This window comes from Papaver somniferum, unplaced genomic scaffold (genome assembly GCF_003573695.1).
Source record: "Papaver somniferum cultivar HN1 unplaced genomic scaffold, ASM357369v1 unplaced-scaffold_158, whole genome shotgun sequence".
Lineage (NCBI taxonomy): Eukaryota > Viridiplantae > Streptophyta > Magnoliopsida > Ranunculales > Papaveraceae > Papaver > Papaver somniferum.
Genome location: NW_020625264.1, coordinates 1951362 through 2022990, shown reverse-complemented (window position 1 = coordinate 2022990; position 71629 = coordinate 1951362). Strand labels below are relative to the sequence as shown.

Sequence of the window (71629 nt, the reverse complement as noted above, 5' to 3'; positions counted from 1 at the left end):
CTAGGGCTTTTGATGATAGAGAGATTAAATACGAATTCTATTCATATATTCAACAATTTGTTTACAACTGAAGATGAAACCTTTATCCAATATTTTCACATCCTTGATTTACGTGCTTTATTTCTTTATTAGCTTTTTGTTTGCAATTTACTTTACATAAATCATAAAAATCCCACATTGCTTTACATAAGAAACCGAAGCAAATGAAAATTTAAGACCTCTCTGTGGGAACGATCCTTTCTTGCCTTTGCTATATTTTATATTTTGAGTAGTGAGAAAATAATTTATTTTTGACGCATACGACAGCGATCAGGTTCGCGGACTGAGTTCACAGCTCTTGTTCTGGTTTTTCCTGATCAAAAAAGTACACATACTTTGGTTCAAGCAATAAGGAATTATACATATATGTGTTGCCACACAATGCTTATATCCAACATTGGTTATATAATTTAAACTTTCATTTCAATCAGTGAAACATTCTTAGAGGACGTTATATAGTTGATATTCACAAACCATTTTTCGTCAAAGACATTCAAAGTGATTAAAACATAAAATGAATTTCGTCAATTGGTAAATATGAACTTGGCCAAAGCGAAAGCTTACCAACACATATTTCGAAAAATAGATAAGCGAGATAAACTCGGCTCGAAATGGTAAATTTGTATAATCAAAGTCTATATAGGTAAACGAATTTTGTCTCAAGAAAGGAGATAGAGTAGATAGACTTTTGAGTGATAGATATGTTCAAGTCTCCACATACCTTTTAGTCGATGAAGTTCCACCAGTTCCTTGAGTAGTTCTTCGTTTTTTATGATGATCGCCATGGAGTTCTTGAGCTCAACTACACTTTCTATCCTAGTCCGAGACTTAGCTATAGTAGACTAGAAATCAAGACTTATAGTTTCGATCACTGACAAACATGTTTGGTATAGCAACCCATGCGATTTCGACCGAGTAGTGCTCTAACACTCTAAATTCCGGTAACGACTTTATCTTTTTGAGAAAACGTAGGAATTTAAGAAAAACAAATTAGGTAATAAACTGTTTCGGAGAAAAAAATTAAGTGCCATTTTTTAAATATGGGCCACGTACTTGAAGTATGTGTCCCGACCACATCGTATCCCCACCGTAATACAACAACCCATACCAAAAATCATATCCTCAAATCAGAAATAAAAAACATATCATCAACGACAAGAAGTTATGGATGTTTTGGAGTACCATTTGGTTGATGTAAATGTAGTATTCAACCATTACATGAGTTATTCACTTGGTTTTTTAACTACCACCAATGGTTTCTTAGCATCCTTAGTTGGTCTTACTTCTGTTGTGAGTTTTTGGAAATTAAGATCAAGAAACTTAAGAAGAATCACAACACATTAGACACATTTCATAAACACATAAAGTTTATGGATGTATATATATATATATATATTATCAAACATTTTCGAAAGCATTTTTTGTGAAAAGAATAATGCATATGAAAGAAACATACTTAGAAATACTAACAATGAATATTAGAATATCTATCACTAAAGTTACAGGAAATCCAATAAACATATAAAGATTACCAACAAAATGATAGCATTCTTCAAGTCATTTAATTGAAAGGCATGTGAATGTCATTGTTGGGAATGAGATAATGACCTTATTATAGAAATGCTAACAAAGAATATCATCATAATACAGAATAAGTTGATTCTCATCTTAACCTCCAAAAATTGATTCTCAGCTTAACCTCCAAAAATTTCCTAGACAACCCAAGTAAACTCTTCCCATAGCACCATGATAGAGACTTGTCGGCTTCCATACGCAGATAAATGTTGTATGCAATATGACAGCAAGAAATTTTGCAGACCATATATCTACAAGACTACCAATAACCATGAATTAGGAGGTAGTGTGAATCTTGGGTTGATGCCTACTTCTGAAACCACAATTAGAACGTTACATGTACAACGGATCCCATGAATTGGTGGTCGAAAAATGATGATCCCTTAAAATAGCAATTTTATGTTATCTTTTATAAAACAATAATGGTTTTCTTATTTGCTAGATTTATGCAATTGGATCTACTGTAATAATCCGCATCTTCAAAAACACTAAACAGATTATTCCTTGGCATCTCAGATTAGATACCAGAAGAGATCCATTACGGGGCCAACTTTTTCTCTCCACCTCCACCTCGTCATAATATAATAATTCAACCGCCCCGGATACGATGTTTTCGGGTCATATACAATTTGTATGTGGCCCTTCTAAATATTTTGACACGTACTCAAATAAATAAACCTGTTTCCTTTAAATCCCGGTAACCGCTTTACCTTTTTAAGAAAAGTAAGAATTTAAGATAAAAACATTAGGTAATAAACTGTTTTGGAGGAAAAAAAAAATTGCATGTCATTTTCTAAAGATGGGTCACATACTTGAAATATGTGGCCGGACCACATCGTAGCCGCACCGTAATGCAGCAACCCATACCAAAAATCATATCCTCAAATCAGAAAGAAAGAAAAATATCACCAACAACAAGAATTAATGGATGTTTTGGAGTACCATTCAGTTGATGTTAATGTAGTCTTCAACCATTTCATGAGTTATTCACTTGGTTTTTTAACCACCACCAATGGTTTCTTTACATCCTTAGTTGTTCTTACTGCTGTTGTGAGTTTTTGGAAACTAAGATCAAGAAGATTCACAACACATGAGACGCATTTCACAAACACATAAAGGTTATAGAAATATATTATCAAATCGGAAGCATTTTTATATAACAAATAATGCATTTGAAAGAAACACAGTTAGAAATGCTAACAATGAATATTAGAATATTTATCACTAAAGTTACAGGAAATGCCATATACAAATGAAGATTTTCAACAAAATGATAGCATTCTTCAAGCCATTTAATTGAAAGGTATGTGAATGTTGTTGTTGTGAATGAGATAATGACCTTATTATAGAAATGATAACAAAGAATATCATCATAATACAGAAGAAGAAAATCTACAATGGCATATAACGGTCAATGGTCCAACGTAATGATAATGTAAACTTATCCATATGATGGCATCAAGTATTATAATGAAGTAAGGATATTTACTTTTGCAGAGTATTTGGATACTCATCGAGTAGTTTTTTTTTGACATTTAACGGTCAAATATCCAGAAGTTAGTTTAGCGATGCAATTTCAAAACGACTACAAAAAGCATAAAATTTAACTTCTTGCGAATAACAAACGATATCCTTCTTGACAATTAACTTTTTTTCTTACATAAATTCTCAAATTGTATATCCAAACTAACTTCTAAATTTTTAAATTACAAAATTGGAAAAGTAATTTTGTAAGTGCTATCCAAATTCCGACATTAGGGATGGTCTTCCAATCAGAAAAAATACTTCAAACTTTCTGGGATTGACTTCCAGAAGCAGAAGTAAAGTCAATTTAAAATGTCAGAAGTTAATCCCAAAAGTCAGAAGTTAATCCTAAAAGTCATAAGTAAAATATTTTATTTCTCAAAAAGGTAACTGTTTTTGCCTTTAAAAGTCGTTCTGAAGTTGTGTTTCAAAACTAAGTTTTTACCTTTTTCGCTTCTAGAAGTCCAAAAGCAATAAGAAGTCTTTTATCTTTTACCAGAAACACTAGATAGATTTGTGTGTGTGTTTGGTAATTTACTATGGTAATTTATAAGCATCAAAGTGTCGGTTAGTTTATTATCTTCAGCTTCCTCATCGTCAATTTCTTGTACCTCATACAATACGTTTCTTGTTGTAATCTGAACCGATTAATAATAATATTCTTCTCTTCATTGGATCTGGACATTGATGCTTATGAAATTTAAAATTTAGAATATAGAAAAGGAAATTGGTGAGATGTCTATAGAAGTATGTGTGAGATATCTGGAGAAGTACAAGGGTGTATATATAGGAACCATCAGGGGGAATAGTTGTTGTAGAATAACTAATGGTCGATAATCACAATATCGCCAGTGTTACTATTTACAACGCGCGAAAGAAAGAATGGCGCCAACGATACAAACTATATCATCGGCGACATTATGAATATCGCTCGTTAGAAACTCAGTCGCTCAGTGGTTTTCCTAAAGTAGCTCAACTGGTTTGTCATGCCACATGATATGCCAAACCAGTTTTTTTTGGCATGTGGATAGGAATAGACCTGATTCCTTATTTTCAGCAGAAGTGATAGACGCACCGAGGGATTTATCCCGTAATCTCGCCGTTGTCTCACAAAGTCGCTAGAAATAGGCATATATTATGAATATCGCTGGCTAGAAACTCAGTCGTTTACTGATTTATCCATAGCAGTGCAATTGGTTGGCCATGCCACATGATATGCCACAGGGAGGCGAAACAAAAGCACGTTCTCCTCTCTCCAAGACAAAAAAAAAAAACCGTTTCTTCTCTGTAATTCAATTCTCTAAAAATCTCTTAAATCATAATCCAAATCTGTCATATTTGGTCTGAAATCTTCGGATGTTTTGACAAATTTGGTCTAAATATTACTATCTATTAGTATTAAATAAATGAATAAAAATCACTTTTTAGTGATTTTAGCCTTTGTGAATAATGTTGTTATTATGTTTTTGATTGATTTCATCTCTTTTAGTGGCTTTTATATGCCAATTATATGTTTCTTATAGCCTTAAGGGCATTTTGTATGATTGTTACAATCTTATCAAATGCATCATCACTGGAGATTTTTCCGATTCCTTATTTTCAACGGGGTTTAGGGATAATAACTGATCCAACCTTATTTTGAATGGGGTTTGGGGATTATAACTACACTAATGATACATTCACCGGGATCAAATCCCGTGAATATGAGCGCACCTCACAAAAATATGGGAGACCCATAACCCACCTATGTAAGCTCTAGCGGGTCCGAGGGGTGATTTTCACGGTCCCAGCCCGTAATATCTAACCCGGTTGCTTATTCTAGGAAAGAGGATAAGTCGGTTTCCGGTATTCCGAAAATAAATATAAATACATACAGAGAGAGAGAGAAAAGAGATTTGGGTTCATTCAGAAAAAAGGTCTTCTCTGAGAAAGAAACAGATTTGGTAAGAAGATGAGGATGAGAGATTATTCTTCTCACCGGCGGTACTCGGGCGATTCTGATGATGATGATTACAAGGTAAACTGTTATTATTCCCTGATTTCAATTTTTTATGCCCTAGCTTAGCTTTATTCAATTTCATTATGTATCTCCAATGAATGAATGATTTTTGAATCGTTGAATCTGACCATGAATTACCAACCAACTGTGAATTCCAACCTCCACAATCATCAAATAAATAATTGATTCTGTGTTGTAATTTTGATTTACTTAAAACATTGATTCTGATACTTTGTGTTTGTTATCTTAGGCTTGTGATAATCTTAGTAGTCAGCCTTCAATAAGGAAGAGAAAGTGCAGCAGCAGCCCTGATTATCCGAGCAGGAGGACGAGGTATCGTTCCCCAAACCGGTGTGATTCCAAGAGAAGAAGAAGGTATCGTACCCCCACAAATCTCTATCCGGAGAGAAGAAGAAGGTATCGTACCCCCACAAATCGCTATCCGGAGAGAAGAAGATACGACCGTCACGCCTCTAGGCTCCCTCCAGAGAGGAGGAGAAGAAGAAGCTACGATGCCCCAGGCCACCATCATGCTTCTAGGCTTTCACTGGACACAAGAACAAGGTATGACCGTCAGCCGTCTAGGCGAAGAAGCTATGCTGCTGCCCCATCTAGTAGCCAAACTAAGAGAAGAGAGAACCATCCATCCGAGGAGACAAGGAGCACATGCGATTTTACTTCCATAGTGGGGATGAGGGACGAGGAGATTTTCAGTTATATATCGTCAAATTTCTGTTTCGGCACGCCAATGAAGACAAGTATTGACAGCAATGCTCTTGCTGCTAACCGAGATGATTTGGTCAGTTTTCCTGGTTTTGTTAGTGATGATATAGTGATGGAGATTCTAAGCAGACTTCCTGCGAAATCACTCATGCGCTTCAAGTCGGTATGTAAACACTGGTCGTCTTTGATTAAACACGACCGGCACTTTGCTGATTTACACTATAGCAACAACTGTTTGAAATCACGCCCGAGTATCCTTTTCATCACTGGTATCAACCCAAGGCAGCAGCAAGAGGTAGACTATGAAAAAGAACAACAAGAAGAAGATGATGAGCAGCAACTAGAATATAGCATCGATGGATATAAGTTTCCTCAGCAGATTTTGTCTGCGGACATAGTTGAAGGCAGTGGTATTGGTGATGAAACCATTATGAATAAGGTTATTATGACAGATGATAAATGGTTTGATTACGAATATCTCTTGGGACTGATAAATGGTTTGGCTTGTTTCTTAGATTGGGATGATGATGATGTTAGGCTATACAATGTAAGCACACGAGAAGCATCACCGTGGATCAAATCAACATTACTGTCAGACGAAAGAGATAAATACGGGATCAAAGACACCTCAATCCACCGAGAAGCGATTTATCGTTTTGGGTTCGATCCGGAGAAGAAGGAACATAAAGTTTTCTGCTTTTGTAGATCATCCGATAGAACCAAGCCTAGCCGTATTGCTGAATGTCCTGATTACACAAGTTGTGAGGTGTTGGCTGTTGGCCGTGACACCAAGTGGCGTAGGATCAATGTGGTTCCTAATGAGAACAACAAAATAAAGATTAACAAGGTGTTCCCTTCATTCGACGTGCAAAGGCGTTCGGTGTATGGAAATGGTACCATATATTGGAGAAACAAGAATAGAAGTCTAGATGTTGGAAGTGTTGATCCTGATGTTATGGTTGCATTGGATGTTGGAAGTGAGAAGTTTAGAGTTATCCCCATTCCTAAGTTCGTCCTTGACGAGGATCATGTGTATAACGGGCATAGTGCTCTGTTCATGTTAATGGGGCGCGTAGCTGTAGTTAACTTGTTGAGCGACAACATTGTTAAGTTGTGGATGTTAGATGATGGAGCCGATGACAAAAAACTGGAGAACTGTCAAGGAAGCGGCGAAAGGAATTGGATCGCTGAGACTATTGCATTACCCTATTCTCATTATCCTAGATATGTCGAGTTTCATGGAGTTGGTGACCAGCTACTACTCTCCATATACTCTGAAGATCATTCACTCTATAGAAAGTTTGCCTTTTTGCATTTATATGAAAGCAGAAAAAAGACGTTCAAGAAGATCGAGATCGATGGATTGTCTTCCGTTCCTTTTTTCTTCAGCACGTCCATAATCACAACATCTACGGGAAGCCTCTATCCTGTTCAGCCTCAACAAGACAAAAGTCGGCATTCTGCGGTTTCTTGAGAATCATTGGGTGACAAAAGTCAGCATTTTGTGGTTACTAAAGATTTGTAAATACCATTCCTGTTGCTGATATCGAGGAACTTCAGTTCCCTCGTGATGATGACCAGCATTCTCATCTTGAGAGCCCAATGCTGTCAACTGGGTACAAATGTTTGTGTTTGTTCATTCCCATAGGAACTGCTCTTACTAACGAGCTCTGAAGACGCTTAATAATTTTTGTAATCATGATGTTTCCAGAATCCCTCGCGAGGGTTTACATAGATTTGTGTAATTCCCAGGATTGGGTACTAAAATATTTTCTTCTCCTACTTTCAATCTTTCAATTTCCAGTCTGCTTCAGATATTTTGCAAGTCTGGAACCTAAATAATCATAAGCCAAGTTCAGCTACATCTGAATGGAATGCTGACTCATTCTACAGCTTTTAAATGTTACCTTACATAAAAATTTGAGCCATATTGGCAAAATTTGAATACCAAAGATAGGTCACTGGACAGAAGGTGGGTAACAATTCAGATTCCGTCCCAAAACGTTGGTCTCTGAGCAAAATTTAGGTCGAGCAAGATTTTTGGCAAATGCCCAGGCTTCCACAGTCTCTCAGCCAAGTGTTATGTACATTAGCAATACAAACTCAGAAGAAGATTCCAAAAAAGCACAGCCCCGAAAGAAAAACTATTACCAAAATATCACAGCATCTGTAAACGTTTCCTAACATACATGAAACAAACAAGGGCAGCAAAAAGCATCACAAAGCCAGCCAAAACTCGCGTAAACCGTCACGCTATACCCAAATAACCCTTCACCGCGAAAATCAAAAAAACTGATTTATCCACTTGGTACACTTTATGACAAGAGTCCAGAACCTCTTTCTACCTTCTCTTGCGGCGGCTGCTGCTGCTGCTACCACTTTTATTTTGCTTCCTCTTAAACTCTGCACCGCCATTAGAAGACAGCAAAGCAGAAGCACTCTTGCCTTCAAGCTTCTTTGTCATTCTTACAACACTAGCCATACCTTTCCTAGCTGCCGCCCGATGCTCTGGTCTACGGCTCATCATTTTCCTGTCAAGTGGCCAATAAGCATATGGCTCAAGCTTGTCCTTCTTCTTCAAATCTCCACCAGCCTTCTTACTAGCATACTCTTGTCCGGTATATGCCCATCCAGACTCTGATGTTTTCCTGCGCTTCTTTTGGTCGTTCGAAGACTTGGATGACATACGACTACCGCTAGCTCGACTTCTTGAGTCTGTGTCAGGCTCAGATGGAGCATCTCTCTTCGGCCTTCCTCCCTCACGAATTACTAATTTCCCGTCTTCGATCTCAACCTCATCATCAGAATCCTGTTGTCTTTTGCTGCTCTCATTACTCCGGAGTGCTGACCTAGTTTTTAGCTGGTCTAGCAAATCTAGAGGGTCGTCTTCAAACTGGTCTATGAAGTCCTCTGGCAAGCTCCTCTTGGCAGAACGGCGTGTTTGCTTTGACCTACACAGTCCATATGCCACAAGTAAATCATATTGGCATGCTACAAGATTGATTTCCTTTATTTCATTTATACTTTGAACATTGCCTTCTGTATCAAGATTGTGTATCATCATAAAGAGTCGTCATACACAAAACTGTTGAACTCGTTGAAAGTCAGATAAATAAGGCAGAACAAACCGAACAGCTTTCATGATTTTGAATGTTTTGGATCAGGTTATGGTTATGTCAGGACAACCTAGAGCCTACGTTTATCATTCCCATGAACATCAACTGTTCGATAATCTCACTGCAGTCTGAATATGTAAGAAATAGACAACTCGATACTCTACTAAAAGACTAAAAATATTCATCTCATAATGATAGGACGAACTCTGTTCAAGCACTGTAGTAACTGACCTTGCTGCAGATGCTTTGGTATTGAACTGAGAAGCAGTTCGTCGACTAGTAACAGTTTCTGCTTCCATATCACTATTATCCTCAGAATCGTCTCCGAAATCTGAAAATATCTTGGTATGATTCCATTTGCTTAACCTGAAAAGCACCCAATTGTCAAACATAAGATCAAGAATCCAATCAACATTTTAGGTACCATATCTTCAGTTTAGTCAACATTGCAAACAATGAGACTACACTGTTGATTAGTTCGCACAACAAGATAGGATTCCAGATTACCTTGATGTGGTTGCTTTTGAGCGAACAGATTTACTTTCCATGGAGGCAGCATCATCTTTCCGATCTTTCCGATCATTGAGCTGTGTTTAATAACCACATATATTGATCAGAACGGCAGTTTAACAACTAATAAAACAAAAGGAAACATAACCAATACGAACTTATCTCTGACCTTTTTTATATTTTTAAGCAGTTTGATGTGTTCTTCAGGCATCACTGCTTTAACAGCATCAAGACCACATTTCTTAACAAGCATTTCAAGAAGAAGCTTGACCTGCAAAACCAAAATGGGCACATGCAAGTTTAAGATACACTCTAACTAACAAAACTGACCCTCAAAAGTACAAACAAAATAAATTAACTTGGATACATACCTTCGCTTTAAAATGCTTCTTAGAGTCGTCCTGCCACCTCAACAGTCCTTCAACCACACTTCTCAAGTGTGTTTGTAACCACTCAGCTGGTGATCTGGCCACCAAAACCTTCAGTAGTCCTAAATTAGCCTACAAAAGTAAACTCACAAAAGTAAGTTACGGTAACAAAGTAGTTAAGGAAAACATTGACTAATTTGATGGGTTTTTACGAGAATATTTGAAGTAACTGATTAAGCCTCCCTTGATAAAAATAATATCCAACAGAGAGGGAACTAACCTTGATAATTTCTCGATTCTTTCTTTGCAGCAAAAGGAACGATGATGGAAGCACATTACATGCTGATGAAACAAGATACGAGAACTCATAGGCCAACCGAGCCAACCCTTTAACTGCAGCACTGATCATCTGAGGTGTTTCACCAGCCAGGCCACCGGCTACCTGAGATCATAAGAAATGAGATATATTATACACAACCAGCCTATACCAATCATGATCTGCAGGATATGCAAGTGTCAGTCACAAATGTTTCGGCCAATACCAAACCTGACCCGCAAAGTATCAGAAGAGCCAGATAAGGATTGTCTGAATCACCTGTTCTCCAGTTTTAGCGTGTTTGGATCAGGCGGGAACCCTACCTTACCATCTTGGGATTGGTTAGGGATAGTCTGCCCAGCAATATTGATTTACCTTTTGCTCGGGCTAGTATGTGAACGGGCCACATACTTCAAATATGTTTTCACACTCCATTACTTGACACAGCGAACAACTTATAGAATCTTTTAAATAGTCAGGTAAAGAAGTACAGAAGTAGAGTAGGGCCACATACTTCAAGTATGTGGCTAGTTCACATCCTAGCCGGAGCGGGAAACCTTGATATATGAGGGGATTCTCATATAATGAAAAAAGTAAGGAATATAATAAATAAGACAATAATTACTGCAAAGAGATCTTACCATGTTAAACAGTTGTTGCAAATTTTCTTTGTTCCCGCCTTGGTCTTCGTCACCACACGCATGACCAATTTGTACTAACAAGTCATAGGCCATATTCCTTGTCTTCTTGTTGGACTGCAAAAGATTTCCCCATAATAGGGTAATTTAGATTTACGTATAGAAAAGGAGGAACGTATATTAAAAAATTTGCCAGGATAACAAAGGGATTACCTCTTTGACCGCTAGTATAATTTCAGTTAAGAAGGAACTTATAATGCCACTTCTCCTTTGTTCTGAACCATTCTGCAAATACAAGCACACATTCAATGATATGTTACCTGTGGCTTAACTAGGATTTTATGCATGTGATCAATTGACAGGATAGACGGTTCTACTTAAACAGAGTAGATCATAGATACCTTCGAAACATGTACAATCAAGAAATAAAGGCATTGAAGCCTATGACGTTTTGCTGAAAAGTGACACGAAGGCAGCACTTCAAGCAAGAGCTGAAGTAGGTCATCAATATTTTCTGAAAGGAACTCATTACGATGCTGCCAAACAAATTGACCAAGGATGTCAGTTGAAAGAAAATGATACATGGAACATAATGAAGCAGAAGAGTGATAAGCCCAAGAATTGCAAGATTGCTAACAACCTTCAGAATAATGGAGAGTATTTTGTACGCCTTCTTCTGAAGCAACCCTTCACTATCCTGCAAGTCAAGAATCGTAATCAATTAATTAAGGCAGCCACAATAACAAACTAGTACAGGTAACCCCATTAAGAATAAAGTGGATAAGAAGGAGCAGAACATTGACTGACCTCTAATGCTGGACGTATTGAGGTATTCAGTAACTTAACTGCTTCAGGATCCAAACCAGGAAGATGTGATACAGCCAAATCCAATAGTTGTGCCCTGCCAAAGAAAAAGAAAGTCAGGAAATTGACTTCTGTCTTGCATCGGCAACGAACTCCTTAACAAAGATAACATAACTGAGTACGGTAGAATTATAGCAAGAAAGCAACCACCTTGCAGCCTTTGGTGAGAGTTCATTCACAGGATCAACCTCCATAGAACTGGATTTTTTAGATTTTTCTGATTCAAGAGACTCTTTAGTCACCTTCAAAAGCCTCTTCATGGTTCTCGTAAAAGACCACTGGATATCTTTCTTATCCGCTATGGAAGCAAATTCACTAATTGTAGACTGCAAAAAAAAAAAAAAAAATTATAACGTTGCATCCTAACACTTTTATAGGATTCATGAATGCATAGAAGTGCCAATCCATGTTGATGGGTGAAAAAGGAAACAAAGGTACCTGCAAAGATCCACCACAATCTTTTGAAGCCTCAGCCTCCTTCAACTTCTTTTCTAAATCCTCAATGGTTGTCGTGTTTTCAGGCATGGTCTTCTTCAGGCGTTCAACCTCAGCACGCAAATGCTCAACATCAGCACCGCTCAAAAATATACTAGATAAAACTGACAAGAACTCACGAGCCGACGACCTCAAAGCCTTCAAGTTTGCCTTTGCAACTTCTGGTGTATAAAGAGCCACAGCTCTTTTCTCAGGAATGCTTAATTCGTTAGTGGGCAGATCATTATTTCCTTTCACCATTTTGTTATTCTGTTGAATGAGTATCTGCAAACCGGAACATATTATCCCAAGCACATCAGGTTCTTCACGAAGGGCCCTGCATAATGCTTCTTCGAGAACCTTGAAACTATTAGCAGTATCCACGGGATAGTTGCAAAAGGCTGGAAACAAAGACCAAAGTGAATACACCAGTGCTTCTGCTCTCCTTGATAAGTATATCCGACCCTCTTGCTCAAGCTTCAAAATGTATGCGCAAATAGTTAGATTAGACACACAAAGAAGAGAAGGGAGGGAAGGCGAGAACATAGACACACATAGAAGAGAAGGGAGGGAGAGTGAGAAAATTGGTGAATTAGATTCATACCCTCTGAGATTTCTTCTTTACAAATTTAACCTTATCAAGAATGGACTTTGTAAAGAAGCTTAGACTGGCTCCAACAGTATAGTGCTTCAAAATAGGAAACAACCAATCACCACTCTCGGACACATCTTCTGACTCCAAATTGAGCGGCAATATGCTCAAAAAAGTTTCAGGTCCTAATGCACCAAGAGCTGAACCAATACATTTGTGTAGCTGTAGATCAAATATGATATGAATGTTGTTAACCAGCCAGCCATTGAAGTATACACTAGATGCAATTTTAACATAAGTTACGTCATAATACGAGCCATTAACGGGGAAGAAAATAAAAGAAGATGGCTAATGAAAGTGGAAAAACTCCGTGGAGATGCTAGAGAACTTTGCACATACGCACCCACCCAAGTATATAAAATTACATGATTTGCACCAGATGTAAACAAATGCAATTATAGAGATACATGGTGGTTTCTCTAAAGAAGAATCTCAGCGATAATAATTATAAAGCAAAACCGCGACATGCCAATATTCCTTAATCCTGAAAGCACTAAAATTGTGAAAACTAATTTAAGTAACCTGCAAATTCATAGATGATAAAAAACAAAACCCCACTCAACAGCTTGACACTTGAATAATGGAAGGTTAACTGTTGCATTCATTTTATTCAATGAATATTTGTTTTATATTTCCTGCAAACTAAAGTATCATTAATGGAATATTTTAAAGCGGTTTAACATCAGAGAACTTGAACAATTCATTAAAAGTGAACTTGAACAATTCATTTTAAAGGTTGCATCTAGGTTACCTGTTTCCTGTATGCAAGATCTTCGTCTGTCCGGTCCTGGATATTTGCCAGGCTCCTTAGGGTTCCCCTCAATAAGTATGAAGAATGATTTCCTGAATGTTTAGAATTGGTTATTCAATGCAGTGCCATACAATAAATGATTGATATAAAAATTCTCAGATATTTATATCAGAGATATTCATATAAATATCTGTGTTGTTTGAAAATAGCTGGGACCTTGCGTATAAGTACCTATTTTATCAAACATGGCGGAAACAACCTGAAAAGCCAAATCCAGCACATCATTATACTTATAACCAAGCAAGCTCTCAATGATGACACATATTCTCTCTATAATAGTTTTCCCGGACTTTCTTGTTTCCTCATCAGAGTTCAACACTATCTGATTCACTCCTTGTTTGATCAAAATTTCATCAATGCAAGCATGTATCAAACTCTTCAATGCCTCTGCAGCCGCAAATATTGCCTCCTCATGCTCACATGCCAAAATTTCTGTTCATGGGTCGAACAAGGAATGCCCATCAGATATTAAAGCCCTAAACGAATACTAAAATAGTAAACAAAGTTTAATGAGCAGATCAAGTAACAAACCTGCTAGTGCTCTGAACACATCAGGGAGCTTAACCACACATCCTTGCCTATCCAGCGGGTAAACTTTTCTCATACCAACATCGAGCAAGCGTCCAGTGAATGTCATGCTATCAGCAGTCCGGTTACCTTTGTGGACAGCGTTTGCTAGTGACCCCAAAAGATCTCCCAAAACTTCTGGTGAAACTTCTGAAGTCGGGTGGATACACAGCGCATTCAAGTTATCGGTGATAAGTCTATTCACAATAGGTTGATCCAGATCCAATAATGACTTGTAATGATTAAGAACACTCGTAATGTTCTTTTTGGCCATAAGCGGAAGACAATTCTTCAAACAATGTATTATGTATAAGACCGCCTGAGCTCCTCCTGATCCACCATCAGATGTACTAGCTGCATTCGATTTACAGGCAAATAGAAGATTCCTCTCGAATATCCTCGTGATACCTTCACAAGCAGGTGCCAGCATTCCAGTTCCTTTAAAACTTTGTAGTACATCATGGAGACAAGTATGACATTGCTTCCTAACCTGTTCATATCCACCTTATTAGCACACATTCCACTCATATCTAATTCAATTCAATGTAAATGCAGAATAACAATTGATTATGCTAAAAGTTTGTAGTATATTGCGCAGATACAAACGATAATGCTTCCTAACCTGAGGCGGGCCACTCATATCTAATCAATTATGTTTCAAAACACTGTCGAGTTGGTCTATGACACGAATTATGAAACGAAATTACAGAAACAAAATCAAATTCATACCAACTTTTACCTTCTCCCAATTCTCATAATGAATCCAAGAACAACCTCATACAACTTCCATTCATATCTAGTTCTAAAACTTTTGTTCTGCATGTACATTGCAATTGATTATGCTAAAACTTCGTAGTATATAGGGGAGACACAAATGGCAATGCTTCCTAACCTGTTCATGTTAATATAGAGACTACGACTGAAGCCTGCCAGTCATAGCTAATCGATTATGTGCCAAAACATGGCTGAGTTGGTCTAAAACAACAAATTATAAAATGAAATTACAGAAACAAATTGAAATTCATAGCAATTTTACCTTCTCCCTGTGATCAGAAATGAAACCAAGAACAACATCATACAACTTCTCAATCTCACTCCAATTCCCTTTATCACCAACAACAACCAAATACCCCAAACATTTCAACCCAGAAATCACTGAACCAACATCACCCGATTCACCACCCTTCCTTCCCAAAACCTTCAAAATCGGTCCACTCACTTCACTTCTCTTCTTCCCCAAAATCGCCTTAGAAACTCTCGGCAACACCATCGACAGAAACGTCAACAAAGCTGTAATGATATGTTCAGATGGATTTGATTCTTCAGATAACTTAGTTAAAGACGAAGTCGTAGCACCGAAATAGTATATCACAGAGATTGAAGTTTGTTTTGTTGATTCTTTGAGTTCTGCTGAGATTGCACCCACTACTGCACAGAGATGTTGGTGGAGTTCTTTTGTTGAAGTTCCGAATCGGGAAAGGATTGAATCGCATATATCTTCATCTTCTTGATTGATCGGTAAGGCGTCTTCATGAAGCTCCACTCCTTCCATGGTTTGGTTGTATTAGGGTTCAGAAATTGGGGTTTAAGAAGGTGGAGAAAGGCGGAGGAAGAGGAGCTGCCTCCGAAATTTTATAATCCCTAGTTTTTTGTTTCTGATAAACGGGATGGTGGGTTTTAAGAAGAACCTATGGACTGTTAGGACTGTGAAGTTTTTTAGCCTTATATTACGGGCCGGGTCTGGCACGTTTTGCACTGCGGAAAGAGTTTTCCGGTACTACCAAAGGCGAAGTGCTTCTACAGAAGCAACAAAAGTTATAAAAGTAAATGTTAGGTTGGTAATAATATCTGAGAATGACTTTACGAAGTAAAAATGTTATTTCAGGTGTTTGTGTTAGAGCCTCGCTAGGTTAAACTTACGAGTTTTGGTGTGTCAAGTTTGTTGTCAAATTTAGGTGATCGGAATTATATCTTGATCTACAGTTTACTAAAACGAGTCCGGGATTAGGAATAAATATGGTAGTTGAGTATCAAAATTCACCAACCGGCATTGAAGATTAAATATTGAAGAACAATAGAGACATCTACGAGAAATTCATCAATAAACGTATGTGAAGACTGACTATCCTATTTACTCATAGTTCTAACATTCTTTCTTCTGAGACAATATCGTATGACTTGTATTATCGATGAATATTGCAAAAAAAAATAATTGAGTTCAAGCTAGTACATGATAAACATCGAACTACAAATTCAAGCATTAAAGAACTTATCGCATAATAGCTTGAGAACAACTTATTGTTCAAAATATCATAATTGCGTAAGAAGTTGATAAGAGACATCAAGCTAGATTTATGCTCAGGAACCGATTTGGTCAGTACACAAACTTTGAGCTTATAAATAAAATACTTGATGAATTAATTATTCTCTTAGTAACTCGCGCAAACAAATTAACTAGGTTTGATAGCTAACTAGTTGGTTTTAAGAGGTTTCTAGACACTACTTATAACTTAAATATACAAATTGATTTGGAAAGTTTGTGGATTTATGGATATCAAAAGTTTTAGAACTCTAAGACAACAATTTGTTCATAAATTATGTTGGATTGTTCGTGAACTGATTTATTTATTTATAAATGATAAGAATTTATTATTAGTGATTGAAATGTTGGTGTCTTGCTAGGAGAGCAGGTTCAAAATTGTCGTAAGTTTCAACAGGTGATCTTGTTTCTTTAGTTGACTTTGCTATATGATTGCTTGACGGTTCACAAACAAATTAACTCTTTGGTGCACATAGCTTATATCGAGAAACGCGGTTGAAAAATTGTACTTTGTAATTCAAGGAAAACTTCTCACGTGCTTGTATGATCAATCTATATTGAGAAGTTAAGCTTACTTGGTTTCAAAGTAATTTGTAAACATGGAAACTGGTTCACAAACTCATCTTTGATTGTAATTAAGCTACCTAGCTTTGTTCATCATTATAAACAGAAGACTCTCTGCAAACTAAAATCTCAATCATGGCACTTATGTGTCCTAGTTGCATCCACAGTAGTCCTCTAAAGACCTAGGTTTTCTTAAGAAATTATATTAGGTAACAACTTTTGAAGTATTCACTAAAGGATTCGTGAATCCCGATCGGACTATCTTTAAGAAAAAAATTAAAGTAGTCAAGTCAAATGATATTGAAAACGAAGAAGAAAAAGCTTCATCAAAACTCATCGGTGGCTTATAAAGTATGTTCCACTACTTGACTACGGTATATATCTATATATATATTATATTTTTCATTAAATACTTTAATATTAAAATGTGTTTCCTATGCTAAAATAAAAAAATTTAAATAAAAAATGATAATTCACACAGTTCGAAGTCTTCTTAACATATTTTATTTCTCCGAATGAGATAGTGACTTCATTTTAGAAATGCAAACAAATAATATCATCATAATGTATACCGAAGTAGACAATGATAAACATTCTATAGTAACATAAAATAATTTAACTATTAAGGAAAAAGAAATTAGAGACGTTCTTATTATTGTGCCTACAAAAGTTATTAAGTTATCCCCTTGGTTGGCTTGTCCAGTAAACAACATCACGAACAAGCTATACGGCTATGCGAGTAGCCCCCACTATGCATTTCTAATATGAGTTAACACAATATATACTGAAACTAAAATTTTCGACATCGAAACTTGGCCACTAAAGAAGCTACATAATTTAAAGTTTGATATACTACAATACGAAACTTATTTGTATTTTTCAAACAAGGCTAGTGCATCTTCGGTGACACAACCGATACAACAAAGATTCTCTTTCACTTGAACGTTGTCTCCCTCGGACTTTACTAGAGAGACAAGGAAGTCACTTCTAGATTCATCATCTTCTTCGGATGGTGTTGCAAGTATGAAAGAAATTTTGGATGGATGTTATCGGGTATATTAATAGATAATTCGGATTTGTGTTTTCTTACATTCTCAAGTATCTGCTTTAGGAACTTATGTATGGTCGTATCTCCCTTATTGTTTCCTCCAAGTGCCTTGGTCATTTCTTGAATCAATTCACATGCACCAGAAGTTGGTCTTCATAGTTTCAACAAGATTGGAGGATCCAAACCATATATTTACAATGGTAAATAAACCTAAACTAGAAAAGAAAAAAAATAGACTAATTATATCGTAAGTTATTTCATTGTCTATTATGCTAAAGAATAAAGTAGTTAAGTCTCATGAGGATGTAATTTACAAAAGTGTAAACAAGAAATGATAATTCACATGATTCTAAGTCTTTTTAATATATTAAAATATGTAAGAGTATTAAAAGGACAAAATGATATTTGACCCGCTAGACAAACAGATATATAACAACAAAATTGAAGTGACAGAGAGATGTTTTTATTTTCTTTACAATGTCACCATTTTAACCGAAAAAGAAAACTTAAGATTTTTCTTGTTACGTTTTTTTGCTATCAATTTTGAGAAAACAATCATCAAGATCACCATCCTCCTTAAAATTACTTCAATTTGACAAAATGATATTCCATATCTAAGTCTATGATTAACATTTTCAAATCCATTTCTCAGTCTCACTAAACCATATCAAAGATGATTTATTGATTAGATGATATCAACAACAATGACCATATGATGAACTCTCACCAAAACTACTACAACTTAAATAAAATTGTTTAAGTCTATGATTAACAGCTTCAAATCCATTTCTCAGTCTCACTAAACTATATCAAAGATGGAGAATATTGGAGTTTGTCCATACAGATTGCTAAGCGAAATATTGGGTGAGGTTGTTAGACCCCCGCTTTTTCAATTGGTATCAGAGCAGGCAAACACATTTAAATACCTTATAAGTCTGTACGTTTGTAGCAATATGACTATATGGACAGTAATCTCTCTGATAAACGCGTCACCAGAAATAAAAGGTATGTTTCGGCAATTCCTATTAAAGAGAAAGATTCTTAAATCTCAAATATAGACGAACCTAGTGTTCTAACGATACACACTAACAATGACATGTGTTATCCCGATTACCCTTCAAAAGAGTCTGACTCCGACAAAAGGGAAGCAGCTAAAGAGAGTAAACTGATTCTTAACCTTTTTAGAATCCAAGCTAATATATCTAATCGGTTGAAAAACAATGTTAATGTTCTTTTCGGTATAGTAAGAGACTATGATTCCAAAGACGCTGAAGTTCAGTCTTCATGTATCTTACTTGAGGCAATCCTAAAAAAGGATGCTTTGGAAATTGAACATCACTTGAATAAACTCTAGATTAAAGGATGTTCCAAAAAGTCCTCTATACCATCTACTCCGATTGCAACTGAGAGAGTTACAGTTCCATAGGTAAAATTGGAATTACCTTCTATTGGAATAGTTGTGCTTATAGCCTCTTCTAATCAAGGATGTTGCACATCACATGGAATGAAGTCTTAAAATGATGATGTTAATTTTAAGACGAAACTTTCTAATCACCCTCATGATCAGAAAGTATGTCTCATTTGTTATTCAAAAGGGCATGTTAAGCAAAAGAGAAACTCTAGGTTGAATAACAATTACATTGTTCGAATTCAACACACCTTAGATTTAATCCTCAAATGTGTAACTGACATTCGTATGTATAAACCAATTGGTTTCAGTACTCACCCTGTGAGTTCTACCATGAAAGTCAGTTCTATCAGTTCTTCAAATGCTCATAAGCATAACAGACGTCTCAACAAAAATCGTCTAAGAAGACATTAGTTGTTTTCTTCTATCAAAAAGGGAGATAATATTAATTTTGATGTGAACAAGGTTTCCGAAGAAGGGAGAAAAAATGATAATATGAGAAATAACCTAAAGGTGATAATTGAAGGTAATAAAGAAATCATCAACAGACTGTCAACTTCCTCCGGTAAAAATTCTTCTGGTAAGAGCTCAAACCTTGTCTCGTATTATGATGACCATAAGTTTTATGATAATTTCTCACATAAAAAATATTTCTTTCCTAGATTTGAAAGGAAAAAGAGACTCAACCGTAAACACAGTTCATTTAATGAGCTTAGAGCTCATACTTGTGTCAATGAATCACAAGGATTGAAAAATTACTCATAAAAATCATGCTGAGTAAAATGTGTTAATAATCAGGTATACTGTTGGCAAAATTGCTTTCTGTTTAGTTGAGTTATTTTCTTATCGTGCATAGCTAAACTATTATCTGCAAACAACACTGCTTAAAGTATTGGTTGTGTCTGATGTTGTTCTTCTTTTGTTTGCGTTGCAACTAGGTTTTGTGATCTAAATTATTTCTCTATGGAGATATAAAATTTATTGAGCCAAAAAATCATGTGACAATTTTCACATAGCAGAAATTTTGTCTTACCGTAAAAAATACGACCGATTGCGTACCTTTGTTGTTGGGTCAAGTTGTGTTCGTACGAGTACCCGTATTACTGTCACGAATCAATAGAAACCCTAAATGTTACCTTCCCTAAGAAACCATTTAAATACCAAAACCCTTGAGTCACATACGCATACTTTGGGATATTTTGTGGTTTGTCAAGAATATCTTCTTCTAACTCTAGCGGTTTTGCAAAAGGTTTTCTTGACAAAGGTATTGGTTTCGAGTCCAAGGGAAGGAAGAAAAGAACCCTAATAGAAGATTATCATCCTAATGCCTCATGTTACTATGCCTATACACATCGGGATGTTGAGAATGAGGATATGGTTTCTGCTGAAGTGGTTCATGATTTTCTTAAATATTTTGAGGAAGAAAAACTGCAACTCGTTGATACTTTGAAGAGTCTTGATTTGTTAAGAAATGAGTTGAAAAAGGTTACTTCTGACCTTGGTCTCACAAAGACACATGTTAAAGATATTCTCAATGAGGATATCTTCTCTTAAGAAGCAGTACTGAAAGACCTCAAGGCTCGTGAGGATTCCGAAACGTCTATTTGATTTCAGTTCGTGTTCGATTTGATGGTTTACGAGTCTGTCCTTGTTCTTTAGCTTGTTGGTTTTATTGTGTCTAGGAAATCTTCTTATAATATTTTTATTCTTGTGTTTTTAGGAAGAATAAATAGAGTTTGGAATATCCATTATTGTGATTACACATAGCTATGTCGAACGCTTTTCATCTTCAATGTTTTTAGATTTACTTAAATTCTAAAGTTGTTTGGAAGATGATTTTTCAGTATTAATCTTTATGGTTTTATATATTGCAATTTGTTATGGGATATGTGTGTTTACGTCCGTGAACTATGATACGTGGTCAAAAATTAAGTCTTTCGTATGTTGATATGCAAGTATTGATAAAGGATTGAATGAACTTTTGAAAAAACAAAAGATAAGCCTATTGTATGTCATTATGCAAATATTGATGGAAGATAGGATGAGATTTTGTTTACAAAGATTATGTCTATTATATGTCATTGTGCAAGTAGTGATGAAAAATATAATGAATCTTTGTTTATTCTGTAGTATTGATCTTCCCTGATCCATATTCTTATGTATATATTATGTGGCTCCGTAAGTTTTTTTATGTTGAGCATTTCCTATTGAATTAATCATGGTTTCTCTTGTGGTTAATTTAATTGTCCAAAGAAATCCTTATGAGATTTATTGTCCAAATAAATCCTTCTTTTCTTGTGAAAGTAAGGTCGCTCTTGTTTTTCTTTCGGGAATGACATTTTATGGGGAAGATTTCTTAATTGAACTTGTGCTTAATTGCCAAATCTTTGTGGGGAGTGCGGCTGTGGAATATTATAGGGGTTATCTTGTATCTTTATAAACTCCTTGATGAATGCATTTAGTTTCGGCTATATGATTGCATCTAAAAAGTTGATGTATGCTTTCTTTTGGTCATGAAGTGTCTCTATGGAAATTTCATTAGGATCCCACTAGTCTTCGTACATTTGCCAATTTTATTGACAAAAAGGGGGAGAATTAATGTGTAGTTCACCGTACAAATACATATGGTTTTCGGATCATTATGTAAGGGAGAGTGGTTTCCATGTGAGATGGAGTATTTACTAAGGGAGAGCGATACATATCATCATATTATTGTTGTCGAAGTTGTGATACAATTGGACTTTGATATTGTGTAATAGTACTATGACACTGTGTAACAATGATTGGGAGCTTTTGTTTTCTCATTGTTATGGCTACGGATTTTCAACAACGATGATGCTAAACTTACAACCTTTGGAATCATTGGAGTACTTGGAAGTGACGAAGATTTCGATTAATGTTGAAGAACCAAGGAGATCATGCATGTGGAAGAGAAGATGCAGAGTTTATTTATTTTATATTCCATATATATATTGATAGTTTTGTCAGTAAAATTGACAAAGGGGGAGATTGTTAGAGCACTGCTCGGTCGAACTCGCAAGTGTTTCTATCTCAAACTTGTTTGTCAATTTTAGTTGCCAAAACTATAAGTCTTGAATTCTAGCCTACTTATAGCTAAGTCTCGGACTATGATAGAAAGTGTAGTTGAGCTCTAGACTTCACGATGTTCATCATACAAAGACGAAGAACTACTCAGGGTACTGTAGAACTTCATCGACTAAAAGGTATGTGGAGACTTGAACTTATCTATCACTCAAAAGTCTATCTACTCTATCTCATATCTTGAGACAAAAGTCGTATTGCTATATAAACTTCTATTATACACATTTACTATTTCGAGCTGAGTTTACCTCGCTTATCTATTTCTCGAAATATGTGTTGATAAGCTTTTGCTTTCACCAAGTTCATCTTTGCTAGTGACAAAAGTCATATTAGTTTCAATTACTTGAAGATCGCTCTGACGAAATAAGAATGTTTCAATGATTGAAATGAGAGTTTAGAATACATAACCATGGTTGGATATAAACATTGTGAGACAAATCATATGTGTGTAAGTCCAATATCCTTGAACCAAAGTATGCGTACTTTGCTGCTTGGTGTGCTTGGGAACGACACACAAAAGACTTGCAAGTATACAAGGCCAAGTTTTAGTATAGAGAGTAAGCAAGGGATTAGTCCACAGGGAGTGGGAGCATACAAGAAATTTTCCTAAGCTAGCAATGGAGACAAGGCACTATGGCAGTGAGCAAGGCAAAGTAATATGGCAATTGCAAAGAACCAAAACAGTTAACAAAGCAAAGATGACAAAACAGCATGGAACCAAGGCTGTGAGCCAAGGGCAGGGGTGAGTTTGTGCACTGATTTCAATGCACAACAGGCTTCAAAATACAAGAAATAAACAGCAAGATAGCTAAGAAATTTAGTTGAGCAGGGAGCAAAATAAGACTGAAATTGTAAGTGACTGAAATAAGGTATTGTGGTCTAAGCTAAGGCTTAGAGTCCACCTTTGTGTCCTAGCCAAACAATGTGATCCTAGGTTGAGTTGAATATCCTATGCATACATTATAATGGGAGGAAAATCAGCTTGCTCACTGATATGCCCCTAGTATTAACTGTCTTTTGACAGCACAGTCAATCATAGGCATACCAGAGCATTAATTTCTTCCCATTGCACAAGAAAAACAGGCACTAAGGCTCTAACCTAGCATTCCACTATCAGACAGTGCACTGAGGTTTCATCTAAACCTTAACACAATGAATTAGAACATAATGCAACTACTATTGAATTTAAACATAAACTTGAAATAAACTGAACTGAAATTGAAATTTGAATATAAACAGGACATGGAAAATAACATTGAACTTGGAACAAAACAGGACAATTGAGGTCCTGGCTAGTCCAGACCTCTAGAGAGTGAAGCTGGCTAATCCAGACATATCTTCTACATCCCTAACACTTCCCTTTTATAGTATTACAAAATACCCAAATTTTCCGAAACCCTAAATTGGAAACCCTAATTTTTAAATTGGAAATTAAACTCACTGATTCTCTGAATTTGTCTCCCCTGTGCTCGACCCATGCTTCCTTCTCGTCCTCTCCTTCTTTTCCCATACTCTCTGATGCTTCTGTCGACTGGTACTCAAACCCTAGCTCTCTTAGATTTATCTCATAGGATGAATGAGATAGAGGTGAGAGAGATAGAGTTTAGAGTGATGGGTCTTGGTTTCTGGGATGTCGGGTGAAGATGGAAATGGTGAAGCTCGAGGTGGAGGCAGAGAGCAGTTCTGCCATGGTCGGGAAGAAGAAAGAAATTTGGGGAAGAGAAGATCGATGGGAAGAAGGGAAGGGATTGTTTGGGTGAAGGGTATAGGTTCCGATGCTAGGGTGTGAAGCGGGGATAGCGAACTTTGATGAACAGCGAGTAAAGAGCGTTGGATGATCTCATATAGATTGAATCGAACGGCTACGATGGAGAGGTATGTAGCGACCGTTGGATTATGAGATACAACAAAACTGACGGCTTCAGATGGAGTTAGGTACTATAGTGTTTGACGGGATCTTCGGAGTTTGATGCACAATGATGAGGCGACCGTTGGATGATGAGATGGATCCAATCTGACGGCTCTCATGGAAATGGGTATGGATAATGGAAATGGATTTGGGTAAGGGTTTTGGGCCTTGGGTATGCCAAGCCCATATCTTCTTTAAGAACAATTCTTCCTCTTCAAGCCCACTTCTCGTTGATCCAGATCTTGCAAACATCATTCTTCGCTTCCTCCTAGCGAGAGTCTTTGCCGTTTCTTTGCTCTTTTTCGCTCCGTGAGTTAACCAGGCTTTATTTAGTACCTAAAAATGCAAAATTAATTAAGAAAAGTATTTATTCTTGAAAAAAACTAAAACACAGAATATGGGATAAATGTAGAAATAATGCACAAAAGATGAGTTAAATGCCAACAAAAAGGGATAAATATATACAATATTTGGCACTCATCAAATACCCCCAAACCTGAATTTTACTTGTCCTCAAGTAAAACAAAACTAAGGAAATCCTACCTATACCACTGTCGCTGGTCTCTCTAATGCATTTAGCGTATGCACTAAGCCTTTTAAACCACTAAGTGTCCCTAGTGGACGAGTTAAGTCTCGTGAAGGTTTGCTTAGAACGTACCTACAAAGTTCTAGGACAAAATATAAGCTCAGATTCCATCAAATGTGACATGTGCAAGTCAGTAGAAGCTCACAGCAAAATGGAGATGTCAATCTAGCTATCGAAGGCACAATCCTAGCACTGATAACAAATAAAGACATGTGATAAGAGTGTAAAGTGTATCTACACATGTGTAAAGAAAGATCGGATGTTATGACTACTAATCACCAAGAGATAGTTTCTCAGGCTAAGAACCAAGGTCGAAATCTAGCTAGCTGTCCAGACTTTACGAGAATTGTGAATGAGTAGGAGGTGTTTCACAATTACTCGCGTTGTACATCAATGGCATACACCCTTCCTTGCTTATTACAATAAAACACAAAAGATGACTCTTTACATGACTCTTATTTACATTGACTACTCTCTTTTATTTTTGGAACAAGAGAGGATGGAATTGAAAAATACTTGATTGATGATTTTTTTTTCTTTTTTCTTTTTTTTTTTTTTTTTTTTTTTTTTTTTTTTTGTATTTTTCTGATATTTTTTTCTGAATATATACATCGTTTTTTTTTTCTTTTTAGAAGAAACACTTTTGATACATATACAAAAGGAAACAAAATATTACATGACACTTTGCAAGAGGTAGCCCTTTTTGATGCACCCAGTTAAATTCGATGGTTGTCTTTCTTAATGTAACCTCCACCTTCTATCCCAACCAACCAAAGAACAAGCTAGTCAAGTTTCGTTCAGTATTCTAAAGTGATTGGCAATCGTGACTTCCTATCAAACACCTTGAAGATCGAGGCTATACATGTATTGGTAGATCGTGCGCGTGCAAATTTCTTATCACTATGTGAATTGTGCTAGAATCAGGATGCCTAAATATCTAGACTAAGACTCCTAATAATTACATATTTGCACAAGAGTCAACATTTCAAGGTAAATGAGCTCCATTTTTATGTTTTTTTCAATTTTTAATTTTTTATTTTCATTTTTCATTTTTTTCAAAAAGAAGGAGTTCTTGTTTTCAATTATGGCATATTATCAAGGTATCTACTTTTCACCCCCAAACCTAAACTAAACATTGTCCTCAATGTTTCAAAATATGAACAATATTATAATACAACATATGAAGAGGATCATGTTGAGTAGAGAAAAAGGAAAGAGAATACCCGATTTCGGCGAAAGCAATATTAGAACTCCGTTATTCAAGGCAAGAATCCAACATATGTCAGCCGAGATCATATTGGATTAGCAAAATATATACAAAAGGAACAAAAGGGTTTTAAGAAATTTTATCTACCGGATTATATACAAAAATTCACCATACACTAACAATCTAAAGAGTTGAGGATCAACCCAAAAGACAAAGTGTAGAGGTTTCAACAGCTTCACACAAATATAACAGGAAAGAAACGCAAGTGAAAATGTGAAACAAAATGAGCTACCCCCAAACCTGGATTTTTCAACGGATAAAATTTTGGAAACAAAATCTCGCAGTTTTGGGGGTTCATCATGCACAAGGTCTAGCTCGAAATGAACTGTGCTAGGGACGGGCAAACATGCTAATTCCAACTGTGGCTCCTCAAAGATATTATACTTAGATGCAAAATAGTCCAAGAGGACTTGGGAAGCACACAGTTCCAATCCTAGATTAGGGACTCTCAGAAAAGTCGGTTTGACAATATGGGTACAAACCAAATCTAGGTTGGGTGGAAGGCCATCAGATTGTGACTTATGTAGGACGATAGGCACATCATTACTAATCACATCAACATCTCCTAAGTCTTCCACACGTGTCACAACATGCTCACAATCATCAAACAAATTGGCAAGATCACAATCAGAGTCATCAACATCATCAACAAACTTATTCTCATGCATCGGCAAATCAGGAGAAATATCACAATGTGACTTAGGTAGAGAATCAGACACATCAAATATATTTTCATGCATATTAGCATTAGTGTCTACAGAAGATTCAACTATTCCTATGTCATGCTCATCTTCGCAGAATAATTGTACGAATCCCATGTCAATATCAAAATCATATGAATTACAATGAGTATTAGAAAAAACAACATTCATGAAGGTCGAGGTCGAGAAGCCATATGTTATTGAACCAACAGGTTCCACAATATTTTCATGTTCTTCTAACATATCATCATAATCATCATAATCATCATCATGGTAGCATGCATATTGGTCCTTATTAACAGTGGTGGTGTCATTAGTCGATTCATGTTCCTCTAAATTAGGTTCATATTCAACATCATTTACATGAATGGGACTAGACACTTCATTAGGGACAACATACATTTCCTCATGAATTTCCTCCTTTTGTAGGTGAAGCAAAATCTGATCTAAATATGCATGAATTCATGATGTAGATCTATCAAAGTCTTGCTTACTGAGTCTTAAAGCTTCTGTGGTGGAGTCTAAATTCATGGGAGTACAAAATTCTTCATGTTCAAATTGTGGTGAATGGTACATGTGTGCATGGTCATTAGGGTTTACAAAATATTGATCGCAACCCTCAAAGGATTGATTATGGTCCCAATGACTACCATTCTCACAATTTATGGGCATTTCATACCTTGGATTTTCTCTAGATTGCCTAAAATTATGCAAAATATGACAATTCTCAACAGGGTGGTCTAGACTACCACATGCGGGACATGCATAGATTTCAGGTTGCCTAAGAAAATTAGATGTGACGGATTCCTCATGTGATTGCATTTCTAAAGCTGTGATTCGAGCTTCTAATTGATCCATAAGTGATGATTGTGTGAGTGAGGCTCTAGCAGAATGTTCATTTTCACGTTGCGATGAATGATGCATGTATGAATAGTCATTAGGGTTCATGTATTGCGGCTCGGGACTTTGAAAATGTCCATAATAATTCCTATGACTATTGACATCATGGTCCGTGGAAGGTTCATAACATGAAGTTTGTCCATATGCAAGTTCTCTAAGGGATTTGTTGTACTCCCCAACTGTAGAAAAAGATCTATTCATGATTGGCTCAAAAGCTAAGTAAAGAATGTACAAAGCTCAGAATTTGGTTTTTAAAGGGTTTGAATTTTTGGGAAAAATTTGGTTTTGGTGGGATAAAATTTTGGTTTTAAAGAGGGAGAAAAATTTTGGTTTTTGAAATAAGGAGCAAATTTTTTTTTTTTTTTTTTTTTTTTGAACTTAGCCTAGCATAAATTATCACACCCACAAAAAAAATAAAAACAACAATAAATAATTACAAGCCCATAAAAGAAAAATAAAAGAAAATAAAAGAAAAAGAAAATAAAAATAAAAATAATTATTACAAGCCCAAATTAAAAATAAATTAATTATTACATACCCAAATTGAATATTTAATGGGGCCCAAGTGGGTTACTCATGGTTTAGGCTTACTTGGTTAAGGAGGGAAGCCTAGTTAGGCTTTTGTTCCCTTTGGTTGCACTAGCCCAGTTGGGCTTTAGGATCGTCCTAAGCAACTCACACCCAAGCCCAGCAACAGTTGGAGTTGGTTCAGCAACACGAGCCCAGGAGGATCAGCTGCGAAGCCCAGGAGCAGAAGATCACGAGCCCAGCAACAGAAAAAGGCAGAGCCCAGCAGCAGCAGGTGGCTAAGCCCAGTTGCAAAGTTTGGCGAAGCCCAGCAGACCACCACCAGAGAAGCCCAGCAGTGAAACGCAGCTTCAGTTGGCAGCCCAGTTACTTTGGCTTGGCAGCAACAGGCTTGGTTCACCAGCTCCAGCAATAGCAACAGCAGCAGCCAAGGTTCCAGCAGCAGCAGCAGCTCAGGTGGCCAGTGATGAGTGCCAAATATTGTATATATTTATCCCTTTTTGTTGGCATTTAACTCATCTTTTGTGCATTAATTCTACATTTTATCCCATATTCTGTATTTTCATTGTTTTCAAGAATAAATATTTTTCTTAATTAATTTTGCATTTTTAGGTACTAAATAAAGCCTGGTTAACTCACGGAGCGAAAAGAGCAAAGGAACGGCAAAGACTCTCGCTAGGAGGAAGCGAAGAATGATGTTTGCAAGAGCCGGATCAACGAGAAGTGGGCTTGAAGAGGAAGAATTGTTCTTAAAGAATATATGGGGTTGGCATACCCAAGGCCCAAAACCCTTACCCAAATCCATTTCCATTATCCACACCCATTTCCATGAGAGCCGTCAGATTGGATCCATCTTGTCATCCAACGGTCGCCTCATCATTGTGCATCAAAATCCGAAGCTCCTGTCAAACACCATAGTACCTAACTCCATCTAAAGCCGTCAATTTTGTTGTATCTCATAATCCAACGGTCGCCACATACCTCTCCATCGTAGCCGTTTGATTCAATCTATATGGGATCATCCAACGCTCTTTACTCGATGTTCATCAAAGTTCGCTATCCCTGCTTCACACCCTAGTCACCGAACCCTATTACCCAACCAAACAGACCCTTCTTCTCCATCTGGTTCTTCCTCTCTTCTTCCCAAATTCTCTGCAACTCCATCACCTCCACCAGCTACACCTTCTTCTCGAACCACACCACTACCACCTTCCCCCGATAAACTCAGGATTCAATCACCACCCTTGTATCTTCCTTTCTCGTCTGTAGCATCGAGTCCTGATGCTACAAACTCGACAGTGAGAGAAGCTAGGGTTCACAGAGAGCTAGGGTTTCACCAACAGCGAGGAGAAGACAAAATTGAGGGCAGGAAAAGCTTCAGAAGAGCAGAGGGGACATACCCAAAGCATGGGTCGAGCTCAATTCAGGAAATTGGTGAGAGAATTTGATTTTCCCCAAAAAATTAGGGTTTCGAAGTAGGGTTTTGTAATTTTGTTGTAACTTATAAATAGGAACTGATGTAGGATGTTAAAGGGGGTTCTTGGGTCATCCGAGAAACCCCCTAATTGGGTTAATTTAATTCTCAATGTTAATTTAATTTCACTGTTAATTTTTAGGGTTCTTCATTTGCAATTTTCATTCACTGTTTAGTAGTTTAAATGCTATGTTATTTCACATGATTATGTTTAGTTCCATTGTAGTGTTAATTATGTTCTGAGTTCACTGCTGAGGCTCAGATGAAGCTTTAGTGCACTGTCTGATAGTGGAATGCTAGGTTAGAGCCTAAGTGCAGTGTTTTGATTGAGCAATGGGAAGAGATTGATGCTCATAGTGCCTGTGATTGATTGTTCTGTCAAAAGACAGTCAATGCTAGGGGCAAACTAGTGAGCAAATTAGTTTTCCTCCCATTCTAGATGTATGCATAGGATTTTCAACTCAACCTAGGATCACATTGTTTGGCTAGGACACAAGGGTGGATTCAAAGCCTTAGCTTAACCCACATTCTGTTTTCACAGTCACTTGCAACTTAACTGTTTTGTTACTTCTTCACACCCCTGCCCTTGGCTTAGGCCTTGGTTCCATTGTTCTTTGTTTAGTTTCATTGTTCTGTCACCTTCTCATAATACTTTGTGCTGTTTGCTTTTGCCATTGTAAATTTGCATCCTTTTGCCCTGTGTTGCTTCCATGTATATACCATTGTCACTTTTTCTTTGTACCTGTCATTGTAAATGCCATCCTTGGCCCTGTGTGATTTAGTGCCATGTCTGCCTAGAGCCTGCTTTACCTTGTCTGCCTGCACAGCTCCTGGTCTCCCTTTCCCTGCTGAGCACCTGCCCTTTTTCTTCACTAGTGCTCTGTTGCCTTGTTCTCTCCCAGCTGCTGCTGCTGTGCACTGCTTCTGCCGCTGCTGAAGCCCTTTGCACTGCTGCTGCTGCAACTGAGCTTGGCTCATCTAAGAATCAAGTTTAGAGATCCAGGGCTCAGTTCACTACACTGATCCCAAGCCCAAATTCAAAATCAAAGGCCCAGTTCACTGTTACCAAGCCCAGTTCAATTCAAAAGACCAAAAGCCCATAAGTTCACAGTCAAACCAAAAGCCCACTGAGCCCAAAACCATTTCATTGTTACAAAAACCCACTAAGCCCAAAGCACAATTAGAAGCCCAATAGCAATTTAGAGCCCAAATAGCTAGAAACTCCAAATACTCCCAATCTCTGTGGATCGACCCGTACTTGCACGAGCTACAACTGACGACCGTGCACTTGCGGTATTACTGTAGGCCCGCGTTTTTATTGCGCTTAATTTATACACTCCTCCGGGCCCACCAGCCAGCAACACAGCTCTGCAGCAACTCAGTGGCACCTGCAATGATAGCGATGAAGCTCAGACAACTCAGTGCAATGATTGCAGGTCAGGACAGCAAAGGAAATCAGCAGCGGCAAGCACCACTCCCCGGCAGCGGCGCCAAAAACTTGGTGTGCTTGGGAACGACACACAAAAGACTTGAAAGTATACAAGGCCAAGTTTTAGTATAGAGAGTAAGCAAGGGATTAGTCCACAGGGAGTGGGAGCATACAAGAAATTTTCCTAAGCTAGCAATGGAGACAAGGCACTATGGCAGTGAGCAAGGCAAAGTAATATGGCAATTGCAAAGAACCAAAACAGTTAACAAAGCAAAGATGACAAAACAGCATGGAACCAAGGCTGTGATCCAAGGGCAGGGGTGAGTTTGTGCACTGATTTCAATGCACAACAGGCTTCAAAATACAAGAAATAAACAGCAAGATAGCTAAGAAATTTAGTTGAGCAGGGAGCAAAATAAGACTGAAATTGTAAGTGACTGAAATAAGGTATTGTGGTCTAAGCTAAGGCTTAGAGTCCACCTTTGTGTCCTAGCCAAACAATGTGATCCTAGGTTGAGTTGAATATCCTATGCATACATTAGAATGGGAGGAAAATCAGCTTGCTCACTGATATGCCCCTAGTATTGACTGTCTTTTTACAGCACAGTCAATCACAGGCATACCAGAGCACTAATTTCTTCCCATTGCACAAGCAAAACAGGCACTAAGGCTCTAACCTAGCATTCCACTATCAGACAGTGCACTGAGGTTTCATCTAAACCTTAACACAATGAATTAGAACATAATGCAACTACTACTGAATTTAAACATAAACTTGAAATAAGCTGAACTGAAATTGAAATTTGAATATAAACAGGACATGGAAAATAACATTGAACTTGGAACAAAACAGGACAATTGAGGTCCTGGCTAGTCCAGACCTCTAGAGAGTGAAGCTGGCTAATCCAGACATATCTTCTACATCCCTAACACTTCCCTTTTATAGTATTACAAAATACCCAAATTTTCCGAAACCCTAAATTGGAAACCCTAATTTTTAAATTGGAAATTAAACTCACTGATTCTCTGAATTTGTCTCCCCTGTGCTCGACCCATGCTTCCTTCTCGTCCTCTCCTTCTTTTCCCATACTCTCTGATGCTTCTGTCGACTGGTACTCAAACCCTAGCTCTCTTAGATTTATCTCATAGGATGAATGAGATAGAGGTGAGAGAGATAGAGTTTAGAGTGATGGGTCTTGGTTTCTGGGATGTCGGGTGAAGGTGGAAATGGTGAAGCTCGAGGTGGAGGCAGAGAGCAGTTCTGCCATGGTCGGGGAAGAAGAAAGAAATTTGGGGAAGAGAAGATCGATGGGAATAAGGGAAGGGATTGTTTGGGTGAAGGGTATATGTTCCGATGCTAGGGTGTGAAGCGGGGATAGCGAACTTTGATGAACAGCGAGTAAAGAGCGTTGGATGATCTCATATAGATTGAATCGAACGGCTACGATGGAGAGGTATGTAGCGACCGTTGGATTATGAGATACAACAAAACTGACGGCTTCAGATGGAGTTAGGTACTATAGTGTTTGACGGGATCTTCGGAGTTTGATGCACAATGATGAGGCGACCGTTGGATGATGAGATGGATCCAATCTGACGGCTCTCATGGAAATGGGTATGGATAATGGAAATGGATTTGGGTAAGGGTTTTGGGCCTTGGGTATGCCAAGCCCATATCTTCTTTAAGAACAATTCTTCCTCTTCAAGCCCACTTCTCGTTGATCCAGATCTTGCAAACATCATTCTTCGCTTCCTCCTAGCGAGAGTCTTTGCCGTTTCTTTGCTCTTTTTCGCTCCGTGAGTTAACCAGGCTTTATTTAGTACCTAAAAATGCAAAATTAATTAAGAAAAGTATTTATTCTTGAAAACAACGAAAACACAGAATATGGGATAAAATGTAGAATTAATGCACAAAAGATGAGTTAAATGACAACAAAAAGGGATAAATATATACAATATTTGGCACTCATCACTGCTCAGGATAACCGGAACTAAAGTCCGTGTATCTGTATGCGTACTATCGGAAGTTCACGTCTTGTGAATTTCTATTGGAGTTTGTGAACTAAAAACAAACTTAATCCGGGTACTTAAGTATGCGTACTGGTATGCATACTTGAGTGGGTTATTTTCTAAAAATGGTTTATTTGTGAACTTAAACTTATAGAAACTAAGGAATGTATATTTGCAAACCGTGGCTATAAAGTTCATGAATTGGTTCGAGTGAATCAAAATCATTTTTGCTTCGATTGTGTCTTATATAATTTTATGAGATCTAAGAAATTGAAAAACTTTCTAACTAGTTATTTTGAGTCATTTGAACTAGTTATGATGAAGATGAATATGGTTGATATGAAAGTACTCATATAGATAACCATTTGGTTAGCTACTGTTGAGCCAATTAGGTGTACAACGTTTAGGTACGGTTACACAAACCTAAATGAACGTGCATTTCATTTGTGTATAAAAATCTAAGTTTGATCTAACGGTTGAAAGATATTAGCTTGAATCTAATCAGGTTTTCATCTAACGGTGAATATTGAATGCTTTATTACCAAGGTAGCATTGATTGCAAACCCTGATTTAAAGACTATATAAAGGAGAACTATAACAACTGGGAAACCTAATCCTCACACCTCCTTTGTGATACTAGTTTATTAAGCTAGAGTCGATTCTCCTTTAACCTTAGGTTTCTACCGAGACCCCATAGGTTAACAACTTGAAGACTTCATTGGAATTGTGAAGCCAGACCCAACTATTTTCTCTATAGTTGCATGATCTGATCTTGTTGTTTCTATCGTATTTAAGTACAAGCGTAAGATTGGCTTTAAATTAATTTCTCTGATAGGCAAGATAGAAAAGTAGTCACAAAATCTTCTTTTCATCGTTTGTGATTCCGTAATATCTTGTTTCTCTGGTCGATTAATACTATTGTGAGGTGATTGATATTTCTGCTGTTCTTCGGGAATATAAGTTTGGTATATCAATTGGTTCCTGTTCACCTTGATTTATCAAAAGACGGAACAAAACTCGTAGGTATTTCTGTGGGAGACAGATTTATCTATTCCTGTAAACTTTTCGGTGTGATACAAATTTATTTATTAAAGTCTTTGACTTTGAGTCGTAGCAACTCTTAGTTGTGGGTGAGATCAGCTAAAGGAATCAAGTGCATAGTATCCTGCTGAGATCAGAGACGTAAGGAGCACAACTGTACCTTGGATTAGTGTGAGATTGATTGGGGTTCAACTACAGTCAAGACCGAAGTTAGTTTGTAGTAGGCTAGTGTCTGTAGCGGCTTAATATAGTGTGTGTTCAATCTGGACTAGGTCCCGGGGTTTTTCTGCATTTGCGTTTTCCTCGTTAACAAAACTTCTGGTGTCTGTGTTATTTCTTTTTCGCGTTATATTTTGTTATATAATTGAAATATCACAGGTTGTGCGTTAAATTGATCGATTGGTAAATACAACCTTTGCTTGTTGATTGAAATTGATTGATACTTGAGCATTGGTCTTTGGTACCGTTCAAGTAATTTCTCTTGTATTCAATTAGACTCGCAAATTTCTATTTGCTTGAATAAGTATTGAATCGAGAAATTGAGATATAACTCTTGGATATACTTTTTATAAGATTAAGTCGGACTGTCTGGTTGATTCTCTTAAAAATATATTCGAGTTTGTCCATACAGATTGATAACCGAAATATTCGGTGTGGTTGTTAGACCCCCGGCTTTTTCACTTAATAATAACTTTCCTTCGCCCATTCTTTTTGGATCGTCTTCTCCATTTTCACACTATAGTTAACTTTTAGTTTCTCCTAAAAAGGATTTCTAAATGAATCTCCACCTCAGATTGATAATCTCCTGTTTTTCTTTGGGTGAAAATTCAGTAATGACTAATTTGTTCAATCTTTATATAAATTTGACCTTACCTTAAGTTTTTGAAGCAATTTTTTTTGAAGTGATCAGCGAAATTATTAGTTTTCTTCTGAATTTCGCATAGAAAAAAAACAAAGCAATAACTTCGAATTTAATTGTCCTTTCAAAGAAAAAAGAAGAAGGTTGTTTTGGATTTTCTATTTTCTTTTTTATTGATGACTTGGTAAAGAATATGCAAACATCTCCCCCCATATCAATATCACATCATTTATTATGTTATTCAGTTGTTATTGAGCAGTTCATGTAGCAAGATTGATTAAATGGTTGTTAGAAAGATAATCCTTGTGAATAATGATAAAAGTTGGTATACTGTAATATTATAAGCTAAAAGTAGTAGTAAAACTCAAATTATATATATGCTAAAAAAATAATATTGTATGTAAAAAAATTAGAAAAATAATCTTTGTTTTCTTAGTGAAAACAGTCTCACATGTTTTGACTTTTAGTCTAGAAACTCTTGTTTAGTTTGTTCCTCTACAAAGCGACACTCATACAATATCTACGAGTGGATCTCATCAAAGGTTTACTTTAGGATTATCATGTTTTACCTTAGTAAAACTAAGTTATATCGTAATCAGAAGACCTAGATTTACCTTAGGATTATCATCATTGTTAAAAAGTATTGGAGAAAATGAGTTTTATTGTTGTTTTTATAGTTTTGGTGGGAATAGAACTTAGGACCTTTGGGTCTCTAAGAGCTCTTACTCATTTTCCTATGAGTGAATGAAATATGACCTTTAGTCCCATATTGGGTATAATTAAAGAGGAGATCCACTATATAGCTATTCCATTATGGGTAGTTAGTAAAACAATGTGGGTGGGGCGAAATATTTTTGACTTCACTAAGGCTTGGGCTTAGGGCTCAAGTTCGTGCTTTAGCCGTGGACATGTCAACCAAGACTTATCTTTTTGGACAAAATTATTTGGATTTTATTACCTAAACAATTTTGAAATTAAAATAAATTTTATCATAATGTTGTACATATTATGGGGGCGTTTGACCCATGCAACATTATTTTGTTACCAAGTTTAAATTATGATGACATATTTCGACATTGATTTCTTTCCAAAAATAATCAAAATATGCTGGCATAAATTTGAGTTAACGCCATAGTTGTTTTTTGTACGTTTTATTCCTTATTGCCTTGCATGATGCACGGAATTGATTCTCCATCAATTGCATTTATCGCACCTCTCCCTTTTCTGCTATAAAAGAGACTCGAAACTTTCATTTATTTTTGTGTCCAGGAGAGGCTATTATCCCTTTTCTTTTCATCTCTCTCCCTCTGTGTGGTTTTTACATTCTGTGCCTTGCTGTTGACTTCGTAAGAGTGGGCAAGTACTGTAGTGCTAACAATGCTTATAACGGGCAGTTTTATCCTGGATACGACTTGACCACGGGGAATAGGCATCACTCATTATTGAGGCGTACCGGTCAACTATCGTGTTAAGGACAACGTGTTGAACACGTGACTCTGTCCCCTGTTTGCTGTCAATTGGGTGTTTATTTACCTTTTCAGAAATTTGTTTCTAACATCTTCTTTTAGTATTTTATTGTTACAGTTGCAACAAAAAAAATTTGTGATCACCCGCAACCGTTCATAAGAGTGGATCTCATCAAAGGTTGCGTTATCAAGTGATAAGAGATTCCCATCTGTTATATGAAAACGGTTTCAACTGATAATTGAAAAAATATGTCAATAATTATATTTGTATGAAAATAGTCACCATCACAGCAATGTCCTAAAAGTCGGTAATTACACTTTAATTTATCATTGGTAGCTTCGACAACAAGTTTAGCTTCCTTTTTGGTTGGATGGTTAAATACAAAATCTCTACTATGAAGGTATTTAAACTTGTTTAACATGAATTATATACAATGTTATAGTTTGCAAAAGTGGTAGGGTCTTTGATTTTTCTACGACAATTGTAAATAAAATTTTCTTTTAGTGGGAAAATATAAAGGATTCGTTCGACCCTGCCAATAACCAGAGACTTCTATCTTAAAATTGAGAGCGTTTACATGTGTTTTCCAATTGGCTGAAGCAGCTAAACTATTTTGTGATTCATCTAAATGCACTTACCATTGTTGGAATAATCCATGTAGTATCTACTACAACTAATGAATATGGATAAAGAATAAGTTGAAAGAGACGACTAAAATGAAAAAAAGATTTACCATGCCACAAAAAATAATAAAAATACAACGAAATATCGGAATTAAACAAGTAGAATTCTTCACATATATAATACTTCTTCTTTCTTCGTTGATATTCATCGACTTGTCTCTAGTGGTTGAAATATGTAATGTCACCACAAATAAGTTTTGGTAAATAAGACAATTTCCTTTGGTCCTTATTGTCACCATGAGGCGATGCCTGATTTATGGGTCTTCATATTGGTAGGGAAGCTCAAAAGAGACTTGACAATCTAAGGAAGGTTTGTTGGGTGACAATTGTAGTTCAAAGAAGTTACAACATGTTTTTTTTTCACTATTTATAAAGCCCGACAGTAACAATACATAATCCAGACATGAAAAACTATTTCAGAAAATTTCAAAAAGAAAATCATTTTCCTATGACGAGATGAACAACAAATATAGATAACACTAAATATCAAAGAGCACATCCATTGCTAGGTCTCCAAGGTCTTAAAAAGACGAGCCATTTTTCCGGTGTCACTGTCGTACAGTTATAAAGTCGCTGGGTGATGATACTCGCTAGCATCAAAGTCTTTACCAATCAAAAAAAAAAAAGACGAGACATATATGATTTAATATTTTTCTATCGAAGTTACATTTCTAATGTAAGGATACTACTTATTTGGAAACATGATATAGCTACTATCTCATGAGAGGGTGTCAAGGAGAAAGTCATATATATAATTTCTTCATATTTCACTCTGCTTTTATTCAGAGTGTTCATCTAGGACCACTAATGTGAATAACCACTAATGAAAAAGTTTTTAGTTATTGAACTTTAGGATTGGATAAGTGAAAACTATAGCCAAACCCATTTTTAAGATTTTTTCAACTAAGAAACCCACCCTCAAAAAAGTTCACACTCGCATCCGTTTTTTAAGAAAAAAATTAATCCTAAACCCATATTTTCTAAAACTATGTGTTATTTTTTTTATAGTTATTTTATCAAAGAAGAAGACAGAGATAGAGAGATGAGATTTCCTTCCAGATCAAAAACCGATGTATTGCTGAGCCAATTGATTTCACCTTCGATTTTTCTTGTTGAGGTTTAGTTCGATTTCAGTTTCGCTTTTACGCTTTTTAGGGTTTCTATCTGTGCTTTAAGCAGAGACACAAACAGAGATAAAGAGAGAATGAGTTTTGATCCTTTCTCTCGAGACCAGACGTCTCCAAAAACAACAGATCATCAGAGGTTCATCCATGGCGTTGATTAGTAGTACTAGAGAAAGATCAATTGGCAGCAACAAAGCTAGGTTCTAAAACATATGCAGTTGTGAGTTCCGTGCTCGTGCCCTGTGGAGTTCTTATCTGATGCAAGCATGGATAAATGGAATTTCTCAATTAAGAAATAGATACAACAATACGTTGATGAAATTGGAGGTGAAATCAAGAAGCTGGTGGTGTTGAATTTGCGTCTTATGAATTTGGGGTTTAGCATGGATTTTGTTCTCTCAAATTGAATGTGGTCGTTCTACGTCTCTACATCGGAAACAACAACAATGGATTCAAGCAACATCAACATAGGTGTGGATTTTTAAACATAGACCGAAATTAGGTTTGTATGGGGTTTTTGTTCAACTGAATTGATTCAGATTGGTTGATGAATGGTGGCGAGATGGTGGATGAAGATGAGGAAGGAATTAGAATAAATTGAAAAGTGAGTTCGGATTATTCTAATGAAGCATGTGTTCATATCTTCTTATGTTGGGTGAGGCTGCAAAGCACAACATGATGCTGCTAATCCAGCAAGAACTGCGAAAGATGTCTGTGAAATATGTATAAGAGTAAATTAAACAACTATCTACTTAACACAAAATGGATCGACTAGGTGGAAAATAATATAGTTCAGAATATAGATAAGCATGAGTGATGTTGGTGTTTACATTAACAATATGGAGTAAGTTTTCGGTCAGTTGGCAGCGAAGAAGAGAGAGGTGCTGAAATTTGCTGGGAGTTCGTAACGCAAAATGGCACTGATGGGTTTGTGTTCTCAATTTGGCGACTGTAATGGGTCTTTGGTGCTATCTGGAGCAGTCAGTCGCAAGGGTTTCTACCATGTAAAGAAGACTCTCAGGAAGATACAAGGAAGTTGGTTTTGGTGGAAGTGCAGGAAGCTTGAATAAACGAGTTTTGAAATACTTGGTTGTAATTGAATTGGATATTACAGCTTCTACGAACCGTGGTTGCAAGGAAATGGGAATGGTTGGTTGCAATAATATACAGGAGCGTGAACAAGATTTGAAATCGTTCAAGACTGGCGCAACGCCAATTATGGTAGCAGCAGATGTTGTTGCGCGAGGGCTTGACATACCAGAACGAACTACATAACTGAAAGTCGAGAAAATGCCTGCATAATATGTTATGCAGTCGTGAAAATGGATGCATAACCTGTTATGTATCTACAAAATTTGTTGCATAAGTTGTTATGCAGTCCAAAAAACGGTTACATAACACGTTATGCAGCAACTTTTTTGTCACTATTGAAACCAACAAAAACAAAGACTGCATAACTAGTCATGCACCTACAATAATACCTGCATAACATGTTACGCAATCTTGAAAATGGATGCATAACCTGTTATGCATCCAAAAATATGGCTGCATAATGCATTATGCATCGAGAAAATAGATGCATAACCTGATACACAACCGTAAAATATGGATGCATAATGCATTATGCATCAATTTTTTATGTACGCACTAAAATCAACCAAAACAATGGCTACATAACTTGTTATAGATGCATAACTTTGTTATGCAGAAGCATAATTTATTATGCAGTCGAGAAAATGGTTGCATAATTGGTTATGCTTCTGCAGAATGTGTGATGCATCTTTTTTGGTGGCTGCATAATGGCTATGTATCAAGTTTTCGAAAATTTTGCCTAAAATGATGATCACCTCCGATTTTTTCGTGAAAAACAAAAATTTGATATTGTTGTTTGTACTCGTCGCGTATCTCTCTTTAAAAGATTTCCAATGAGATAAAATTTGTTAAATTCCAAGGCGCGAATTTTTAGATATGTTATATTCAAGTTTGCTTTACAATTATACCCCTGAAAAAATAGTATGCATAACAAGTTATCTCTGAAAAAATATGATGCATAACGAGTTATGTATTGGTTCTTTATAATTTTGGATAATTTTGGGTGTTACGGTATCTAAAATTAATTGTGGACCTGACAATGTGAATATTATTTCCTTTGGGTCTGTGCCTAATTTTCTCATTGGATAATGGAGACGATAGAGAGATTGGGTTGGGACATGACATGGGCTTAATTGAACCTGTAAAATCACAAACTAGCTCATTAAGGTCAAAATCTCAGCAGATTTGTAGAAAATTTGGTTCATACGACTGGAAATTCTCCAACTGCATCTCTAGTTGTTCATTGTTTTCTTTGGACAGTAAATGATGGATTTGATTGTGTCAGCATAGGCCAAAATAAACTTACTAAGCTCTGCCAAAACAGAGCCCTAAGCGATATAGCATGCTAAGGATGCTGGAGCCATTGCTGGCCTTAATGTACTGCGAATCATCAATGAACTAACCGCAGCAGCAATAGCTTATGGTCTTGATAACAAGGGTATGTTCATCTTTGATCTTGGTGGCGGTACTTTTGATGTTTCAGTACTAGCAGCCGATGATAAGAAGAAGATGGAGCGTGCACTTCATGATGCATTTCAGTGGTTGAATAACAAGTGCAGTAAGGTTGCAGACATATCCGACATCAACAACCGGATGACTGAGTTGGAAAACATATGCAATCCTATTATAACTAAATTCTACCAACACGGTGTTGTCAGTCCTGACATTGATGGTGCCGGAAAATAAGCTGCCAGACGACCATTTCATGACGCTACAAAAACAAGATTTTATGTATGGGATAATTTCTCATACAATTTTTCAGAGAATGTTTTACACAAATTTCGCGCTACAGAAAAATTGAACCTAATCAGTTGGTACATCACATATCTTTTCTATCAAACCAGGGAAAGGAATGAACTGAGGATTTTGGAAAACAACTAATGAGAGTTTTCAACTTCAACTTCAGCAACACCCCGTACCTTCATTTGTTCCCTTTTTCCTCAAATCTCAATATCCGAAACTAAGACAAGAAAACTGAATGTTAATTCCTCCCTCCTCTTTTAAATCCATGGTTAAAGTTTCTACCTCCAGTTACGGCTTGTAAGGGGAAAATAAAATGGATGAATTGTGGCCTCCAAAGCCAAACGAATTTGATAACGCCACCTTAATGTCAAGTCTCTCTTTCTTCGGGCCAACCAGCACCTTTGTATCCTGATTCATTGCAGTTCAGTGTCAGAGGCAACTAATTATAAGAAGGTGCAGCAGTTGAAAATAGAGAATGTTCAACTCAATTTATCATCCCTGATGTCACACCCGCAAATGGGAAACACCTGACTGCTAAAACAACTGCAACCCTCATCCAAGCATCTAGTTGTAGAAAATAGAAAGTATTTGTAACTGTAAACAATTATAGTAGAGAGCTTACCACGCCTGCCTCAGGGTTTTCAAGATTGACATTTGGATGGACCCAACCCGTCCGTATTGCCTACATGTAAATTCGATTTCAGTTCAACAACAAGTATAAGAAACTTGGAAGAAGAGCGCATACAAAATTCTAGCAAAGGAGAAAACCTGAACTTAGCAAAAACTTTCATGTGACTTCTGTCCATTAGCTATGAACTATACATCTTCGTACCGACTGTTTAAAGACATCTTAGACTAGCTTATAGCTAAAGATAAATGGATTTACCTGCACCAGTGCAACAGCTTCCACAGCACCAGCTGCTCCTAATAGGTGACCGATCATGGACTTGGTGGAATTCACTCTTAACTGCAAACACTCAATATGTCATCAAGCATGGGAATATGCTCCTAAAAAGGAGAAAACCAAAAGGAAAAGACATGAAGATGTAGTTTTAGTCCAGCAAATTTACATCAGGATTTTGGCCAAAACAACGGATGATAGATTGGTACTCCTTCAAGTCACCAGCTTGTGTTGATGTTGCATGAGCGTTCACGTAGTTGACATCTTCACGGGAAACCCCAGATTGAGCTAAGGCCTTCTCTATACAAAGAACAGTACCTTTTCCTGATTGTACAAATGGGGAAACCACAGTCATCAGTTAAATGCATCAATGAAGGCAAGCATGCATCTATGTTTGGCCTAGACATGAGTACTGGACATGTTTCTCAAGGCAATGTAATACATGCTGGCGATGACCAAGACGTCAACTTCCTTACAAAAATAGTAAAATTCTGAGTTTTAACTTTCATACCTTCTGGATGAGGCTCGGTCATATGATAAGCATCAGAAGTGAAGCTTCCGCCAAGAAACTCAGCATAGATAGTTGCTCCTCTTTTCTGTATTGCAGAGCCAAAAGAAATCAGAGGCTATAAAAAATTAGTTACTCAACAATGACACTTTCAAATCAACAAATTACCTTCGCATGGTCTAGTTCTTCAAGAAGTAGAACTCCAGCTCCTTCTCCCATAACAAATCCATCACGATTCTGTTAGTTGCAAGTTAAGCCTAACATTAGCAATTTGTCGAAAAATTATTTGTAAAGTTTAGCCGCTAGACTAATCCATGCGGTGATTGGGAGAACTCATCCTGATTGGGTGAATAATTTCAAACTTATGTTTAATACTACAATGTGTAAATGCTACATAGCTGACTACTGGAACACTAGCTTGAGCTGAAATATTTATATGACTAACTAAACTGCCAATTTTATTTTATTTTATTTTACAAAAAGCTGTTAATATAAATTTGAACAAGAGAGAAGATAGTAGGTGATTACAATATCCCAAGGGCGTGAAGCTTTGGTTGGATCCTCGTTCCTTTTGGAAAGTGCTCTACATGCGACAAAACCTCCTAGGCCTAAGTAAGGCAACACAAGAACACAAAAATTGATAATAATTAATAACATAAAAATGCTGTATTTCAGGATAATGAAAAGTAAAAAAAGGAAGCTCAAGGGAAGAAGAAGAAGAAGAAGAAAAGGATACCTAAAGGTATGATTACGGAGTCAGAGCCACCACAGAGCATCACATCCTGCAACCTCTCAGAAATTTAAAACAATTTTAGCTATAAAGGTTACACAATTGTTCTAATGTTTGATATACATTAAGTAAACTGAACAACTTACAGCTTCTCCTCTAATAATGTGGTTTGCTGCATTCAGAATACAGAAGTTGCTGGTGGCACAGGCCGTAGAGATTGAATAGTTGGGGCCCATCCATCCCTGCAGATAAGGGTAGAAAAAGGTGTTTCAAAATCAAAGAACACATTCTGGACGCTCCTTGACTACTACTAGGCTTTTAGCTTACCAGATCTATTGCGAGCATGGCAGAACCCATATTTGTAGTAGCAAATGGAACACAGAATGGATTCATCTTTTTGTAAGATATATTTAAGGCTTCAATTGCATCATTAAAAACCTGCTCAAAGTAAAATCCATCATGCATCAATGGCAATCTGTAACAAAGAACTTAATTAACAAACAAACGCTCTGTATACAAAAATTTGAAGGGGGAATGATATGCTGTGGGGAAGAACAAACTTCCTTAATCCGCTACATCTTTAACGCGCGTTTGCAGCTATATAATCCTCGTGCAATAGGGTATTGTACCAGCAAATTCCAGTATCGAATTTTTACAGCCACACCTATAGACTCTTAGTTATCATACCATCAAGCTTCTCATGGCACATATCACTAAATAAAAGTAAGCAAGTGAACAACGCACCGCTCTTTTTCCTAAAACGCCTCTATACTTATCCTAATGAAAGCCATTGGACCATTAAATCGACACTAGTTTCCCCATATCATGTGCTCAAGATCAAAACCAACATTGGAATCCAAAAAGAAGCAAGAAACAAACCTTCATACCACCCATCCCAGAGCCAATCACTACACCACACCTAGTTTTATCCAGTTCATTCATGACCTCTTCCGAGATCCCACCATCAGCCAGAGCTTTCTTCCCAGCAGTAAGCATGTAGAGCATGAACTTGTCAGCCCTTTTAGAGAGTTTTGGTGCAACCCATCCTTCCGTCGAGAAAGACTTGATTTCTCCTGCAATTCTCTACACATTACAAATAAAATAAACCAACAAGTAAGCCTCAAGCAATATATAAACATGAAACTTAGTATGTATCGGAACAAATCGAATAGCACTCACAGTTGGAAAACTGGAACAGTCAAAACCTTCGATATCACTTATACCACTAACACCTTCAAGTAGGTTATTGTAAAACTCATCCGGTTCATGACCTAATGGTGTCACCACACTCATTCCTGTCACAACAACCCGCCTTTGCTTCGTATGAGGTTTGCTTTCTGTTGACACTTCTTTAGATGGTTGCACAGCTACAGCCATAGTTTTCCCTGCTTATTCATAGCAACAACGCAATCAATACAATGACCATAAAACTGTTCGATGAAATCAGCTACTGCGGCGGTAATGTAATTGCATGTTTGGTGGTGGTGGTGGGTGGTTGGGGTTGTCAGACAATGCAAGAAGCAGTAAACACCTAATCTCATTAGTTACATCTACTAGTATCCATTCATGACCACTTTTGACACCACTGCCCACCAAATCACTACAAGATATGACACAATCCCAACCACCCACCACCACCACCACCACCACACATAAACAAAAACAAGAATGCAAGCTAGTATTATCAGGATTATTACCTGAATGGGCAGCAATCCGTCTTTGCTTTCTCGAAATCCGATTAGTATTCGAAGAAGAACCAAGCAACGATTCGCCAAAGAATGTAGTCAATCCTTTAGAAGTGTAATACTCTTGACAAGGTTCAAAAGCTAAACAAGAATTCATTAAAGATCCACAAAACGATGAAATGAAACCCCCTTTTGATGAAATCGAAAAATGTGAAGAACTACTACATCTAGATACTAATAGATTCCTCCTTTTAGATGCTGCCCATCTCTTTGAAGATTGAAACAAAGAAGAAGATGATGGCCGTTTCTTACAATAATCTTTATTATCAAAGTCTACAGACATGCAAGCAGCGACAAGCCATGTACATAATGGAGAAGTAACAGACGCCGTCGCCATTATAAACCAAAACCCAGATTCTAAAATCAGAAATTAATCAGACCCATATGAATTAATGAGACCCAGATTAGACAGAAATCAATCTTGATAAGAAATTTTTGGAGAATTGAAACAATGGGGGTTTTGATTTTTATTAGGTTTTGAATGTGTGGATTCAAGAAAATGGAGAAGTGGGAAATTCTTTCTTCTGGTTTTTTCTTGTTGAGAATGGGAGAGAGAGAGAGAGAGAGAGTGATGATGTAATCGAAGTAAGATTTGGTGAATGAATGAATCTGAGTCTGGATGGAGTGAGTGAGGTTTTCTGGTTTTGGAACAGAGAAAAGGAGATGGATGCCAAGTGGGGTGTTTTAATACCAGAAAAAAGAAGACTGGTTTGTCTGCTCTGCTCAAAATGGATTATAACCAGAACCAATCAGACCCACAAATTCATGGATTTTATTTATTGGATTTTCTGGATAAAAAATAAAAAAATATTGAATTTATCTCTTCATCATCGATGAAGTTGCCTAGTCAGATGACCTGACTAGGCCACTTGCTCTTGATTTTTGTTATTTTATTTTTGATCATGCAACGTCACAGCCAACCAAATAAAATTCTGATGTTTTTTTATGAATTTCAAGATAAAAAATGAAAACTGCATTTGTCGTAAATATACAAAATTTATTTCTTGCCCTTGGTTACACAAAATCTACATTGAGAACCTAACGCCTTACTTAGAAAATCTGGTTATCTTTGGTTTGATACTTGTGAGTTCCGGTTTCAACGTTTGTGTTTGTGATTAGGACTTGCATGATTATATCAATTTTCAAAAAACATTGCATGTGAGCATTACGAAACAAAATGACTCAACATTAAACAAAAACAATCATTTGTAAATGATGTTTTCTCAAAGTACACTACTTTGTCAATCTTTAATTAGGTTTAACAAAAGTTTTAAACTCGTTTATATTGTGAGAACAAATTGTAGAGACAATTTTTTTTTTTTTATAGGCTAAAGCCGGACTCAAGCTCCTACCCAAATCCAGCCAGCTGGACTAGCCCCACTGTTAGACCCAACCCCTCTACACAACTACTTAAATACAAACCTCTAGTATGGCAGGGATCGAACTCCTGATTTCCTCCTTATTGGAGTTGATGGGATACCACTGAGCTATGCTCTTGGACCCATTATGGAAAGGGTTTAATTAGAAACTGTTTTTTGGGGACCATGTTTTTTTGGGAGAACATGGTTTTATTTTGGGTAAGACATTAGAAGTAAATCTAGGTCATCCCTTATCTAGATATTTATATTAATACCTAAATTACCCCCCTGATTAATTTTGGTTAATGATTAGTTAGTGTTAATAATAGTTAGTGCAATGATTAAGTTAAAGATAATTAGTGACATTAAAAAATCAGATGGTTTTTTCTTCTTCTAAAAAGAAGTAGAATTATTGAGAGAGTAAAGTTAAAGAAGATGAAGAAGGAAAACATTTAAAACGATGGATTTTACCAACCACAACCGGAGGAAGAGTATTTGGGTACCCAGGTATGCTTTAAACTTAGATAATGTTAGTTGAATTGCTCCAAATTTTAAAAAAAAAATGTAAATTTTTAGTATAGATTTGGGCTTGTTCGGTTACCTTATGTGAGGAACAGGTTACCGACCTTTGTTTATAGATTTACAGAGTCATGTTCGGTTGGTTCGTAAACTTTAACGCACGAGCATATCTAACCGAACTCCACATGTATGCAATCAGTGAAGATTTCGATTTGTCAAGATGTTTTGTGAACAAACCGAACATAGTGGGACAAGTTCGGTTAAATTGAAACTCTACATAGTAGGAAAAATAGCACAGTTCGATTACATTGGATTTTTTTTTCTTTTTGTAATATGGGTAGAGTTCGGTTACTAGATAGTTTCAGATTTTTTTGCGAACCAACCGAACAGAGTAGGCAAAGTTCGGTTAAATCATAACTCACATAATGGGAAAAATAACACAGTTCGGTTACATTGGTTTTTTTTTTTTTGTATTATGGGTAGAGTTCGGTTACTTACTAGTTTTAGAAATTTTTGCGAACCAACCGAACTCGCAGTTCGGTTACCTAACTTTAAATCCTATTGAACCGCACTGTCTTCGTGTTCTTCCTTTCAGGAAGTTCGGTTAAGAAACTAGGATTTTTGTGAAACGCGTCCTAACCGAACAAGGCACTGTAACTTCCATATGAACCCTATTTTGATGATATCTATTCAATTAAAAGTAATGTGGCAGAAGAGAAGAACATGAGAAAAGAATAATTTTCAATCGAACGAGGAACGTCAAGGAAAGAGAAAAGAAGAAGAGATTTTTTTTTTCAAAACTAAAAAATTTCTGTTCCCTCCTATTTTTGTTTTAGATTTTAATTTTGATAATAAATTCATTTAGATTAGATGTATATGATTAGATTTATATAGTTATTAGGTTAGTTTTAATTTAAATTAAAGTAAAGGGTAAATGTGTATTTACCTAACTTTAGGACACCCCTTATAAGTATAGGGAGATTGACCTAATAAAACCATGGTCCCCAAAAAACCATGATCCCTGAAAAATCATTCTTAATTAGGTCTTCTTATAGACATTCCCGTCCATGCATTTCATGCCAGTAACAAGAATTAATTAATGGGGCACCAAATATTTGTCGAGGGGAAAAGCAAATCTTATACGTCTCTATGATGAAGAAAATGCAATGTGCATGTTCAGTTGACGTCTAGATGTTTTAAATCATGCATTTCCTGCTATTTTAGGGAGACACAAATAACTGTTTGAACCTCATAATGCCCAGATGCAGAGGATCAAGCTTGAACCTAATATTCACTCCTTTGAATGGATTACGTGACAGCCCTTATCCACCGGGATAAGATATAGCATCCGTGATTCAACGGACCCGTGCCATTTGTTTATGGTTTGCTTTTATTATCGATTTAATTTCAGTTGACTTATAATAAATAGGCTATCCATCAAGAAAAAAAATCAATTTTCTTTTTTGAAGCGTATAACAATGCATCTTATGAGCTCAGGAGCGTGAATTACACTGGTAAAAAGAAATTGTCAAACGAATAAAATTGTTAAAAGAAAAACGAAATAATTGGTTAAAATTTGGCATCCGTAGTGAGAATAATATATTTTTTTAGGGTTTAAATATATTTTATTAGGTTGATATAGTACTATGGATTCTCCACTTTTTTCGAAATCGGTAATAAAGAATTTACTAGTTTAAAATCACACCAGGTATTCCTGGATCGGCTGAGCTCGAACTGGATCTGACACACCAAGTTCCAGCCCGGTTCGGAACGGCACGGCCCGTATTTCTCACAGTCAAAGATAGACAGTTTCCTTTCGTATTTTGATTTGATTTCATTTCTTTGTTTTATAGAAATTAGAAACCCAAAACTTTCATTTAAGAAGACCAAATCACGGTTCGTATTTTAATCTTATTGATTCATTGATCTGGAAATGATGAAGAACCAGAGAAAAGGACCTGAACTTAATTCTAGAGATTAAGAAAATTATTGCTGGTAATTTTGTTTGTTTTAATTCTCCAATGAGGATATAAGTTCGTGGATTGTGTTTTACTGTGGTTTGTGTTTGGTTTTTGATGGATGCGAACAGGTGATCAGTTGGAGAAACTAAAAGTTTATTTGAGGAAGAATGGATTGCGATTAACGGGGAATCTAATTTGGTTACTGACCATGTAAGTACAGGATCATAAATGGTGGTGGAGAGCAGCAAGTATCCGCTGTCTAGGTATGTGTACAACCGCAAAGGTTAGGCTGTTATGATTGTAAGATTTTACTTGGTTGAATTATTTTTAGATTTTACCTGTTGAATTTCTATTAGTGCTAGCATTATGGTGATGTGTTTCTTGGCTATTTTCGTACATTAAAATAAACTACCCAAAGTAGTGTTTGAAAAACACTAACTAAAGATGATTCTGTTTACAAAAAGTGTTTTATTGGGAGTAGGAGTTCCCCCCAAATACAAAGTCTAGCTGCACGTTTACCCATGATTTTTAAATCTTCTTATGATTTAAAAGGTATACGATAACTTACTGTTGAGTCTTGATGATGGTATTCATGTGAAGGTGATGCTTGCACTGGAGATGTTTTAATGATTCAGCAAAATGTGAGCTAGCAAATTATTTATCCTTGGTGCAATTACAATTGTACATCCATTTTGTATCCATGCTTATTGTTTTCGAATCTTATTACGTTGTCTCTCACAGATTTAACATAGCATCGTGGAGTGCCAGTGTCCTCCCTGTGGAACTAGATTTATGCATTTCACTGGTGACTGTGGATTTCCCCTTTGTACAATCAGGAAAAGGTACTTCTCCAACAGTTTATCATCTCCTGCCAGAGTTTATATCGAACAGAATAGGAAGTCGAGACGTTATGTGCAGTTTGTCTTCAGCTCAGCTAGTAGTTATTCTGTAAATACTCCTATATTAACACACTTGGTTTTTGACTTTAGTGTGTTGATAAATGAAAGAAATAGTGTCCAAGAGACGAAAAGAAGGATTTTACCAGACGAATTGTGGATGAAATTAGCTGCTCAACTTCATAATCAACTCCCAGCAGTCTGCACAAGACAACACATTCAGATTGGACAACGTACGCCTGCTTTCCTACCAAACCAAAGATGGCTCACCGAGGTCTGCATGAACACCACGATGGCATCTAGTATTACCAAGCAACATCAAGATGGCAGTGTAGAAGTTGAGAACAATTAAAATAGATGTTGTTTGGTAGTACTTGATGCCATGGAGGGCCTCAATTCTCTTTCTCGAGGATGCTTCACTGGTCCACCTTGGAGACCTAACACAGAAGCAAGAACCAAACAGAAGGAAATGCGGAAGAGTACAGGACATAGGTGAATTTCTCAACCCATGCTTGCAGTTAAGAGTGAATTCCGCCAAGTCCATGATCAGTCACCTATTAGGAGCAATTAGGAGCAGCTGGTGCTGTGGAAGCTGTTGCACTGGTGCAGGTAAATCCTGTTTATCCACTTCTTTCCTTGGTTGATGGACAGAATTCACATGAAAGTTCAGTGGAGTTTAGGTTTTATCTTTTGCTAGATTTTGTATGCGCTTTTCTACTAAGTTCCTTTCACTTGATATCAATTTTACATCTAGGCAGTACGGACGGGTTGGTAAGCTCCGTATGTTAGTTGTTTACAGATACAAATACTTTATATTGCTCTGCAATAATTACATGCTTGAGGAAGGTTGCAGGGATGATAAGTTGAGATGACTTACTGAAATGGTACAAACGTGCTCAGAAAAGAATTGTTTCTCCACTTTTAAATGCTGTACCTTCTTATAGTTGGTTGCCTCTGACATTGAATTGCATTGAATCAGGATACAAACGTGCTGGTTCGCCCGAAGAATTGTCTAATTTATGGCTTTGGTGGCCACAATTCATCAATTTTACTCCCTTGCAAGCAGTAACTGGTGTTAGCTAGCAACTTCACCATGGTCGTAAAAGAGGGAAGAATTGGCATTCAGCTTTCTTTGTCTTAGTTTCGGATATTGAGGTTTGAGGAAGAAGGGAACATGTAAAATATTGTTTGGGGTGTTGTTGTTGAAGTTGAAGGTTCTCTACTTTGTTTTTCAAATCCCCAGTTCCATGTATCCTTGATTAGGTTCAATTTTTTCCTGTAGCGAGAACCCGAAAAGGAATTTGTGCAAAACATTCTCAGAAATTTGTATAAGAAATCATCCCATATACTTCTATTATTCTCATAGATGAAGATATAAAAAAAAAAAAAAAATGGAACAAATGGCCCAAATCTTAGATAAGTTGCCAAAAGACTAAGCATGGGCTTTGGGTTAAGGATAATTTAAGAACGATTTTTTTGGGATCAGCGTTTTTTTGAGGGGACCATTATTTTATAAAGCCATCAACCCTACAATGTTAAGGGATGTCCTAAAACAACGAGTTTACTAATTTGCCTCTTATCCTAATTAACATTAATCCTAACTAACACTAACCCTACCTTAAATCGTTTAACCTAGTGTAAAACAAAACAAAAAAAAAATTTGCTGCACAAAGGAGAACTGTTTTCTCCTCTTCCTCTTATTCTTCGTTTCAAACTCGTCTTCATCGGTTAATCGTCGATCATAAAATTTTCATCGTCGATTAATCAATCAACTATATAAATGGTTCTTCGAAAGAAAACAATTAGACTCCCAGGAACAGGTCCACCATTAGGACATCTAGCTAATCAAGCAAATGAAATTGAGGAACAAATTGAACCGGAAGGTGAACAATTGATTCGGCGTAACAGTTACAAGAACAACCCTAAGTCTGCCATGGGACCGATTCGCAAGTATTTCCTGAAAAACCCATTATTTTTAATTTGATTTTCATCGATTCAATTGATTAGAAATCATTAAAATAGGGTTCAAATGGAAGTTACAGTGTTCAGTTCGGTTAGAACGTGTTTTATTGTTGCCCTAGTTTCTTAACCGAACTCCATGAAATGAAGAACAACAAGAACAGTTCGGTTCTATAGGATTTAAAACTAGGTTACCGAACTCATGAGTTCGGTTGTTTCGCAAAATATGTTGAGCTGCCTTGTAACCGAACTCTAGCCATATTACCCAAAAAAAAAAAAATTCCATGTAACCGAACTGTTTTGTTTTTCCCAAAATGTTTAGTACCCACATAACCGAACTCTAGCAACTCTGTTCGGTTGTTTTGCATAAATATTTAAAATTTTCCATGTAACCGAACTGTTCTTTTTTCCCCTATATGTTTAGTACCCATACAACCGAACGTTTTCCAATCTGTTCGGTTATTTCGCAAATTTTCTTGAAACTTTCATGTAACCGAACTCTACCCATATTTCAAAAGAAAAACAAAATTTTCCGTGTAACCGAACTTTACTGTTTTTCCCATTATGTTAAATTCTTTTATAACAGAACTCAGTCCAATATGTTCGGTTTGTTCGCAAAAAACCTTGACAAACCGAACTCTTCGCTAATTACATATATATGTGGAGTTCGGTTTTCTCGCAAACATAGTTGATTAACCGAACTCTACCCTGGAACACGATATTTTTTCTTGAGTTGGTTTTTTTAGTGAATTATTCTTTATTTCTTTTGTTTTTTTGTTTAGTGGCAAAGGTAAGAAATCCAAACAACCATTACCTGAAGATTTGAGAACTCCCACGCCTCGAGGGAAAGTACATTGTGGTGCCGGTAAGCGTGGAACCAAATATGTTAAGAATGGAGGTGGGTCATTACCGGGTGTTGTCATCCAAGATGATGTCAATAGAGATAATGTTGACAATGTGATACAACAAGTTAATCAAGAATTTTTGCAAGACATAGGTAATGAAGATATTGTGGATGACATGGGTAATCAAGATATTGTGGAAGACATGGGTAATCAAGAACATAATCAAGGAGGAGAAGAGGAACCAGCTGAAGTCATGGGTGGAAATGAGGATGATGGGGATGACAATGAAGAAGATAAGGAAGATTGAGATAAGGATGGATACGATGAAGATGAAGAAGCAGAGGACGACTTGGGTGAAGAGGAAGTTGAACAGGAACAAGTCAAGAAAAAACCTAGACAGGCGGCTAAAAAACCTTGTGCTAGATATGCATACATTCCTGATAACGATTTGTGTTTGCCACCAAAGAACCCAACTTATGGTAATCCAAGAGATGGAGGTGAGGTCTTGTTTGGCTACAAAAACTCATGGACTGCTAAGATCCATTCGACAAAGGTACTGAATCTTAACCATGAAGATTTCTCAATGATTTTATTATATTTTGACATATATTTTTCTATATATATTAGTATATAAGATAGCATGATTTTATTGTAGGACCATAATAATGATGTCTGTGTTTTAAAACGTCAAAAGAACATAGAGTCTAATAACATAGAGTCTCCCCCTGATTCTGGCGGAAATTGTCATCTCATATACGAAAACGAGTTTCGTAAAGTATTATCCGATTAATTCGAGACATATACTTATTATAAAACATGTCTTTTGACATAAAAAATATAGTCTTAATAGACATACATATATAACATCAACCATGGATTACGTTTGTAACCCAAAATCTATTGATACAAAAGAATATAAAATATGCGAACTCTCCAAAAAAATAAAATTGTGGACACTTATGTTAGCAAAAGAAATTTATAGAAAGATCAATTAAGTCGCTCAAGGACTAATTATATAGGCTAACAAGCCGGGTGCGCACCCATTGATCTTTAGTGTTCATCCATATTCCAACAACAAGTGGAACAATCCGAAATTTGGAGATTATTACCACGAGGATTAAAATTGCAAAATATCCCCCGAAAATGCAGCAGTTCCCTGCTAAATTAGCGTTTGCAATCGTCTTAACCAATAATAACGATATTTCATCCTTGAATTAGAGAAAATGCTTCTTTAGAAAATAATGAAGCTATTATTGTTATTCTTTTTTTTAGGGAAAAAAAATTGCTTTTTGGTTGATGAATGGTTTCTTGTAAGGAATAGAAACTAATGGTTTATTATTATTATTATTATTATATAAAATCATATTTGATTGAATCGACAAAATATAAAGATATTGTCTTTTTTGGTATCGTAGTGGGAAAATCCAGTTTACGGTGGATAAGTGGTTTCTTGTTAAAAAAATAGAAATCATAGGAATAAGTCACATGATCCTTGTCTAAGGGACAAAAATACCAAATTGAATTAGCCACAGGTTTTTCAACCATGCATGTGATTAATTACCGTTAAGGTAATTAGATTGTGATACCACCAATTTTTACAATTCCATTAAAGGAATAGAAATTATAATCATCGTTTCATGGATTTGTTTTTCCGTTTTCCATGAAAAATTAGAGAAGAAAAAAAAGAATACGTATTTTTGATGATTACAGTTTGATTGGAGGAGTAATAACTGTAACCATTAATATACCATATCTTACACACGTTTATAACATTATTTTTTTCTATTTTTTCTTTTTATGATTTTCTTTCTTTTCTTGATAGATATGAGCCTGCCACCGGGCAGGCCGAACTCGAACGAATAGCCTAGAGCTTACAGATCTAATTTATAGCCCGGCCCGGAACGGGTTTCTCCCGTAAATCCAGACAGTTTTCAAATTTTGAATTCCTAACGGCAAAAAATATACTAAATTCATTTCTCTCTGTTTATAGAAACTAGAAATCCTTCAAAAAGATAGAGAGAGATCAACTAAATCATTCATTATCCCAATCTGATTAAAAAAATTTAAAGGAGAAAAAAAAACCCATTAATGGAGAAGATTAATCAGAAGTTACCATTGAGTGATGAAGAATATGATGATGAAGAAGGAGTAGAAGAAGGAGAATCATCAGGAAGTGAAGAAATTGCAGCGGATGATGATTCTGAAGAAGACCCAACATTTGATGTTCTTGAAGAAACACAGTCAAGTCTGTCCAGACTTTCATTGAAGAAAACTAAATCACGGTTCGTATGTTAATCTTATTCATTGATTTGATTTGATTAACCTCAGAGATGAAGCTAATTTTCTTGAATACATTTTTTTTTTTTGATTTTTATAGTATCTCAAAGGTTATTGAATCTGGAAATGATGAAGAAGAAGAACCAGATGATGTAGAGATTAAGGTGCCTGAACTTAATGCGAAAGATGCCAAAAGTTATGAAACTATTGAGAAGATTATTGCTGGTAAGGTGTTTGATATAATGCTTCAATGAGGATTTTAATATGGATAGGATTTTAATGAGGTTTGTGTTGGGTGTTTGATGGAGGAGAACAGGTGGTCAGGTTGAGAAACTGAAAGTTGAACAATGTAAAGTTTATTTGAGGAAGAACGGGTTGCGATTAACGGGGAAGAAAGACGTTCTTATTGATCGGATTAAGGAACATCTTGGGTAATAATGATGACATTGTTTTGTGTCTGATGTTGTAATAATCTAATTTGGTTATTGACTGTGTGTAAGTGCAGGATCATAAATGGTGGTGGAGAACTCAAGTATCCAGCATCCAGCTTCGTGTATAACTGCAAAGGTTAGGTTGTTATAATTGTTAGATTTTGCGTGTTTGTTGAATTACTGTTTCAGCATTGTTGGAGCAAGCATTGTGGTGGTGTTTTTGCATTAAAAGAATGTTAAAGAATAGAAAAACTCTCTCTAGTAGAGACCATGTTAAGCTATTTGTTCAACCAGTGTATCATTAACCAACTCTCTCTAGTAGTGACCATATTAAGCTATTATGTTATACATACAATATCAAAAGGTGTGAGCATCGATGTACTCTCGAGTTTGATCAATAAAGTAAACTATTGGAGGTTGGTTCTTTCATTTACCACAACAAAGAGAATTTGTGCTATTGAGCTACAGATAATTGGATGTCACCTAATCTTGAAACCTGTCCTAGCTGTAATCAAGGAATGATTATGCCATCTGGTAAAGCAATCATAAATTACTATTACATGTCATTGGATTACTATTTATGATGGGGATTGATGTGCAGGTGATGCTTGCTGTGGAGATGTCGTAATGTTCGAGCAAAATGTTTATGAAATGTGAGCAAGCAAAATGTTCATCCTTGGTGCAGTTACAAAATCTATATCCATTTTGTATCAATGCTTATTGTTTTTAATCTGATTACATTGTCTCGCACAGGTATAACATAGCTTCTAGGAGTGCCACTGGCCCTCCCTGTGGGACTAGAACCATTGCGGGTCGTATTGTGAAAGAAAGCTATGGTTCTGCCAAACAGCAACACACATTTACGGTGAGCTTGATTGTTTCATATGCCACATTGACTTCAGAATCCTAGCACTCAGTGAAGCTAAATTATATTATTGGCTAATATTTGGGCGCTGTGCACGTTGAAACTCTAAGTTTGCTCAATTTGATCAGATTGAAGTATTATGGAGCAAAGGAGTGGAACCACTACCTCCACTCCACCCTCTTCTAATTAAGGGTAGAAACCTTTATAAGCTAAAGACAATGAGACAGGTCTGTTCAGTTACGTTTTTTTTCTCTTTCCGTTGTTGGGAGTGTATGTTTTATGGAGCTGAACTCTGTTCTTAAATTTCAGTTATGGGCAGATGAGGAGTTGAGGCGAAAGGTTTTGCTAGAAAAACACTCCAGAGGATCTCTTGCTAGGTCTAACAGAGAAACAAGAATCCAGCAAAAGGAATTGCGGAAGAAGATTACCGGACAGAGGTGAGCTTCTCTATTCGTTTGTCATCTCCTGCTAGAAAGTTTGTTCAGAACAGGAATAAGAAGTCGAGGCGTTATCTGCAGTTTGTCTTCAGTTCAGCTAGTAATTTTTCCATAAAGACTCCTTCATTAACACACTTGATATTTTGACTTTAAGGTGTTGAGAAATGATGAAAGAAATACTGTCCAAGAGACGAAAAGAAGGATGTCACCAGATGAATTGGAGACGAAACCAGCTGCTCAACTTCAGAATGAACACCCAACAATCTACACAAAACAACCTACTCAGACTGGACAACATAAACCAGCTTTCCCACCAAAGATGGTCTCTCTGAGCTCTGCATGAACACCACAATGCCATCAAGTATTACTGAACAACATCACAATAATGGATATCAGGTTGCCAAGCATAGGCAGAATCACGTCTCTGAAAAGGTCAATGAATCTCAGTTCGCCAGCAGTACCCAACAAAAGTTTTCTGGAAATGTCTATGATGCATATGCCAACGACGCAGAAAATAACTTTTCAGAAAAACTTCATCAATCTCATCATGCAAATGCAAATCAGTCAAGCTTCAATGATCCTCCCCGAAATTCTATTCTTGGGAGGGTTCTCTCACAGCGGCAGGTCTGTCAATACTATCCTCAAGGAAGGTGTAGATTTGGAGAACTGTAAGTATTTGCATGAAGACCGAGATAAACATGTGATTGGAGTAACTGCTAAACCCTCATACCCAAATGAAAATGCTTCGAGCTTCAATGCCCCTCCTCGGAGTCCCACCCGCAGAAACTGCAATTCTTCTCATCAGAGTCCCACACGCAGAAGCTACTGTTCTCCTGTCCAGAGCCCCATACGCAGAAGCATCAATGCTCCTGCTCAGAATAGCTTCAATTGTCCACCAAGGAGTCCCACACACAGAAGCTTCAGTTCTCCTGTCCGGAGCCCCATTGCCAGAAGCTTTAATGCTCTTGCTCGAGGAAGCCTCAATTGCCCACCTTGGAGTCCCAGCCGTGGACGGAAGTCACATGCTCAGAATAGCTTCAATTATCCAGCAAGAAGTCCGAACCACAGAACCTTCAATTCTCCTGCGCGAAGTCCCACTCATCCAAGAAGTCCGAACTACAGAAGCTTCAATTCTCCTGTGCGAAGTCCACTCACAGAAACTTCAATTCTCCTTCTCGCGCAAGCTTTAATTGCCCACCTTGGAGTCCCAACCGTGGAGGTCCTCCCATGCAACGGCAGGTGTGCCGCTACTGCAATCAGGGAAGGTGTTATCATGGAGAAAACTGCAAGTATTTGCATGAGAGAAGATAAGGGGGTGTATGCCAGAAAGGTTTGGTGGTGCAGCGGTACAACTAATTATTTTTTTTTTTTGATCATGAAATAGGGGTTTATTAAAGAAATAAGAATCGTTACAACCAGACTGGAAATTTAAAATTACAAACCGATATACCTTCAATTGAAAGAGTAAAATTAAGGAGATGACCCAAGCCCAGGGAGACTCAAAGAATCCCTTACAAGCTGTAAAAATACGAGGCCCAACAAACACAATCTTATCAAAGCCCAAGACCCGTTACAAAGCTAGAGATACCCAGACAGGAACCGCCCATGTAAAGAGGAAAGTCCAACAAAGATGAAATGAAATCCTAATTAAAACCTCATCTTTACTGAGAACTCGCCGTCGCCGCCACAACCACTACATCACATATGGTTGACAAAGCTTACTCTGAATACCAACAGAACTGGCCCCATTAATGCCTATTAAGAGTTAATGATGGAAACCTTTTCTTCTTCAGAAACCAACACCATCGTTGGTTTAGAACTGAGAATGAGGAATTACCCTGAATATCAACATAACCAGCACTATTAATGCCGATTGAGAACTGATGATTGAAACCTGTTCTTTTTCAGAAACCAGCACCATTGTTGGTTTAGAACTGAAAATGAGAAATGGGTGTAAGGGATGTGTACAAGATGCATAGGATGGGTATAAGGGAGGAGATCTATGAGATGGTGGTAAAGCAATTGTTTGATGCAGATTTTATGAGAATCTAGGTGGTCGCAAGATGGTTTTGATTGATGAAATTGGTTGGTAGATTCGCCATAAGATGGGTGTAAGAGATGTATCAGATCTTTAAATTAAGATGAGATGAGATGAGATAAGGGAAATACAAAAGGGGATATTTTCTTCAAATCAAGAAGTTGAACATAGATATGAGAAGAAAGGGATTCAAGCCACGGCTGAGAGATGGGTAAAATAAGGGGATGTCTCTTCAAATCAATAAATTGAAGATAAAGATAGGAAGATAGAGATTCAAGCCATGGATGAGATAGAGGAAAATAGAAACTAAATTAGGGACATAAATTAACTGAACGATGAAATCCTTGCTCGGATCTAGTCAAGAGACTAAATCCGAGCAAGAAAAGAGACGGATGTGTGGAAGCGCTGGGGTCTGAAAAGGATAGAGAGAGGAAGTTTTTCTAGCCAAACTTGAAAACAGAAAACATAAAGATTGTATCAAAACAACTGAAATCACATTTTTCTTGATTTCGGTACAACTGAAGTAGTTCTTTTGAACAAATTTTCTCAGCCATCTAGCTGATTTTGGAGACACTAAAATCATATTTTTTTCTTGTCAGGATTTGTGGAGAATCTGAAAGAAAATTTAATAATATATTATTACATAATTTAATTAGTCCGGAGCAAGACATGCTCCCTGAGCCATTATCTAAATTATGACCTGAAATATATTCTGTCACACGGATTCCAAAATTTACTTGTGAAAACTGAAAAAACCAAAAATCTGTTCATGACACACAAATCTCGTATGGCATCTCAAGAATTTCCCCTGTCACACAAATCTCACGTATGAACCGGAATTTTTCACACCTGACTTATCTAAAACTTGCCGCGGCAACCTTAAATCTTCACCAAACCACACAAAATCTATTCATGACTGGATATCTAGCATTACGTCCAAAAATTGCTAGCCATAATCCGCACTAGTCTATAACCTGCCCATCAAATACGCTATCAATAATCAGATTTTCTTAGTCATTAGTAAAAGGGGTGCACACTGATTTAAGACCTGTTCGATTGTTAAACCAATAGACATGACAGGACACTCACCTAGGGGTACAGCATACACCATGTTTGTTTATTTTTGACTCATTTGGGTCTGAGTCTGACTCACAAAAGACCTCTCAGAACAAAAGACAAATTTAGAAAGGGGCACAACATAGTCTACTGTAGTCAATCTTATATATCCTGAAAGCACTTGTTATGCACCAAAATTGGCCATTGCGCAGCTTGTATTCCAAATTATTAGGAAATGCAACATTTTAATTATTCATTCATTACCCAAATGGAGGAGTATGGAAGTGAATGAAATTAAAGTAAGGATAGGACTACTGAGTACACACTTTAGTCTTTTGATAATTGAGACCAGTACCAGTACGCATGGTTGAAAGAAATCACAGGGTAGGACAGAAAGTAGACAAATAATTTCGCCCGTTGGTTTGTCATACTTTTGTACTGCATTCGGATTTCTCAACGCCTGTTGGTTGAATAATTGAACAGGTCTCTAAACAATCGACTGTAATGAACTGTTCTTGATAGAGGAAATTACTTCGAACCATAAAGTTGATATACAGATGGAGAAATTCAAACCCTAGTAATACTTCCTTACCAATGTAAGATGCATTGGTAAACGCACTGAAGACTTCAAATGCTTAATTTCTCTCTAAACAGTGGCTAGTATAAAATCCATTCTATGCTCTGGGGTGGATACCAATAACATACTACCATTGTGGGCTCAAATATTTTGCATCACCTGAAACCCCAATCCCCCAGCAATCAAAGTAGTTCATGAAATAAAAAGGTTTTATTAAACACTCATCGCGGATTATCTAGTGTGTTCGGAAATTTCACTCCCACATAAACCAAATTACCGAAAAGTTTCTTCAGGATCTTAGGCTACCTATACAGTATGATGGTATTATTCTCAACAAGTAAACCCAGATGCCAGAGCAGCAATAGTTTAGTAATTTCCATTTATTACCAAGAAAAAAACACAATAAACAAACATGAAATGCAAATTCTGCTAAGTGATAATTGGTGTATCGTAAATGAAATAAAAGAAGGATAGGACTGAAGCCTAGTTAGAAATTGGGGATTCGACAAATGTACGAGTATTATACGTTTTTGTAAAATCCAGATCCGGTTCAAAATTCGGTCAACGGGGCGTGATTCGTCAGTAATTCGGAACGGCAAAAGTATGTGTATAACGGTTCTGAAAATTTGGTTCTATATATAACAAATGATTTGTATTTATAAGATCATAGACCAATTTTTATGCATATGTGTGAGTTATTTAAAGAACAAATAAACTTAATATGGTGATATTAACAATACATACAACATTAGTCATTCAAGAGGACGTGATATGGTGGTTTAGATGCTTGGTTAGTGAGATTGAGATCTCTCTCACCATCAAATCTCTTCAGTCACCCAAAAAGTGCGGCCTTTAATAACGTAAAAACTAAAGAGTTTCCGGCGAATTGAACGGAAATATCATTCGGAATGCATAAAGTTTGTGAACGATTCGCGAATAATCCGAGAATGCCTCATAATACGCATATTAGGTTCGGTGTTGCAAACGTACAAGAGTAAGATGATAAAATTCGTGATATGAAAAAATTCGCGAACTTAGTAACTGGGGACTGAAGTACTCCTTCCTTTGAATTAAAGTAAGGATAGGACTACACATACTGACCTGATAATGACAAGAGTACTCTTGCCTTTGATAATTGAGACCAGTGTGTAGCTGAAAGTCAGAAGACTCTTGTGTTGCTTTTGATAATTGTACGCGTGGTTGAAACGAGTCGCAGGGCACGACAGAAGTCACGGGCCGGGTACATGTGTTTTGATAATGTTTTTCAATCTTCTACAAATTGATGGAAACCACAGACTCCGATAACACATTCCTACGAACACTTTTCTTAAGCTTCTCCATTTTGTTCTCTCATCATTATATCCTGTTGAGTTTCAATCATCTACATAGTTTCCCATAACTAGAATCACTTACAAATAATCAATCATCAACAAACACAAACTTAAGATCCTATATTCCATTTGCTTTCTTCAATTCATCCTGTTAGTTTTTTTCGTTTCTTGAAATCATTTACTTGTTATTATGGCGTTGGAAGAGATCTTCGTTACCGGTGCCACAGGGTTCATGAAAAAATTGGTTGCTGTTGCTTCCACAAAAATTGGTAGGACTGGGGCTATAGATAAACATCTGCAAAAGCTTAAGGATAGTTTGGAGATGATCGCGGCTGTAACATCTGATGCTGAAAAGAAGCAGGTGACAGACAAAGTCCTGCTGCTCTGGTTGTCTTAAAGAATTTGATTTTATAATTTGATACTCAAATTGGCACTGCCCACTTTGAATTAGTCAATTTCTAGGGCTTGGTTTGTAAAATTTGTTAGAGTTCTGCTAAAATATTGAGGTCATGGACTCATGGTGATGTTTATGTTGTTTACTAGTCGTCAAGGATCATCTAAAACAGCAAGAATTACTTTGGAGACATATTAGACCTCAACTGAATAAAATAGAAGCTGTCGCAAGTGCTCCAGTTGTAAACAATGAAGTGGGAAGGCCAAAGAGCTGAATTTGAATCAATCGATTTCCTGCACAGGTGACTATCTGGCTCATGAGTTCCATGGATTTTATAATTTCTGAGAAATGCCTACATGTTAGTACAAATGTCGATTACGTAGCTTAGTTTGGACTGAGGATCGTTAATGACTCTCAGTTCTTTCTGTTTGCAGCTAGAAATAACTGTTTTCTTCTTAGCAACTTCTTAGCATTGAGCGATTGCTTCCCCTATTAGCAGCACATGCACGTGCTTTAGTCATTAGTCGCTTCTGCGAGTCCTTTTTCTTTTCTCATACTGTGTGAGTGGTTGATGAAATAGTAAATGGCTTAATTTTGGTAGATGCTAGATAGATAGTAAAGTCCCTAGCTACTTAGGTAGCTAGCATTGTTACTTATTTTGATTTTCACTAATGATGAACCTATATATATGTAGTTGAGTTGAACGGTTGTTTTCCATTTTTTTTTTCTATTACACTAAATTAAACGGTTGTTGCATGTATTTGTTGTCATACATATTGCAGTGGAGATGGGAAAGTGCTGTCCTGGGCTCTTGCTTCTTCTTACTTCTTATTCTCACTCGACACAATGTAAGTGACCAAGATATACACGTCATAAATGATTGATTGTCACTGATTCGTGTGCTCATTACAATGTCATATGTTACCTTATTGCTTCTATTAAACCAGTTTAAAGAAGGCTAACCTTACCCTTTCCAATCATCACTAGGGCTGCATTAACGAGTAAGTACCAGTGTCTATCGTATACTTTCATGAATATTTGTATTATAAAACAACTGAACACCTCGTAGTGACAAGAGTAAGATTATCTCCATAGCCATTGATCTTGCAAACTAGTTAGGCTTTGATTACATGGCATTTATTCCTTTTTGTTTAATGTCAGGGAACTTCCACCAACGTCAATTAGTCCGCCAAGGTGGTCGAGAAACAAATTAAATCCCTGGATGAAAAGACTCGTCCCAGTTCAGTTGACCGAGAAAAATAAAAAATAAAAATCTCTGGTCACCCGATATGATATTTTAGCTTCTTCTTCTATGGAAAATTCAGAGTAATCAATCGAGTCTCTGGATCTGCGGAGGTAGCATGTTTATCTTGGTATGGTTGAGCAGATTTTTTGTTCTTTTTTTTAAATTACAAACTTATTAAATATTGGAAAAAATATATATAATTAACTATCAGAAAATAAATGTACCCACCTGCTCCATGTCATCTTGTCATGAAAATCAACCCACAAGGTACAATATTATCAGATTTAATATGCACCGCCTTATGGGTGGAGTTTCAACATGCATATAAATAATATCTTTGATCTGCACACTCATAAATGCTAGAAAATTTTCTTTGATCTGTATGAATTTAAAAATAACCCGTAACGTGATCCAGAGTGTATGTTATAAATATACCTCATGGCCAGCCCATATATATAATTATTTTATTTTATCCAGACTAGGCTCTACACTGGGTAGTCACGTGTACAGCTAGCTGTTTTTCCCTTTAGTACACACTCGAGTTTCTATCTTCTCTCTATATATAGAGAGAGCTAATTTCCTATATCACTTACTCGTAATCAATCATCAACGAACACAAGCTTAATATCATATAATCCATTTGCTTTCTTCTTCCATCCATTCTGTTATCTTTTTTTGTTTTCTTAAACTCATTTACTTGTTATTATGGCGCTGGAAGAGATCTTTGTTACCGGTGCCACAGGGTTCATGAAAAGATTGGTTTATGTTGCTGCCAAAAAAATTGGAAAAGCTGGGGCTATAGATAAAGATCTGGAAAAGCTCAAGGATAAGCTGGAGATGATCGGGGCTGTAACATCTGATGCTGAAAAGAAGCAGGTGAAAGACAAAGTCGTGCTGCTCTGGTTGAGAAGGCTCCAAGACGTTGCATATGACGTTGACGACCTTTTGGATGAAATTTCTTACGAAGTTATGCGTGGAAACACAGAGAAGGTAACAATCCCATCTAAAGTTGTATTTGGTTTGGAAATAGCAGAAAGAATCAAAACCATTAATCATGAATTAGATGGAATTGCTAAGGACAACGCTATGTTTCAGTTGGAGCATAGCGTTGAAGCTGATCAAAGTATTGATCAATTAGACCGAACGACACATTCTTTTATAGGTGATTTTAAAATTGTTGGTAGGGAGAAAGATACATCTCGCATACTAGAAACCTTGTTGATGATTGACCCTTCATCGTCATCATCTGCTAATTTTAGTCCACAAGTCATTTCAATAGTGGGTATGGGGGGAATTGGGAAAACGACCCTGGCGCAATCGGTATACAAAGACAACTCCATTGAGAGAAGCTTTGAACCAAGAGCGTGGGTCTGTATTTCCGATGATTTTGATATCTTTCTAATTTTAAGAAAGATTCTAGAGTCCTTCACTGGAGAAGCATGTGCCTTGTCTAATGTCCATGTTTTGGTAAGGAAAGTCCATGAGAAGATTAGTGGGAAGAAATATCTGTTAGTATTAGACGATCTATGGAACGAGAATGCCGAAGACTGGGAGAAACTCAAAGGTTATTTGAGCGGGGGTGCTCAAGGGAGCAAGATACTAGTAACTACCCGTAAAGAAAAGGTTGCATCTATTGTTAGGGGTACAATTCCACCATACAATCTTACAACCTTATGTAATCAAGAATGCTGGTTAATTATTAAGAATAGAGCCTTTTCTCCTGGCGGAGCAGTTGAAACTCTAACTATGTCAAACATAGGAGAGGAGATATCTAGAAAATGTGCTGGTTTACCACTAGCAGCTAATTTTCTCGGCGGTCTTATGCGCTTGAAAAGAAAGGAATCCGATTGGTTGGCAATTAGAGACGATGACGTTTTCAATACACCTGAAAATCCAAACAGGATTATACTAATATTGAAATTGAGTTATGATCATTTACCATCCCATTTGAAAAAGTGTTTCTCATATTGTTGTTTATTTCCCAAAGATTGGGAATTTCATAGAGAAACATTGATTCGCCTGTGGATAGCCGAAGGATTCATTCATCCATCTACTGGAGGAAATCAAAACTCACTCGAAGCTATTGGTAATGATTACTTCCTTAGTTTGCTGTCTAGTTCTTTCTTTCAAGTTGTATACAAAGATGACATATTAGGTGACATTGAATCGTGTAAAATGCATGATTTAGTGCATGATCTTGCGCTAAGTGTAGTTGGCAGTCATGAATTCGCAACTCTGAATACAAGTGAAATGGAAAATGAAGTATCTCAAGTTCGTCGGCTACGGTTAATCATGAAAGGAAAACCACCAATTTTGTTTGATGCATTAAACAGTGCAACAAAATTGCGCACGATTTTTATCCAAAAAGAAGGTTTTTTTTTTCCTAGTCAACTGAGTAACAAGCGTCCTCGTGTAATACATCAGCTAGTTGGTGCTGGTACTTTTTGGATAACTACTTCTATTACTTCTATATCTTTTTCGGCTTTCAAGTTCAAACACATAAGGTACCTTGACCTCAGTTATTCTAATTTTGAAGATGTTCATGCTGAGTCCATTTATCAACTCTACCATCTCCAAACTCTCGACCTTTCTTTTTCCAAAAATGTTCAAAACATTCTTAGAGAAGGAATTGGTTCTTTGATTAATTTGCGACATCTAAATCTCCATTGTTCAGACGCCATACTTCTACCAGATTCTGTTACGATGCTCACCAATTTGCAGAGTTTAAATATCTGGGGTTGTGAGGATATTAGTGTGTTACCCACAAATATTGGGCATCTCCAAAATCTATCATCCCTTAATATTTCATCTACACGTATCTCAGAGATACCCGATTCAACCACTCTCCTCTCTAATTTAACGGAGTTCGATTGCTTCGATTGCTTGAAACTAACATCACTACCTCTTAATTTTGGAGCTTTGACACAACTAAGGTCACTTGACTTGAAAGGTACTGAAATAACAGAATTGCCCGAGTCTTTGACCAGCAATATCTGTAAATTAGAGTCTGTGAGTTTTGAATTTGGTTTCAAGCTTCCCAAAGACATAAAGAATTGGGTGGAACTGAGAGGTTTGGAGTACAAGGGAGGTAAAGATGATGTAATAATGCCAAGAGGTATTGAAAAGCTAACTCGCCTTGAAGTATTATTGCCTTACCTGGTGAGCAAAGAAGATGTCTCCATTGATACCTGCAGCTATATTTCAAGTACTTCTTCTATCCATGAATTAGCAGATCTGAACTCTCTTCGGAAGTTAGAGATATGGAATCTAGAGAATGTGAGTGGGGGTAAAACGGAGGCAACGAGGGCAAAGTTAAAAGACAGGAAAAACATTCAATATTTGAAGCTACAATGGGGACGCAATATAAAAGAAGAAGAAGTGGTTGTTAATAATTCTTTTATGGTACTGGAAGGTCTTCAACCTCACCCGCATTTGGAGGAATTGTCTATCCAAGGTTTCCCTGGTTTAAAGCTTCCGAAGTGGCTGAGATCATCTTCTTGTCTTCCTAATTTAGTGAAATTGGAGTTTTACGACTGCGACAGTTGTACAAAATTAGTAGGCCTGGGTCAACTCCCTTGTCTCCAGGTACTTCAAATAGAATATATGGATTCAGTCAAGTGTTTAGGTGAGGAGTTTTATTACCAGAAAGAAGAAGAAGACAACAAAGCTTCTGAAAATGCAATATCTACAACAAGAACATTATTCCCTTCCTTAACCAAGTTCACCATCCATAAGTTGGAAAATCTAGAAGAATGGTTTGCACCTGATAATTCCTTCCCTTGCCTTGAGAAAGTAGAGATCAGTGATTGCGATAATTTGACATCTATACCAGATTTACAATTATGGACCTCTCATCTCAGAATATTAACCATAAGGGATTGCCGAAAATTGGAAAAGGAACCTATGAGATATTATTTCAAAAAATACCTCCCGTCTGTTGAATTCATAACACCTGCTGGTTACTTCTCCGATGATTCGATGTTCTCCTCCGATGATTCGATGTAGGAGTAGAAGTAAATCAACTTGCTTAGCTACAATTTATATCAACCAATAACACCAATAAATAGGTACTACACCGTCTCATTCTCTCTTTTTCTTTTTTCAATTCTAATGAAAAGAAAATACTTGTATAAAATGATCATATTGCAATTTTGTGATTTCTGTAGGATTCAATTTGAACTTGTCAAGGTTAAAATACGTGCGTCGCGAGGTGGATGAGTCTATTGTCCTATCTTCTTCCTTGAACAACAACATTAAGAATCTACATTTCAGTTTTGTATTTTTAAATTTCCTTAAAAGAGTCTAATGTTTTGGACTCTTTTCCTGCTCTTTCAATTGTGTAGTTTTTCCCTGTTCTGGGTTTTTTATTCAAGTTATCTTTGATTCAGAGGACACCCGAAAAGTGATTCCATGATGGCCAAACTGTGGCTTTCTTTGAGAGTATCTATACTGAAAGAGGAAAAAGAGTGCTAAACGGATGATCACACTTCAATATTTATCTAATTATTTAGTATCAGGGAACTTCCTGATCCTCCATTACCATTAGTCCGTTTCATGTTAATTTTTTTTCATTTTTCCGTCAAAATTCTATACAGATTTGTCCAAAATATATTTCTGATCTAAATTGTTAGCTACTCCAATCTCTTCGATAAACCCAAATTTTTATGTGGAAATATCTGAGAAACGACTCCAATCTTTTCCATAAACCCATCATCAAAATCGTGTATCTTTTTATATAATAAAGGGACCCCAAAAATGTCCACATGGTGGAATTACGATCATTCTGTTATGTGGTCAGCATTATTAGACATGCCATCGCCATGTCATTACACACCCTTTCATAATAGGCAAGAATGAACCGTTGCCTAATACACCAAGTATCACACTGTTTGGAAGAACAAAGAGAAAAGTAGTCTCTGTTTGTAAAACAAAACATATAAAAATTAATTCGCACTTATTCGTCACTGCTATGATGAGGATGACAACATCTAGCTCATATCAACTTACAGAAATGAAAAGATTCATTTGGTTGAGAAAGAGACCAACATTTTAAGTTACGATAAACATGAAAAGATACAAGTTACAGGTAAAAACGTTTTGGATATGAACGTAACAACACCATTTCAAATTCAAGCCGCCCTTTTGCAGAGTATATAATTAGGGAAACTCATCATTGGTATTATCTAAAAATAATGGCTGAGAAAAGGGAATGATAATTGGATCATCATGCACATGTGCAATTTATCATAATCGGGTTCTTACTGCTCATCAATTTCAATTTTACCCTTGACGTTGACAAAATTATATCTATTCTTTTCTTGATATTCGATCGGCGATCATATATATATATATATATATATATGTAAGGCAGCAATGGGCAGTTGCATAACCTAAATAGACTATAGATATCACTCTGTTTGGATGAACAAAGAGGAACGAAGTCTCCCTTTTGCTAATAAACGTAAAAAATCTATTCGCACCTACTGGTGCTTCCTACAATTTCCGAGATCAATCCCTCCGAGTTTACTATGAAGATGATGCCAACAAGTAATTAACTCTTTTCCGGTTAGAAAAAGGAAGAGTTTCATTCCTGTACAAAGAGACACATAACATTTACATCAGGATGAACATGACAAGATACAGGTTAAAGCTATACGGAGACACCATTTCAACAACAGGTGAAAGGAATTTGGTCAAGAAAGCAAGAAACACCTTTTCGAATTTCATTTTTGTCTTGGATAAGAATGCTCTTTCACCAATCGTCCAAAATTTAATCACCCATGTTCATCACCAACAGGTAACAACGTTTTGGTTACGAGAGTAAGATCCACCTTTTCAGATTTCATTTTTGTCTTGGATAAGAAGTATCCTTTCACCAATCGTGCAAAATCCGATCGCCTAAGTCCATCCAAGGTTGCCGCCTGTCGGTTGGGGATATATATAAGTAGGGAAGCATTCATTATTTCATTTTGAAATAAAAATAAAAATAATTCTGGATTCACGCCAGAGAAAAAACATCCACTTTTTCACTGCATTCGTTTCCTTAACGACAGTTTGGTACTCAAACAATTACAAGTCTGCTTAGTTATTTTGCGATAAAAAAGTAGGTCAGAAGCTTTTATTGGTCATTACAAAAAAATTCAATTAATCGTTTAATATTCAGATTTTACGTGTTAATTTGACGAAGGGTATTTTACTTATCCTACAGAAACGAGGTAATAGCAGAGCATCAGAGGATATTCAGGATGCAAACGCAAGGGCCTCGAGGTTAACACCATCAGTAAAAAGAAGCGACACAACAAATGGAAACATGCATCACATATTTTCTTATCAAATGGTTCTCAAGAATGGAAAGGTTATCCGTTAAACCACATCCCAAGAACTCGGCAATTACCCAACCCAACACATACCAACCAGTTCGTCAAGACGAAATGGAAATTGATAATGCTATGCATAACTAGGAAAAAATCTCTAATACATAAATTTTTGATATTAGAATAGGAAATAATGATGAATTATTGGATGAACAACGCAGAGATATTATCATCGACCAAAAGGGATCTGGGTTAAAGTTTTAAAGAAGAAAATCGAATTTCATTCGACTTTTATGGCAATGCAGAATATCCTTTAATGTTTCCGTATGATGAAGATGGATGCACCATAAATATACCGAAGGCCCCTCAAGCTTACAATCGGGGATGTTCTGCATTTAGACATGTGCACGACAACTAGCAAATGAAGGCATTATTATAATTCAGGGAGATGGTCGGTTCCAACAAAAGTCTAGACTGAGATAGGTTAGAAAAAGCGAAAACAAATCACATCTAAGGACACATTCACGAAGCATAAATCATGTTTTTCTGATAGATTTTCATATCTCCATATATTTTTGATGATAAATCAGATCCATTCTCCGATAGTATATAAAAGTTTATTATTGCTTTTTAAATGCGGACGCTTTAGACACTCCCGGTACCTATGCACCGGATAAGATGCTTCTATATATGTATATACCGAAAACACTTGTTTGCCATTGCAGTTGTATTTCAAATGAAGCTAGTGTCTCTCAACAAAAAAAATTAGGAGAGATAATATTTTATTCATTACTAAAGTGGAGCATAGAACAAATAAATTATTAGGAGATACAACATGCTTCAAAAAAAAAATAGAAAAATAAAATAAATGCAAAATGCACTGATATGGGGCCATGACCGACCTAGGTACAGGTCTCTTAAGAGATATTCATGAATGAATTTAAAGTAAGGATAGGACTATTGACTACAGCCTTAAGAGTGCTGTTTCCTTTGATAATTGATACCAGTACGTGTGGTTGAAAGAAGTCACAGGATACGAAAAAAATAGACAAATAATTTCTCTGCTGGCTTGTTATACTTTTGTACTGTTTTGTGTGAATGCAGTCGGATTTTTCAAGCCTGTTGGTTGAATAATTGATCAATTATTCATGAATAGTTCTCTAAATAATTGTAATTAACTGTTCAAGACCTGACATAGGAAATTACTTCGAGCCATAAAGTTGATATACAGGTGGTGTGGTTGGAGAAATACAAACCCTAGTAATGTTTTCTTACCAGTCATATTGTCAGATCAAGAATTGGTTGAGAAAATCAAAGCCGTAATAATGAAATTGTATGGTTATGTGATATCACGGCGGTCCCTAACATGCGCAAAGCTAGTATCAAATCCATTCTTTGCTCTGGAGTTACCATGTACAAAGCTAATAACATATACTACCTTCCGCAACTAAGTTTGAATCTCCGTGACATTTAGTAATTTCTATTAGTTACGCAAAAAAAAAAAGTTCTGCTGAGTAAACCACATGAAGCAAAACCAAAACTAAGCACAATTTGGTTGATCCAGGCAATCTGTTAATTCAATAAGCATTCTAAGAGCATCCGAATATGACGGATTATATATATACACTAACCATGCATAACGCATTGATACGATTTTTTTACAGTTTCATTTGTACTGCCCATTCAACCTGCACCACAAAAACAATGGAATCATTGAATTCGTTTCTTAGTTATTGCATTCTGAGGAAATTGAGTTCTAATTTGCATTCGACCTGCACCACAAAAACAATGGACTTGAATTATGTTGTCA

General features: G+C 36.6%; 5 protein-coding genes and 1 long non-coding RNA gene across 15 annotated transcripts; 4 read left to right on the top strand and 2 right to left on the bottom strand.

Moving 5' to 3' along the window:
• The first annotated feature begins 5016 nt into the window (after window positions 1-5016).
• LOC113337158 lies at window positions 5017-7657 on the top strand. The gene is made up of 2 exons (XM_026582847.1): window positions 5017-5155; window positions 5388-7657. The coding sequence occupies exons 1-2, from the start codon at window positions 5090-5092 to the stop codon at window positions 7332-7334; spliced, it is 2013 nt and encodes a 670-aa protein (XP_026438632.1). The 5' UTR covers window positions 5017-5089; the 3' UTR covers window positions 7335-7657.
• Window positions 7658-7927: 270 nt separating this feature from the next.
• Window positions 7928-15834, bottom strand: LOC113337157 (RRP12-like protein). The gene is made up of 18 exons (XM_026582846.1): window positions 15213-15834; window positions 14141-14666; window positions 13781-14041; window positions 13550-13641; window positions 12751-12960; window positions 12111-12623; window positions 11823-11998; window positions 11616-11709; window positions 11449-11505; window positions 11210-11344; window positions 11022-11093; window positions 10812-10925; window positions 10135-10296; window positions 9858-9986; window positions 9656-9757; window positions 9484-9563; window positions 9208-9342; window positions 7928-8811 (listed from the first exon to the last, which is right to left on the bottom strand). Exons 1-18 carry the CDS (start codon window positions 15726-15728, stop codon window positions 8202-8204), a joined length of 3984 nt encoding a protein of 1327 aa, XP_026438631.1. The 5' UTR covers window positions 15729-15834; the 3' UTR covers window positions 7928-8201.
• A 25560-nt stretch (window positions 15835-41394) lies between these two features.
• Window positions 41395-46009, bottom strand: LOC113337164 (3-oxoacyl-[acyl-carrier-protein] synthase II, chloroplastic-like). Its single transcript, XM_026582860.1, has 13 exons — window positions 45268-46009; window positions 44750-44955; window positions 44450-44653; window positions 43898-44008; window positions 43717-43812; window positions 43577-43622; window positions 43369-43448; window positions 43009-43077; window positions 42844-42928; window positions 42502-42656; window positions 42318-42398; window positions 42054-42113; window positions 41395-41839 (listed from the first exon to the last, which is right to left on the bottom strand). Exons 1-13 carry the CDS (start codon window positions 45650-45652, stop codon window positions 41720-41722), a joined length of 1698 nt encoding a protein of 565 aa, XP_026438645.1. The 5' UTR covers window positions 45653-46009; the 3' UTR covers window positions 41395-41719.
• Window positions 46010-49063: 3054 nt separating this feature from the next.
• LOC113337165 lies at window positions 49064-51406 on the top strand. 2 transcript variants are annotated; one of them, XR_003354130.1, is made up of 5 exons: window positions 49064-49187; window positions 49282-49416; window positions 49895-49995; window positions 50143-50658; window positions 51029-51406. It is a non-coding gene; the product is annotated as an uncharacterized LOC113337165 (long non-coding RNA). The 2 variants fall into 2 exon arrangements; XR_003354129.1 differs by having other exon boundaries at window positions 50143-50933.
• A 3441-nt stretch (window positions 51407-54847) lies between these two features.
• On the top strand, window positions 54848-57158 carry LOC113336990 (zinc finger CCCH domain-containing protein 62-like). The gene is made up of 9 exons (XM_026582685.1): window positions 54848-55135; window positions 55231-55355; window positions 55447-55561; window positions 55636-55697; window positions 56163-56214; window positions 56315-56426; window positions 56555-56653; window positions 56736-56863; window positions 57018-57158. The coding sequence occupies exons 1-9, from the start codon at window positions 54942-54944 to the stop codon at window positions 57022-57024; spliced, it is 894 nt and encodes a 297-aa protein (XP_026438470.1). The 5' UTR covers window positions 54848-54941; the 3' UTR covers window positions 57025-57158.
• A 4690-nt stretch (window positions 57159-61848) lies between these two features.
• On the top strand, window positions 61849-67894 carry LOC113337178 (putative disease resistance protein RGA3). Of its 9 annotated transcripts, none has more exons than XM_026582883.1 (7): window positions 61849-62226; window positions 62409-62560; window positions 63042-63107; window positions 63247-63260; window positions 63421-63632; window positions 64226-67572; window positions 67672-67894. In XM_026582883.1, exons 5-6 carry the CDS (start codon window positions 63621-63623, stop codon window positions 67508-67510), a joined length of 3297 nt encoding a protein of 1098 aa, XP_026438668.1. In that variant the 5' UTR covers window positions 61849-62226; window positions 62409-62560; window positions 63042-63107; window positions 63247-63260; window positions 63421-63620; the 3' UTR covers window positions 67511-67572; window positions 67672-67894. The 9 variants fall into 9 exon arrangements, with proteins under 9 accessions (XP_026438668.1, XP_026438667.1, XP_026438665.1 ...); XM_026582882.1 differs by having other exon boundaries at window positions 63207-63260; XM_026582880.1 differs by lacking the exon at window positions 63247-63260.
• The last annotated feature ends 3735 nt before the right edge of the window (window positions 67895-71629 follow it).

Coding starts and splice junctions, on each gene's coding strand:
- LOC113337158 (XM_026582847.1), top strand. CDS start 5,090: ATGAGGATGAGAGATTATTCTTCTCACCGGCGGTACTCGGGCGATTCT. Junction 5,156..5,387: donor CTGATGATGATGATTACAAG/GTAAACTGTTAT, acceptor TTGTTATCTTAG/GCTTGTGATAATCTTAGTAG.
- LOC113336990 (XM_026582685.1), top strand. CDS start 54,942: ATGGAGAAGATTAATCAGAAGTTACCATTGAGTGATGAAGAATATGAT. Junction 55,356..55,446: donor TATTGAGAAGATTATTGCTG/GTAAGGTGTTTG, acceptor GGAGGAGAACAG/GTGGTCAGGTTGAGAAACTG. Junction 55,562..55,635: donor CGGATTAAGGAACATCTTGG/GTAATAATGATG, acceptor GTGTAAGTGCAG/GATCATAAATGGTGGTGGAG.
- LOC113337157 (XM_026582846.1), bottom strand. CDS start 15,728: ATGGAAGGAGTGGAGCTTCATGAAGACGCCTTACCGATCAATCAAGAA. Junction 11,999..12,110: donor ATTGTGGTGGATCTTTGCAG/GTACCTTTGTTT, acceptor TTTTTTTTGCAG/TCTACAATTAGTGAATTTGC. Junction 11,506..11,615: donor CAATACGTCCAGCATTAGAG/GTCAGTCAATGT, acceptor CTTGACTTGCAG/GATAGTGAAGGGTTGCTTCA.
- LOC113337178 (XM_026582876.1), top strand. CDS start 64,211: ATGGCGCTGGAAGAGATCTTTGTTACCGGTGCCACAGGGTTCATGAAA.
- LOC113337164 (XM_026582860.1), bottom strand. CDS start 45,652: ATGGCGACGGCGTCTGTTACTTCTCCATTATGTACATGGCTTGTCGCT. Junction 44,009..44,449: donor CTGGGATGGGTGGTATGAAG/GTTTGTTTCTTG, acceptor TACTTTGAGCAG/GTTTTTAATGATGCAATTGA. Junction 42,399..42,501: donor GTTTTGGCCAAAATCCTGAT/GTAAATTTGCTG, acceptor GAGTGTTTGCAG/TTAAGAGTGAATTCCACCAA.